This window comes from Leucopleurus acutus, assembly GCF_964270905.1.
Source record: "Leucopleurus acutus genome assembly, chromosome: 7".
Classification (NCBI taxonomy): Eukaryota; Metazoa; Chordata; class Mammalia; order Artiodactyla; family Delphinidae; genus Leucopleurus; species Leucopleurus acutus.
Window position 1 is genome coordinate 98,127,572 of NC_139150.1, and position 71,558 is coordinate 98,199,129.

The 71,558-nt window shown below is 44.6% G+C and overlaps 2 protein-coding genes across 2 annotated transcripts; one reads left to right on the top strand and one right to left on the bottom strand.

The window, feature by feature from the left end:
* Positions 1 to 13,129: 13,129 nt before the first annotated feature.
* Positions 13,130 to 37,183, top strand: ATP6V1B2 (ATPase H+ transporting V1 subunit B2). The gene is made up of 14 exons (XM_082843468.1): positions 13,130 to 13,279; positions 19,508 to 19,563; positions 24,063 to 24,161; positions 25,255 to 25,348; positions 25,480 to 25,557; positions 26,019 to 26,158; positions 26,494 to 26,595; positions 26,973 to 27,070; positions 27,723 to 27,846; positions 29,434 to 29,584; positions 31,022 to 31,104; positions 32,707 to 32,811; positions 33,667 to 33,796; positions 35,752 to 37,183. The coding sequence occupies exons 1-14, from the start codon at positions 13,144 to 13,146 to the stop codon at positions 35,889 to 35,891; spliced, it is 1,536 nt and encodes a 511-aa protein (XP_082699594.1). The 5' UTR covers positions 13,130 to 13,143; the 3' UTR covers positions 35,892 to 37,183.
* A 26,563-nt stretch (positions 37,184 to 63,746) lies between these two features.
* LZTS1 (leucine zipper tumor suppressor 1) lies at positions 63,747 to 68,136 on the bottom strand (the record flags this gene model as incomplete). The annotated part of the gene is made up of 3 exons (XM_082841964.1): positions 63,747 to 64,385; positions 65,787 to 66,578; positions 67,792 to 68,136. The coding sequence occupies 3 exons, from the start codon at positions 68,134 to 68,136 to the stop codon at positions 63,747 to 63,749; spliced, it is 1,776 nt and encodes a 591-aa protein (XP_082698090.1).
* Between the last annotated feature and the right edge of the window lie 3,422 nt (positions 68,137 to 71,558).

Genomic DNA, 71,558 nt, shown 5'->3' on the forward strand with positions numbered 1-71,558 from the left:
TGTTCATTGGTGGATGAATAAACAAAGTGTGATATTTGCATACAGTAGAATATTATGCAGCCTTAAAAAGGAAGGAAGTTCTGACACATGCTACATGGATAAACCCTGAGGACATTATGCTAAGTTTAATAAGCCAGTCACGAGAAGACAAATATTGACTTCACTTATTTGAGCTAACTAGAGTAGTCAAATTCATAGAATCTGAAAGTAGAAAGGTGGTTTCCAGGGTCTGGAGGGAGGAGGAAGTGAGTTTTTGTTTTGCAAGCTGAAAAACGTCCAGAGGTTGGTTGGTTGCTCAACAACGTGTATATTCTTTTTTTTTTTTTTTTTTTGCGGTACACGGGCCTCTCACTGTTGTGGCCTCTCCCGTTGTGGAGCACAGGCTCCGGACGCGCAGGCTCAGCGGCCATGGCTCACGGACCCAGCCGCTCCGCGGTATCTGGGATCTTCCTGGACCGGGGCACGAACCCGTGTCCCCTGCATCGGCAGGCGGACTCTCAACCACTGCGCCACCAGGGAAGCCCCCAACGTGTATATTCTTAATGCTACTGAACTGTCACTTAAAATTGGCTAGGGTAATAAATTTTATGTTATGTATATTTTCCTACAGTTAACGTTTTAAACTTTATGTGCATTGTCATTATATATCTCTAAAGATTCCATATACATAAGACAAATGCACCTAAGTTATATTAGTGGTTATGCTAAATGGCAAAAATTAGAGGAGATTTTTTATTTATTATCCAAATTATAGTAGAAAAATTTTGAAATAAAAAGTCACCAGTAAAAGTAAGAGCTTAGTCTGTGTGTAATTAGACTGGTAGACTCTGAGCCCCCAGGACTAATGATTTCTAGCCAGAGCAGCCTGTTGAGAACAGTCTAGAACTGAAATGGAACTTAGAGGCTCTTTGACAGTGGCTCTGTTATCACTCCAATTAAAGTGGCTGGAACACAGCATCCTCAGACAGATAGCTTTTTTCTGAAGACCAAATCACACGTGTAACCTAACTATACTTACATTTAGCTGCGGCTGATGTGGCCTGCCAGAGTAGATGGTCCTGTGACTCTGACATGGAGGGTGCTTTTGTTTCTCCTTGTTTCCTCTTTCTCTTGCTGTACAAATATTTAACCATCAGTTCAGACTTCCTCTTATATCAAGAATATGTCAGCATTCCAGCCTCAGGCTGGAGAGGTCTGGTTCCTGTCACAGGCTTCTGAAAAGAAGGCCAGGGGATTTCTACTTTATGGCTATCATCTACATGGCACTGTGGGCCCTGTAAGAGGGATCTGTGTCTAAAAACCTGGGAATTGCTGTGTCTCGTAAACTGAGGAAAGAGCTTGTTTCAGATAAAGGGAAACAAGGTGCTTTAAAAAACAAACTCAAAATGAGCTGGAACTTCATTGAATGTATTGTAGAGCAGCAGTCCCCAACCTTTTTGGCACCAGGGACTGGTTTCATGGAAGACAATTTTTCCATGGACCAGGGGTGGGGTGGGAGGGGATGGTTCAGGCCGTAATGCCAGTGATGGGGAGCGATGGGGAGCCGCAGATGAAGCTTCGCTCGCTCGCCCGCCGCTCCTGCTTTGTGGCCCGGTTCCTAACAGGCCGCAGACTGGTACCGGTCCACGGCCCAGCGGTTGGGGACCCCTGTTGTAGAGAACTGGTGGCAAACTCAGCAATAAGTAAGTAGACTGGAGATGGGGTACCAGCATCCTTTTACCTCCCCACCGGCAAACCAGCATCCTTTCACCCTCAGGGATCTTCAGGAAATATAGACTTGCTTATGGAGGCAGCAGACTCAGAAACATTTAAAGCCAAAGAAGATACAGAATCTGCCCCTGAGAAGCCGGCTTCCTTATCCCTAGAGCCAGGTCTCTTCAAACTCAGTCTGGATTTCCTTTGGCTAGGGCCACCAAGGGGAGCCTGCAGCTGTCCCATTACAATGTAGAACTTGGTAGGAGGATGCCCATGGCGGGTAGGACTTGCCCATGGGGGACTCTTCTGGCATGGTTTCTCACCTGCTACCTCAGTCTTTTTCTTTGATTCTTCAGTACGGACCTAAGCCTCATGTCCACACGCCTGGCTATCTGGAACTCTCTACCTACTATCAACACTCCTTCATCTTTTCTTCCCTGGTGAGGACTCTCCTTTCTAATTCTTTACAGCCTCTCATTATGTCATTTCAAAATCCTCCCTTAACTATCAAGTTTCAGCCTGGCCATCTTCCCCTGATCATCAGAGGGTACCATCTCTGCCTAGTTTGACTCAAGCCTGCTCTGCTCAGGACACACAGCCTCAGCTACATTTACCAGTCAGCGTCCCCACCTCCTTTCCTTTAGTGCCCATTGCAACTATGCAGGGGGGACAAAAGGATTATTATGGGATCATAATCATCTGTGTGCAATTTTTGAAACTTGTAAAGGACTATAGAATTTAAAGAATCTTTCATTCAATAAATAAAAATAGGGATTTCCCTGGTGGTCTAGTGGTTAAGACTCCAGGCTTCCAGTGCAGGGGACCCAGGTTTGATCCCTGGTCAGGGAACTAGATCCCACTTGCCACAACGAAAAGCTCCCATGCTGGAACTAAAGATTCCACATGCCGCGATGAAGATCCCACCTGCTGCAACTAAGACCCCACGCAGCCAAATAAAGAAATAAATATTTTTAAAAAAGAAAGAAGGAAGGAAGGGAGGGAGGGAGGGAGAGGGAAAGAAAGAAGGAAAGGAAGGAAGGAAGGAAGGAAGGAAGGAAGGAAGGAAGGAAGGAAGGAAGGAAGGAAGAGAAAAGAAAGGAAAGAAAATGTTAAAAAAAAAAAAAAAGAAGAACTCCAAACAAAACAAACAAAAAGAACAAGACTGGCCAAGAGCCAGATGCAGAGATATAATATTTTATGACACTTGTGACATTTTTCCTTGAATTAGAGTTATCTGCTTCTAGACTGTAAGCTACTCAAGAACAGGTTTTTATCTTAGTCATCTTTGTATTCCACACAGCATCTGGCATCTTGCCCAGTAGAGATGCTCTGTAACTATTTGTTATTGTTATTGATGATGATAATGAACATTCTTGCCTCTCTAAGCATTAAGACTGGCTGAGGTATTGGAAGCCACCCCCCCACACACACACCGGAAGGAGACTTGTACTTTCCCAGAACCTCATTGCTTAAGAATGGGAATAAAGAAATTCAAACTTCCATTAGAAATTCAGCTCCCAAACCTACCCATCCCTGACTGTGTGAGCAGAATTCCACAGGCAGGACTGAGAATTTTAAAATCCACCACTAACCCTTAGAATCTTAGCCTCAGTCATGGCTTCTTATTAATTTTAATTAATAGACTAGAATTGGAAAATCTACCATCCCACAAACCATTGATCAGACAGCCTGTGGAAATGTCCATGACTTTAGCGGGATATGAAAGGCCAATGGTAAATTCTCATAGGAACAAAGGCCATGTTTTCTATAAATATCTTTCTATAAATACCAGGAAGCAGAGAAGAAGCACCTGAATTAGCAGGGTTTGGGTCCTGGTTCTGCCATTTACTAGTTGTGAGACTTTGGAGAAACCACCTAACTTTTCTGTGCCTCAACTTATAGAGTTTTAGTTAACTTTGCTAATTTATAGAGTTCCTGTGATGATTTAGTGAGAAAATTAACAACCAGCACTTAGAAGAATGCCTGTAACATCATAGCGCATAATATTACATCCTATGCACTTATCAGAAAAACAGTAACACATTGACTCTGCTCTGACTGAATTTCTCTAATTGTTGGGAAAATATCGAAACACTAAGTTCCCTAAAATAAATTGCTCTTCAAAATGTACTATCCACCATGAACTGCTTCAGAGCTGTTACGTCTTGCTAACCATGAGAATTTATGCATCTTGCTCAAGAAACGCATGGCACATGCAATATTGCTCCTCTAATCCAAATTGGCCCCAAATTCTGTCTAACCAAAAAGATCTGCCTTCCTGTGGAGACTAATCTGACCTCGGTAAATCCTAGCTGACCTTTCTCTTACCAGTTAGACAATGTAGCATGTCATCCATACTGTTTTACATATTCTCTCTGTCAAATCATGTGTGTTAATCTTGTCTCTACAATTTAGCCTTTAGCTCCTTAGCAACATACTTTACAGTAATGTCACCTTTGCTTTAAAGACGTGACACAGGCCCAGAGACACTGTCTGCCTGAAGACACAGAGCTCGGCCCAATGTACTTACTACGTGAGAGCAAGAACATGGCCTCTAGTTCTTCTGAGGTTTTCCAGTGCCTAGCACGATGCTGAGTGCATTATCAGTGCTCATTCAAAATGCATTTCTTTTTTTTAATTTATTTATTTTCGGCTGTGTTGGGTCTTCATTGCTGCTCACAGGCTTTCTCTAGTTGTGGTGAGCAGGGGCTAATCTTTGTTGCGGTGCACAGGCTTCTCACTGTGGTGGCTTCTCTTGTTGTGGAGCACGGGCGCTAGGCGTGTGGACTTCAGTAGTTGCAGCACGCGGGCTCAGGAGTTGCAGCACGCAGGCTCTAGGGCACCAGGGCTTCAGTAGTTGTGGTGCACGGGCTCAGTAGTTGTGGCTCGTGGGCTCTAGAGCGCAGGCTTAGTAGTTGTGATGCACGGGCTTAGTTGCTCCATGGCATGTGGAATCTTCCCAGACCAGGGCTTGAACCCATGTCCCCTGAGTGTCAGGCGGATTCTTAACCACTGTGCCACCAGGGAAGTCTCAATATGTATTTCTTGATAAAAAATGTCATTCAAGCTTTCACTGCACCTTCGCAATGAGTACATCCTAAGTAAGCAAGGAAATAAGGCCCTTTTCTGGCAATGGTCTGACTGATGTTGAGATAGTACATGCACATTGCCATGACACCTTAAGGAAAAGTGGAAATGATCCAAATTAGAATAAATCCTTAGAACTTTTCCTGAGAATCCCAGATGTTCCAAGTCCAGCTTGTCCCCAGGTCATCTTTGCAACTAAAGAGGGGGCTTCAGACACCAGGTCAGAGCTCAGGTCTTGGATTCTCATTTCAGATCATCAGAAGCCCCCACCTGTCTTCGAAATAATTTGGTCTTCTAAAGTTCCCCTACATGGGGATAGAACAGCCCATCTGTAACTAGCCTGCATCAGAGGGAATCTTCCAGACTTACCCTAATGTGTACACAGGTGACAGAACCAGAACTGGGCAGCTAAGGAGGCTATGGAGCAAAAAAAAGCATGGTCTTGGGCTTCCCTGGTGGCGCAGTGGTTGAGAGTCCGCCTGCCGATGCAGGGGACACGAGTTTGTGCCCCGGTCCGGCAAGATCCCACATGCTGCGGAGCAGCTGGGCCCATGAGCCATGGCTGCTGAGCCTGCGTGTCCAGAGCCTGTGCTCCACAACGGGAGAGGCCCCAACAGTGAGAGGCCCGCGTACTGCAAAAAAAAAAAAAAAAAGCATGGTCTAAAGTCTAGGTAGGTTCAATTGTCTTCCTAGTCCTGCTACTGCCTTGCTTCTGGAACTTGGGAAATCACTTTATTTCCCAGAGCTTTGGTTCCCTCATTTGTAAATTGGAGAGTTAGGTCTAGTTGATTCCCAAGGTCTATTCCAAGTCTAACAATCATAAACTAGTCTTAGAGGTAAAACAATGAGTTCTCATCGAATGTTGACCCTGTGTCATCCTTTACTACTTTCTTTGCCGCAAATTCCTTCCAGGTCTCTGCAATACAGAACTTTTCATTTGCCTGACCACATGCTTACTTTACCACTCGTTGAAACTGCTGCCTGTTAAAAAGAAAACTGTAACATTTTAAACAGAAGTACCTTAATATTTCTAATTTTATTTCTGATTAAAAGTGTAATTAGGATCATACCAATAAAATGACAAATATAAAGAATGCAAAACATCCCATAACTCAGAGGTAGATACTGGTAACATCTATATATGTTTCTGTCCAATAATTTCTCTAAGGGTATATGTATACCTATAGATAATAGAGATTATACTGTGTATGACATTTCCTATAGAATTTCTACTCAATACTGTATTGTGAAAATTTTTTCCATGTTTGAGATATTTTTCTGTCTGTCCTAAAGTCTGAGTAATATTTCAACAAATAAATGCATCAGCATTTATCCAACTGATTCATTTTGTCTGGAACATTTGGGATGAGAAAGGGCTATCTTGATCTGGCAACAAAAAAAGTCTTTGACAAAGGGCACCCAGAGTTTCAAGACACTTTTTCCCACTACCAGAGACTGATACAGCCAGCACCTGGTAAGGGAACTTCCAGCCATTGGCCTCTTCTTGGGTTTATATGCTTAAACATTGCACTGTTCACACTTAAGCAGTCATGTTCTAAGCATAGGGGGCCCTCTGCTGTCCCCTTTCTTTCCACAGCACATTAGTGACCCTAGTGACAATGAAAGTAACATGAAATAGAACAAGAGATCTCAGTTTTCAGGAGGTCAAAGTATAGTTTCCAGCCTACAGAGCTCACTCTGCATCTGATGGTCAGAATTAGAAAATACCCAACACAGAAAGAGAAATATATATATATATATATATATATATATATGAATTAATTAGCTCGCTCTCCCATCTCATGCTGAAATTTTTATGTTGATTATCTTACACTGGTTTATGCCTTGTTACATGGAAATGTACAGACCTAGTGATTTGATTTGCTGTGGTTTGTCTTCATAATGTTTTCCTTGATGAGGATTTTCCAGCAAATGAAGAAAGACACACATTATATGGGAAAAATTAGGTCACTGGCATGAGCTTTTCTTCCCCTGCCCTTCTATAATTTTCTTCCTCTTAATCATTTGTGAAAAAGAGTAAGTGTTTGCATTTCTGTTTGCACTGTTGATTTCTGGAAGCCTTCTTTTAAATTCTTGAGAACTATGGCAAGAAATCTTCCCAAATGACATATGGAGACTCAGAGACAAAAGGAATTGGGGATTGGCTCCGGGTCACACTGTGCTTATGTGGATAGTCAACACTGAGACTGGGGCTGGTGACTCTGAGTCTCATGTTCCAACCACATTCCCTGCTGCTGAGGCCAGCTGGTCTTGCATTCTTTGGGATAAAATAAGGATAGGATTTCAACAAATAATAAGAGGACAGTAACCAGTACACAATCTGATAGGGTGAGAGTTCCTTAGGAAAAACCCTCCATATATAAGTATAAAATTAGTGGAGAACTGTTCATCCTTAGGAAAGGAGAACTCCATTTGCATTCATCTACTAGATATTCATTATGTATTATGTGCAAGTTACCTTGCTAAGTACTATAGACAGAAGACACAAGATAATTATAAGATATAGTCCCTGTTACTTCCCTGTTAGAGTAGTGGTTAGGAATCCACCTGCCAATGCAGGGTACACAGGTTCGAGCCCTGGCCCAAGAAGATCCCACATGCCACAGAGCAACTAAGCCCATGTGCCACAATTACTGAGCCTGCGTTCTAGAGCCCGCACGCTGCAACCACTGAGCCCACGCACCGCAACTACTGAAGCCCACGCACCTAGAGCCCGTGCTCCACAACCAAAGAAGCCACTGCAATGAGAAGCCCGTGCACCGCAATGAGGAGTAGCCCCCTCTCGCCGCAACTATAGAAAGCCCATGCACAGCAACAAAGATGCAACACAGCCAAAAAAAAAAAAGATATAGTCCCTGCTTAATACAATCTAGTCAGGTAGCTATGCCATTTATAAAGCTCTTAGAAAAGAGCCTGACACATAGTAATTAATATGTACATGATTGATCAAAGTATACAATAACAATGCTAGTTAAAACATATTTAGCCCTTGCTATTTGCCAAACACTTTGCAGTAATCTCTTTTAATGCTTATAACAAGCTTATAAAGAAGGCAGTATTATGATCCTCAGTTTGCAAATGTGACCTAGAGACAATAAACAAATAAATTTTTGTTCCAGATCATAGAACTAAGAAAACCAGGACTTCAACTAAGTTGTCTGGCTCCAGAGCCTCTTAAACATAATACTGTATTCTACCCCCTCCACCAGGTGATGCTCTCTGTGTGAGTGTATGAGACTGGACATTTAACATTCTAGAACAAAAAGTAGGCACCCCCCCACCACAAAGCCCCGCAATATCAATTATTTATATCACTGCACTGTCTTCTGATTATTAGCAGCGTACAAAAGTGTTGCAATTGGTCTATATCTGTTTTAGCTCTTTTCACTCACTATTATTTTATATAAATAGTTCCATACACTTAAATTCCACTAGCTTATACATCATATGCATGCCAGTAGCCATTAAATATAGAATCCTTGTCTAGTTCATTATTGCTGGATATTTAGGTTGCTACTTCATTTTCACTATGATGAACAACCATATTGCCATAACAAGCTATAAACATATTCCTTTGGTTAATAAGCCCATTAGTGAGATTGCTCAAACAAATTATTGGATCAAACACTATGAACAGTGTTGTGATCCCCGACCCACAGCAGGTTGCTCTCCAGAAGGACTGGCCAGTTTACAAAGCCAGGAGAAACGTGTTGGTGCATCCCTTAGTCCCTAATCCTGCCAGTGCTTAAAGAAAGAATCACTGGGTTAGTTTTGCTAATTTAACAAATACAGTAGAACCTCACGCTGTTCCAGTTTGAATTTCTTCATTATTAGGGAAACTGTTCCATAATTTCCTACCTATATTTTTCTATGTGTAGAATATTTGTTTTACCCTTTGTCTTTCTTATAAATTAAGGAAATACTTCTTTTTAAAACCATGAGGAACAGTGTATAAATATTAATCCTCTAAATAACTGAGAAATTCTCATATTCAGTTTCACTTGATTAATAGTTTTGAATTACCTCAACTCTATACAGATACCATCATAGGACCCTAAGACATTATAAAATAAAAATAACAGTAATTGTCTAAATAGTTGGAGATGGTGCCAAGTAATAGCAGATATCTGACAGTACCGTATAGAAATATGATTCTATAAATGGAAATACCACTTTTCCAATTACTCAATGATGCTCAGCTATTTTGTTTTCTTTAAGTTTCAGGCTCCTGTGAGAATCTGACAAAAACCTATGGGTCATCTCCATAAAAGATACCCATATGCGTACATTTTGCACAAGGTCTCATAGGTTTCCATGGGTCCCCAGTTAATGATTCCCGTTACCGCAGTGTTATCGCTATCATTTTTTTCTTCAAAATGTTTCTCCTAACTACCCTCTTCTCTACAACCCATTGCTGATCCCCTTGGTCTGTATCTGAGTTTACAGAGAGGAACGGCACGAGAAAAAAATATAAATGGACACTTACCGTTGCTCTCATTACAATGATGAGATCCGTGATGGAGTTAAGGCCAGCGTGCCGTGGAGGTAGAGCCATCATCACTCTACTTCGAGTCATCACTGCTCACCCCAGACAATTACAATGCTTCCTAACTGGTTTCAATCTCTCCTTTGCCTTCTGCCCCAATTCTTTTTTTTTTTTTTCTTTTTGCGGTACGCGGGCCTCTCACTGCTGTGGCCTCTCCCGTTGCGGAGCACAGGCTCCGGATGCGCAGGCTCAGCGGTCATGGCTCACGGGCCCAGCCGCTCCACAGCACGTGGGATCTTCCCAGACCAGGGCACGAACCCGTGTCCCTTGCATTGGCAGGTGGTTCCTCAACCTCTGCGCCACCAGGGAAGCCCCCAATTCACTTTTTGCTTAGCAGAACAAGATGTCTTTTTAAAGCCTAACCAGATCACATTATCCCTTCGTAAAATTCTCTAATCACACTAAGAATAAAATTCAAACCCCTAGCCACAGTTTCCAAGGCTCTATCTGACCTGGCCCAGTCCTTCTCCTATTGTTCTCTGCTAAGCTGTATCCATCCTAGCCCCCTTTCCTTTCGCCTCAGGACTTTTCCACTTTTCTCTCTACCTGAATCACATGTCTCCTGGAGCTTCCATGACTTTCGTTCTCTCTTCATTTAGATCTCAGATGGCTGAGAGGTACATTCCCTGACCACACTTTCTAAAATCTTCTCTCCACTCTGATCATTTTTTTACCATTCACTCTGTTTTATAATTTTTCATCCCATTTGTCACTACCAGGCACTTTATTAATAAACCATTTGTTTTCTGACTTTTCCACTCTTATAAGCACCATGAGGACAAGGACTGTGTTTAGGTATTGGTGTATATCTAGGACTCACAACAGTACCCAGTGCACATAATAAGTTGCTCCAATATTTATTAAATAAATGTTGGGACTAATACTTTGTTTATGCACTACAGACCATAACTGATTCCTGCTCACAGAGTAAAAAGTTAAAGAAAACTTTTTTTTGCGGTACACGGGCCTCTCAATGTTGTGGCCTCTCCCGTTGCGGAGCACAGGCTCCGGACGCGCAGGCCCAGCGGCCATGGCCCACAGCCCCAGCCGCTCCGTGGCATGTGGGATCCTCCTGGACCGGGGCACGAACCCGCGTCCCCTTCATCGGCAGGCGGACCCCCAACCACTGCGCCACCAGGGAAGCCCCAAAGAAAACTTTTTAAAAAGTAAAAATCTTGAACTACTCCTAAAATAAAAGGATAAAAGGTGTAGTGATAGCTAACAGTCTGGTACTCATATCTGAAACTTACCTACTATTGGAAAAATTAGCATGAGAAGGCTAGATCTGAAATTTTTATAAAAATGAAAGCTATCATACATTGTATTTGAAAAAACAATCAGTGCAAACACATATTAAAGGATTAAAACTACATAGAAAGGTTATTAGGTTAAAAGTAGAATTCATTCTCTTATTCATATTCATACATATATATATATATATACTTAAAATATATACAAATTAACCTATTCTACATACTATTTTGCAATTGCTTTTAAATTGCTTTTTTTAAAATTGCAATTCCTTTAGAAAACTTATCTTGGAGGTTTTTTAAAATTACATCACTTAAGGGCTTCCCTGGTGGCGCAGTGGTTGAGAGTCCGCCTGCCGATGCAAGGGATACGGGTTCGTGCCCCGGTCCGGGAAGATCCCACATGCCGCGGAGCGGCTGGGCCCGTGAGCCATGGCCGCTGAGACTGTGCGTCCGGAGCCTGTGCTCCGCAACGGGAGAGGCCACAACAGTGAGAAGCCCGCGTACCGCTAAAAAAAAAAAAAAAAAAAAAAAAAAAAAAATTCATCACTTAAGGCTAAACTAATTCTTCAAAGGTTGAGGAATACATTTGACTAGATAGGCCATAACTTATGAATAGGCATCTAATTTAGATTATTTCTACAGTTTTTCTATTTCAAAAATGTTTCAATAAATATCTCTGTATATATACACGTATAAATACAGATTAATATAGATCATATATATTATATATAATAATATATAATGTGATATCTAATTTAATTGAACATATTTGTCAGATATGCACATATATGTATATATGTAATTTTCCTGAGGATAAAGCAAGTTCCTAGGAATAAAATATTTGAATCTGAAACCATCAAATTGCTCTTCTAGACACCAATTATGCTTTTAGCAATAAAATTTGAAAATTCTTTTTTTCTTATACTCTTGACAACTTTTTTTTTGGGGGGGGTGAAGTAGAAAAGGATAGCTTTATTGCTTTACCAGGCAAAGGAGGACACAGCAGGCTCCTGCCTCGAAAAACTACGTGTCCCTACTCTTGACAACTTTGGACATTAGTTAAAAATTATAGTCATTCCCATGAATTAAAACAAAATGGCACCTCATATTATTTCGCCTTTTTTTAAAAAATTATAAGACATACTAAATGATGCTAAATCTCACTCAAAATTAAGGAGTACTTGCTTCAGTGGTTTGGTTCAAAAGGGCTATGGGTATATGTAACAAAGGTCATGGAGATGAGATGCCCCTAAAGTAGAGTTTAAATAACTAAGTAATGATCACTTCATTTGTAATATGACACCATCATATACAGTTCAACCCCTACAATTTTCACCTATGTAAGAAAGCTTATTGTTTTCCATTAAGCATATATCTTCCCATTATATCACAATGGTCTTCTAATGGCCAAATAAAATGGATACTTGTAGTACTCCTATTACTTCCCTTCTCGTCAGTTTTTGGCATTAACAGTACAGTAATCCCTCTTTAAGATTTTCTCTTCTTTTTGCTTCTAGAACATGTGCTCTGCGTTCTCTCCAACTCTAGTATCACTCCAAGTTTGATTTGATTACAAGATACTCTTCCTTGGTACATCCCCTCACCTTAGTGATCTCTTAAAAGTTGGCCTTTAGTATCTTCCACAATACATCACACACTCTCTGGCTTATCTCTTCTATTTTCATATTACTAACATGGTGATAAGTTATAAATTTTGATCTTGACTTAGCCCAGATAGCTTCTCCTGGGATAGTTACCTATTTAGTTGAATAGAAATCTCATTCTGAATATTCCACAGGAAACTTAACACATTCCCAGACAATTAGCTTTTCTCTTTTCCTCCTCTACCACCAGCAAAATTCCTCACTTCCTTCTCTGTGTTCTACCCGGTAAACAACAACACAATCAACCAATCACTCAGGACCCAAGCCTGGATTGACACCTTCCACAGCCAGCTAATCATTCTTGCATCGGTTCTAACCCTCAAATAGTTTTCAAACACATCCCACTTTGTCTTTCACACTATTACCACCACCCTAAAACAGTCCAATATATGTTTTTTGAAGGGACACATGAGTGAATGTATTGGAAAGGAAGATGATAAAGTGAGAGAAATGATGGCACACGGTTCCCCATGTTAATATCCACTAGAAGAGGTTTTAGATTCTGTCTTTCAAAGTGTTTTTTTAGAACTTGAGTTCTCTTCATTCAATGTCATGAAATGCCGCTGAAGTTTTCTTGCACGAAGTTGCCTTCCTTCCCTCTCCCTCCTTTCTTCTCCTTCTCCCTTAACTCTTGCCTTTCTCTGGATCCCTCTCCCTGGCCCGGCGTCCTCCTCCCAGCACGCTGGTCAGCTCCTCTCGCGGAGGGCTCGGGTTTAGCCCCGCCTACGCGGAGCCCAAGTCACGAGGCCGCGGGTCGGGTGCAGCTCAGCGGGCGGGGACTCCTCAGCGCGCATGGGCGGAGCGGGCGCGGGCTGCACCAGCTATATCTGCGCCTGCGCGGCGCGGCTGCTGGGCCAGTCGGGACGGAGGAGACAAGATGGCGCTGCGAGCGATGCGGGGCATCGTGAACGGGGCCGCGCCTGAGCTTCCCGTATCCACCAGTGGGCCCGTGGTGGGGTCTCGAGAACAGGTGCTGGCAATTAGCCGGAACTACCTCTCCCAGCCTCGTCTCAGTGAGTATCAGAGAGCAAGACGAATCCTGTCTTCGCTCTTAGCCCAGCCCCTTGCTCCCACTCACCTGCTTAACCAGAGGGGTGGGATGAGGGGATTGTTTTTCCCTCTCGCGTCCCCCTACTCCGACGTTTCTCTCTAGTAGGCGATTTGAGTGTACCTTAATTGCCGTGCCAGGGGTGGGCTAAGGGGAAGAGCACCAACGGGAACTTTTTCCTGGGTTGGTGGTCTCCTGGCTATTGCCCCACCGGTGCTCTCCAGTTTCCCGAGGCTGGAGCATGCTCAGGCGCTTGCTTCCTGTTTCTGAGCGAAGGCCACTTCTTGCTACTCTTATCCTAATCTTCTGCTGACCTCATTTGGATCTGCAGGGGTCGAGGGAACCGCCCCTCCCCTTCCCCCTGCCTCGGGTGTGGACCTCAGGGCAGGTCCTGAGATCCTGCCGAGGGGGACGGTGTAGTGTCATCGCTGACGTGTTCAGGCCTTTCGTGGATGGAGGTCAGGCCCACAGCCAGAGGGAAATGTTGTTCAGTGGAGAAGCTGCTCCGCAGGAGGACACCTAGATATCAGAGAAAGCTAGAGCTGAAAAGTACCCTGCGGGTCATCTAGTCTAACCCTCTCATTTTACAGTGAGAAGCCTAAGGTTCTGAAAGGGACAGGGCTTGCCAGGCTTTAGACCCCTGATTACTGGCAGAGCAGGAAAATGGCAGGTTTCTTAATTCTTGCTGGACCTTTTTCTGCCATTAATTTGATTGCAAGTCTATCTTGGAGAAGACAAGAAGCTTTGCCCATATTATTTAGCAAATATGCAAAGCATATGCATAAGCATGTTTAAGTGTTGTGATTGTAAAAAGACCTTAATAAACCAGGCTTAAGTGGACTGTTCAGCAGTTTCGAAAGAAATGGTTCTTGATGACTAAACAATAAAATTGTGTAGCATCAGACCTCTTCACAGTTTCCTTAGGAACCGGGCATGAGCACTGGAAGTAGACTCTTTAAAACTTAGGAAAGCACCTGATGTTTTCCAACGTGGTGAGACTGTATTTGCGCCGGTTAATTGCCACAGTACCTCTTTGTGGGTGGCTCATTGGTTAACAAGAATTTAAGATGAAGGGTTTCAGTCTGAGCGCTCTCCTGCCTGACTAATCCCATCCTCATCAGTCAGTGGGTCAGGTCATGTGGCAGCACTGCAGTGTAAGGAAGAAAGAAAAGACTTGATTCTATGGTTTGCAGAGATGTGTTTTTTTTAATTGAAATATAGTTGATTTATAACGTTGTATTAGTTTCAGGTGTACCGCAAAGTGATTCAGTTATATATATTATATATGTATATATATTCTTTTTTAGATTCTTACCCATTAGAGGTTATTACAAGATATTGAGTATAGTTCCCTGTGCTATACAGTAGTTCCCTGTTGGTTATCTGTTTTATGTATAGTAGTATATATATTTTAATCCCAAACTCCTAATTTATTCCCCCCCATGTGCTTTCTATAATGGGAATTATTTGCATTAGAGAGTGCTTGTTGAGAGTTTACATGAGCTGAATGTTTCAAGAAATTGACAGATGTTGCATTCTTATGACAATAAATTTGTGCCTAACAGTTACAAATACTCTTTTATGAATTGCATTTGTATGCTTTGCTGTTCTTTGGGTAGAACAGATAGACATTAGTGGTGCTTCTAGGAAAAGATTATAAGGGGCAGTAGTCATTTTTCCATATAATTATTCACTCAATCTCAACTCAGAGTATCAATTGAAATAATAACATAGTTTAAAGAGTACTCCATGATTGAGGTTGTAAACCCTTAAGGGAGATGAGTATGATTTCTCAACATTCTGTGTGTGCTTAGCCAGTGACTGAAGAACTTCTCCAGATGAGATTCCTCCTGACAACATTGTTGCGACATAATGCTTAAAACTGAAACTTTAGGGTTCAGGAATCCTTTTTGTATCCTCAGTGCCTAGCGCAGTGTTGGCACATAGAAACATTGTGTTTTGTAATTGTATAACTTGCATTTAAACCCCTTGTTCTAATAGTTTAGTATATGGATCTTTAATGTGGATGGAACCAGAGTCGGGAGTTGGGGTACTTAGTTTGAGTTTCACTTCTGTGTCTGGGTTATTCTGAAAAGCACAAATGATATCATACTTAGGCTAACAGCTAACTGCATTTGAATGTCATCTTTTTCCTATATTGCCACATTCTTGATTCTAGTTAACACTTTTAATTGCTTCTGAATAAATATTAACTTCTTAATTTTTCTGATTAAAGATCGATGTTACCATCCTAGGTAAAAAGTTATAGTTATTTAATGTGTGCTTTTTGAACAAAGGAATGGAATATTGGCAGTTCCACTGTACAAATTGGATCCTGGGGCCGTTAACAAGAGATGGAAAATGAGATATGCAGGCTTGAAATAATCTTGAGCACATTAGTTGAATTTCTAAAGTCACAATGAAAGAAAACTTGATTTCCTTTTAAACTTTGAGCAAGGTTCAATAATATACAAAGAACTTTTGGATGTTAAACGTTTTGGATTAGATAATCTCCTTTGTTCTTGGATCCTAGATCAACTAATCTTAGTTTCTTATGTCATAAAGCAGAGTTAGCCTCAGTGAAAAGTCCAGTAAAGGAATGGTCGGCCTGCCTTTTTCCAGAACCTCTCCCTCCTTGCCCACTACAAAGTGTGGGTCTTTACTTTTCTTGCACAATAGAAGATGATTGTTCCGGTTTTGTTTTGCTTATAAGGTGGAGGCTGAAGGACTAGATCTCTTATTGTGCAATGACTGTCGAATTTTCTCTTTGAAAGTTTCACAATCATTAAGTAGTGTTAGTTCTGTTGAACAATCTCATATCCTATAGGAGGAAGAGGATGTCATCTAACAAAATATGTGCTGCTTAAAATCTTTGTAGATTTTGGGTTTTAAATGTTACTCCATAAATATTTATTGTCTTCATAAATATTCAGGATCAAAGATGTAAACATGTGTCTGCTGTGTTTTCAGAAGTTCTGATCATCCCCTGCAGACCCAAGTTCTTCTTCATTTGAAATTTTCAAGAGAAGAGTGGTCATTATTGTTTCTAAACAGAAATATTTATGTAATTTGTGAATGGGTATTGACTTTTTGAAGAGCAGCTTTATGTCTTTGGCAGCTTTAATCTAAATTGTTGTCTCTGCTTTGGACTGTTAATACTAATGGTGAGAAAAGCTGGGTAAATATTGTTGAGAGATAAAAGGTGGTATTTGATATTATTTTCTCTTCTTGTTCCCCCCCAGTAGTTTTACTGTTGTGGAAAGGAGCTATAGTTTGTATATAAACTGTTTTCTACTCCCTATTTGTAGTCCAAGTGCTAGGAACTGTGTTATCTCCATATTTTTAAGTTATACTGGAGACTAAGGGTCATAGAATATAAACTTAGAATTGGTGGTGGTGGGGGCCACAAACAAACAAAAATAATTTTAATCCTGGCTCTTCCATTTAATAACTGATTTCTCATAGATGTAGTTTAAGTGTGGAGTAGGTCTATCAGCCTTGCCTACCTCCCAGTGTTTTGTGAAACTGAAAAGGTACCCTATCTGAAGATGCTCTGTAAAGTGTGAAGCAGTTTCGTTTGGTAATATTTTTTATTTAGTTTGGATTATAACATTTATTAGATTAGTTTGCATCCCATTTTAATTTAAACCAAGCATGTTGCTTAACCTCTGGTTTGTATCTGAAGTGGTCTCCTCGTGCTTTCCAGTGACAGAAAACTGCTGAAGCATCTCCAATAGTTTCTTCCTTTCCTGCTTTAACTTTTCTAGTGGCTACACTCCACTGGAGAAAGGTTGTTTTTCAGTAATGATACAAGAGTGCCTCAGACCACAAAAAATGACCAGTTCAGTTTTAGAATTTGAGCTGTAGCGCAGAGTCAAAGAAAAAATCACTGGAGGCAGACTGTAAGTTCAGGTCCTTAGGCAAGTTACTTAATTTCTGAGAATCATTTTTCTCTTGTAAAACTTGGAATAATATTTGTTAGGCTTATAGACCTGTTATGGAGTTTAAAGAAGAATTCCTGACAAGTACTTTTTAAATGTGTATTGGTAGTTTTGTTATTAATTAATTCCAGTGGTTACTAGCTTTTTTAAAAGCTACATACATTGTTGCAAATTTAGAGACTGCTTTTGATGAAGTAGAATCTTGCCTTCTATAGTTGAAATCAACTTGATTCACTGTTTCCGGGAAAAGCAATGACTAGCATTTCTTTTTTCTTGGTCATGCTTTTTGCCTTGTGACTGGCAAAACTTCATAATTTGAATGAGCTTGAATTTAAACATGAGATTCTTAAGGATCATTGTTGTAGAGGTTAAAAGTTCAAAGGAGATGCAAATCTTGTCCGGAAAGTAAAGAGAATTTCAGAATCTGAAGCATTTTACTGATGTTACATTTTATTCAAAACAGTTGCCTGTAAATCTCAAAACTGAATTCCCACACCTCCACTGGCCCACTCCCTACCCCCATTCCCAGCTGTTTAGGTTTTGAAAAGGTCTTTGTTTCTAAAGTTTTAAAACCTGTGTGCCAAGAAAACATGTTTCTAATGTAGTTCACTTTGCATATCCACATAGCAATTTTAGAAAGTAATTGAAAAACAATATGTGGATTCTTTTAAAATGAGAACAGTGAGGGACTTCCCTGGCGGTCCAGTGGTTAGGACTCGGTGCTTTCACTGCCATGGCGTGGGTTTAATCCCCAGTTGGGGAGCTAAGATCTTGCAAACCGTGTGGCGAGGCCAAAAATAAAAATAAAATGAGAACAATGAAGAAATTGTTTTAGGGGTAGGACTTATTTTTAAGAGTATTAGATTATTTTAAAACAATGGAGAGGATTAACATAAAAGTAGCAGAATATGTGACAACTGGGATATTTCTAATAATCTTGGAGGCATGATTAATTTGTTTACATTGCCATCCATTCAAGTAGCTTAACATTTAAAATTTGTGACTTGCTTTTTATCTAAGGTTGGAAAAAAAAAGTAATTAGGGGCCTCTGTTGATCATTACAATTGCAAATGTATTCAAGCAAATATTTGGTGTGAGGATTTAAAGGTCCTCAGTATGAAAGACTAGGGTTCCTGACAGTGCTTGCCTGCCCTGTCTCAGTGTTTCTACCAGGGCACTTGCTTCCTGGCTAAAGAAATTATGTTTTTAAATTCTGAAGCCCCTTGAATGGACAGACTGGTTATTAAATGGTTTCCTCATTCTTGGGAGTCTACATTCATTTCAGAAATTTCTGTCTAAGACATCATAAGAAATCAAGCAAGTGAAAAATTCCCAGTTGGTTGACAGCTTCTTACACATTATTTTAGGTCTTGTAAACACATATTTCATTTGTGTTTTCAGCTTTTCTGATTATGAAATTTAGTTAATTCTGACGTTGTTAGAATTGCTTTCCTGAGTGTTCTGATTTATACTTGATTACCATTCATTATACTCGGCACGTATGTAGGTGTGATACAATTCAATGATAGCTACCTCCTTTCTAAAATGAGAGATTTGGGTAGTTTGTTGCTAGGGCATAATTTGCAGTAGAAAATATAAGCTTCTACAATGACAGTAACGTTTGACTTTTTTTTTTTCTTTAAAGGATGCTTATGTGATCTCTGGCCTTTAATTCCATCCGCCTTCATAAACTCTTTTTTTTTCGTAGTTTTTATGATACTATTTAATCATGGCATTTTATCTTAACAGACTACATTTTGTCAGATTTCTTTTGTGAGTTTTGTCACTTCTGCTTAAAGTTACGGATTCCCTTCTTCTTCTCTATCTACTTTGCTAAGTGCTACCTTTTCTGTAAAGCTTTTTCTTTTCTAAGTAAGGACCATTGCAGGGTCTTTCCTGTGCTCCCACACACCCTCAGCACACCTCTGGTAGAGCCCTTACCTCCCCCTTCTCCATATAAAATTGTGAACTCTTGTGGGAACTCTCCCTCCTTACCTTTGTTTTTGTATCCTGGGTCCTTGAAACAGTGTGACTTATAGTAAGAATTAAAAATGTTTTCGGTTTGATGAAGGGGATTATGAGAAGTTGTACAGATGCAGGCATATTTTATAAATTCGGTGAAAAATTTCATACTTTCTGAGTGCTCCATATAATAGATATGATAGAGAGAGGGGTTTTTTGGTAATACCAGAGAGATCATTTAGACTGTTGTCCTGTTTGACAAGAACTGACTCTTTTGTGTTTCTTTCCAGCATACAAGACAGTATCAGGAGTTAATGGTCCACTAGTGATCTTAGATCATGTTAAGGTAATACCACTATCATTATCGTCTAACCATTTATGAAGTTAAAAGCATAGTATTAAGTACTGTTTAGTACACTTTAAGTCTTTTGTTATGATTTTTTTAAGCCATTCCTTGGTCGGAATGTCAGTGCTATATGGAGACAAGAATTTTAGGTCAGAAGTCAGAAGATGGGATTCTAGTACTGGATCTGTTGTGGAATCTGTTTGTGGCTTTGAGTCCCTTGTCTGTAAAATTTTAAATTTTGTTTGTTTGTTAATCATACCTCACAGGTTTATTAGGAAAACAACAGTAATATTTGTGTGTTTTATGACTTGTAGGATATTTAGATATACAGTATCTTGTGGCTCTTGTCATAGACTAGTGTGTTACAACTACTTGTTACATTTTTGTCTTCTCTACTAAATTTTAAGGTCTTTGAGTGAGTAAACAATGTTACTTTTGTCTTTGAGGGCCTGATACTGGTATTCAAGTAATGAATAAACAACAGATTATCTCAACAGTGACTAAAACCATAAGCAGAGAATAGTTTTTACTTATTCAGTTTGTTGAAAGATGCTTTAGTTACATGGGTTTTTTTTTAGCCACACCTATACATAAGAATTATCTTAGAAAAAGAGGCATAGAATATAGTCTGTAATTGAATAGACCTCACCCTAGGTGAAGCCTCCTGCCTGAGTTCAGCGATTAAAATATCTTCAGAGATAATTTGTATAATATGCTCTGTAGAACAGTAATTCTGCATTGGTTGTTGTTGGGAGTGGATCAGGGGGAAAGGTACACAGTTATTAGTTTGTTGAGAGAAGTAATGACAGAAGTGTGTTTGGCATGTGGCCCCTCTGGAAGCAGAAAATAAATTGAAAAACATTTCTTAAAAGAAAGGGCAAAGTGAACTGTCTCTTCAGCTTTATCACTAAGATATTTTTGTGCATGACAAGGTACCTATACAAATTAATTGCAAGATTAAGCATATAGCTTCCTCCTGGCCACAGTTTCATACTAGTCTGCAGTTTGATTCAAAGCCTCAGTATACAAATTGTACAAGGTTTAGGCAGCTGCCTGTTAATATCTTGTGAAAGGATGAAGCATACACTTTTATTTTTTGAGGAAGTATTGAAAGCATTATTTGCTTCTTTGTCCTTTATTTCTTCTTTTTTATATATTTTCTATTGGATAAAATTTTTGACTCATATTTTAAAAATATGAAGCTTTTATATTAGTAAATATATTTTCAAAAACAGTTAAAAATATTCATGCTTCAACTATGTTAAGTGCTGAACTCAGCACCAAAAATACACAATACAAATACATAAATGTCTAATTGTTAAGTGCTATGAAGGGTGAGTGCAGGATGCTATGAGAGTCAATAATGGGAAGGATTTAGAAAACATCTTGGAGGAAGTAATTTTAAGAAAGCTGAAAAAGTTTTATTGAATGTTTGTTTGGGGTATAACTCCAGCTGAGGAAAAAAGTTTATGTAGTTGTAAGAATGGCTTTATACCACCAGATTTAAGAGTGTTTTTTGTTTGTTTTTAGTTTTTGGCTCCTGTTTTTAGCTTAAGGCATACAGATAGTATCAAGGAATGGATAATTTTATACAAATTGTATCAGAATAGATGATGATGGAGACTGCTGTCCAACTCATTTTCTGAAGGTAGCGCATCTTTGATTTCCAAACCTGGCAAAGGATAGTATCAGAAAAGAAACAGTGTAGCTAATCTCATTCACAAGCACAGATTCCAAAATTCTAAATAAAAATGTTCTCATGTATTGGATATTAGCAAAAATATACTTTAAAAAATCAACAGGGCTTCCCTGGTGGCACAGTGGTTGAGAGTCCGACTGCTGATCCAGGGGACGCGGGTTCGTGCCCTGGTCCAGGAAGATCCCACATGCCGCGGAGCAGCTGAGCCCGTGAGCCATGGCCGCTGAGCCTGTGCGTCCCGAGCCTGTGCTCCGCAACAGGAGAGGCCACAACAGTGAGAGGCCCGCATACTACAAAAAAAAAGAAAAAAAAATCAACAGAATTATGACAAAGTAGAATTTATCCCAGTAATACAAAGATGATTTGATATTAGCAAATGTCAGTATAATTCAGGTCATTCATAGATTAAGCTAGAAAAAGCTTACGCTCTTCTCAGTAAATACAGAAAATGTATCTGATAAAATTACTTGTTTCTAAAAAAAAAAAAACAAAAGAAGAAGGAGGTCTTAGAAATAAGGGATAGAACAAACTTTTAAAACCTCTTAAAGGATAACCACCATAACTTACAGCAAACAGCGTATTTAAGGAGAGACTCTAGAAACATTCCCATTTAAATCAGGAACAAGATGAGGACACCTGTTGTCACCACTGCTATCCATCTTTGTTCTGTCTTTGTGCTTGGACCCTAACCAATGCTGTGGGAAAAAGAAATTAGGGGATAAAGGGGTTAAAAAGGAAAAGGCACAGCTGTCATCATTTCTTGGTAATATGATTAATTAAACAGAAAACACAAGTCATTCAGTGGACAAACTATTAGAAACAATGGTGTGAAACAGTGTTGCTGGATGCAGATGATGTCTATAGAAATCAGTAGTGTTTTGTATGCCAGAAGTAACTACCAGAATAATTAGGAACTTTTTACAAAAAACTGTGAAACTTTGTTGAAAGACATAAAGGAAGACTTCAAATAAGTGCAGATTCCACGTTCATGAATGAAAAGGCTCAGAATAGAAAATATGTTGATCCTCTCCAGGTAACAAAATCAGTTAGAAGTAGAGTAAGAATAAAAATTTGGTGAGGGAGTAAGCAGATATTTCAGTGGAGCAAAGTTAAGATTCTTAAAACCAACTGTTCTCACACCTGAGAATTTGACTTGGTAAATGATAAAGGCTACATTACAAGTCGTGCTACTTGTAGCACAAATTAATTTGTGCTACTCAGTAAATATTGTTGGGGTATTTGGCTTCCTGTATGAAAAAATAAAAATGAGAAAAATAAAATTACGTACCAAAAATAAATCCAGATGGATTAAAGACCAAAACATGAGAAACCTATCAAGACAATATAGAAAACCATTTTTATGACTTCAGATTGAAAGGTTTTCTTACACAAAAGACACAAACCATAAAGGAAAACAAGCCATTTTATTGCAAAAACTTCTGTATGATAGGATACCATAAACAAAATTAAAAGACAAGAAAGACTGGGAGCAGATATTCGCAAAAGGATTAATACTCAGAATCTATGAAACTTATCTAAAAGTAAATAAGAAAAAGCAGATGTAGTTGAAAAGCGAGGAAAAGATATTAATAAGGCTATTATAGGAAATGAAGTCTGAATTGTCAGTAAACATGAAAAGATGCTCAATATTAGTAGAATCAGGAAAATGCAAATTGAAAGATACTATTTTTTATTTTATCAAAATGGTAAAAATTAAAGTTTAATAATATAAGATTGGCAAAGATGTAGGGAAAAGATACTTATCTATATACTACTAGGGAGTTTGTAAAGTAAAAGGTTCCTTTGCAGAGTAATTTCACATAAAAATGGACACAGCCTATAGCCCACCACTAGGTAACCAGATACCTTAGGGAAACTTGGACCCACATGTGAGAATGTCCATTGCAACATGTTTGTAGTAGTATAAATTTGGAACAGCCTTGAACACCAGTGGTAGAAGAACAGCTGAATAAAATGTAGTGTCACTTGGTTTTAACTATATCTGTTCTAACATTGATTCTAGATGCCCGTTTATTCATATTAGCATCTCCAGAATCAAGTGTCCTACAGTCAGTGTTGATTCACGGATGCATTGGCAGATGTTTTCCTTCACATCACACAAAGTAGTGATGCATTTTTCAAAAGATTATGTTAATAAAATAAGGTAAATACTACTATGACAGATCCAAAACATACGGTCAAGTGGAAAAAAAAAACGAGTTGCAGGATGGTATATTTAGTATGTTATCATTTAGGTAAGTGAAACACTACAGTATATTTTTGGAAACATGCAATTTAAAATATTAAAAATGGATTAGAGGAATACATTTCTGGTTAGGAGAATTAGATTGAGGAGGGAATATTAGCATTATTTATTATAATAGTAATTATTTTATTGTTTAGTTGCATTTTATTCCTGTCCTCCCAAAGCACAAGGTGATTACACAGCCCAGAAGCAAACATCATTTCTGAGTAGTGGGAACATAGTTTTTTAACTTTCTGTAGTCTCAAAGCTTAAAAACATATACACAGAAGGAAAGAATTTAATTGCTGTGGTTTCATAGATTTAAGATCCTTCCCTCTGTAGCTTATGTTGCGTTTGCCAGTATATGTGCCAGTGATAAGTGTTTTAAGGACTTAAACTACCTGAGGATATTCTAAACTCTGGATGTATACCTGTGTGCTTTGGGGAGGTATGGGGTCTGCATGTGCATACATGCTGTGAAAGACATAGAAGCATATAGAGTGTTTTGAGCTTTTAAAATGTTGGTTATTGAGCCTTTATTTTTTTCCTATTTAGTTTCCCAGATATGCTGAGATTGTGCACTTAACACTACCTGATGGCACAAAGAGGAGTGGGCAAGTTTTAGAAGTTAGTGGTTCCAAAGCAGTGGTTCAGGTAAGCATCACTTTCAAAACCTGGCCAGTTGAACATTTTTCTGATCACAACAAACATAAGAAACACCAGTAGTTCTTTCTGGTAATTATCACATAAGTATACAGATCTTCATCAACTTATAGGTGGGGTGACTTCTTGATAAACCCATCATAAGCTGAAAATATTGTAAGTTGAAAATGCATTTAGTACACAGAACCTACCGAACATCATAGCTTAGCTTAGCTTACATTAAAGGTGCTCAGAACACTTATATGAGCGTACAATTGCACAAAACCATATAACACAAAGCCTATTTTATAATAAAATGTTAAATATCTCATGTGATTGTTTTGAAGTACCGTTTCTACCGAATGTGTATTGCTTTTGCACCATCATGACCATGAAAAATCTTAAGCCAGGGACCCGACTCTTTACTGGCTATGAGGGAAGAAAAGTATTTTTTCATGTTTTCTTGCTAAATGCCAGCCACCAGTATCCATTCTAGCCCAATAGCTCCACTGGTAAAATGGCTTTTTTAAAAAAAAATTTTAATGGATAAAATGAAACAGATAGTCGCATAGAAGGAGAGAGATGAAAAGTAGAATTCAGAGCTTATGGGCTGAAACCAAAACAAGATCTGAGTCTCCTTCTTTAAATTGTCTCTGATAATGCCTGGCTTTTAATGTTACTGATTATAGGAAGTGCCGGTTTTCTCAAATAACATATTGCCCTAAAAAGTAGACCTGGAGCAGAGGTCGGCAGAATTTCGGTAAGGGACCAGATAGTAAATTTTTTAGGCTTTGTGAGGGTTTTGCCTAAGGTCTCTGATGCATGTTCTTACACGCTTTTTTTCTTTTTTTTTTTTAAAAAAAAACAATCCTTTAAAAATGTAAAAACCATTCTTAGCTTGCTTGATGGATTTGGCCTGCAGGCATGACCCTGGTTAAGAGGTTGGCAATTTGGTTCATCGTCCACCATGAACACTTCTTTATTCATAATACTAAAAGTAGTATGTACATTGATGTATTTTACTTTATAAGGGCTGACAAATAAATCTTAAGCACTTATGATCTAAATTTCGTATGCCCTTCTGTTTACTTTTCTTTCTTGATAGGTGTTTGAAGGGACTTCAGGTATAGATGCCAAGAAGACATCCTGTGAGTTTACTGGGGATATTCTCCGAACGCCGGTGTCTGAGGATATGCTTGGTAAACGGATATTACTCTTCATTCTGAGCAGAGATCTGTTTCCTTTTTAACGTATTTCCATGAAGTCTTTGTAAAGATTATGAATATTTGAGTCATTGTCCACTCTGTACTGTCTTGTTACTGTTTAACAGGTCGGGTGTTCAATGGATCAGGAAAACCCATCGACAGAGGTCCTGTTGTACTGGCTGAAGACTTCCTTGATATCATGGGTAGGGACAGAAAATGGATTTCTGTGTTTTGGGGAAAATAGCATTTATCTATCTTATACCTTTGTCAGATAAAGGGTGATTTTTATGATACTTTAAGTAGATAACCAACATATTCCATGTTTGATTAATTATTTTTTGTTTACTATTTAATTTATTTTTCCTAGAGGTTATCTTAAAATTTTATATTTTATTATAAAATATCACCAGGATATATCTGAAATGTAAAAGCCATAATGGCTTTGTAATTAGGATTTCTCTCTTATTTGCTATACCTTACATTTCACTTTACTACCATATAATTTGTGAATCTACAAAAGATTAATGGAAAAAAATATTTAAACAGTTCCAGATTTCAAAAAAACTGATTTTTTAAGAGTAGAAAGAAATGCTTTATATGCTTTGTATGGTTGTAGTCTTAATGTAGAGACATAGTAAAATTTTCCCTTTTGGAAATGCATTAGGCCAGCCAATCAATCCTCAGTGTCGGATCTATCCAGAGGAGATGATTCAGACCGGCATTTCGGCCATAGATGGCATGAACAGTATTGCTAGGGGGCAGAAAATTCCTATCTTCTCTGCTGCTGGCTTACCGCACAATGAGGTGAGAACTAGAATCTGTTTGGTATGAAATTCAAGAAGAAAGAATTTCTGAGTGCTTCACTCTTAGTGAGAAACCAAATATAGGATTTTCAAGGTAAATACCCAATGTTACTGTTTATATAATCCAATTACATTGACTCTTCATCCACACATATCTGACTTCTTCCTTACTCTTAGGAATCTGCAAAAATTACAAAATAGTTTTATTGAGTAAAGCCCTTTAAGACAACCCAGTTTCATTTATGATTACAGTTCCCCAAAGTTTAGGGTAAAAGTTATTTTGTTGTAGAAGTATTATTTTAGATTTTAACTTAGTTCTTTTGTACTCCTCATCAGATTGCAGCTCAAATCTGTCGCCAGGCTGGTTTGGTAAAAAAATCCAAAGATGTAGTGGACTACAGTGAGGAAAATTTTGCGATTGTATTTGCTGCTATGGGTGTAAGTATTATCTTTTTCTGTTTTAGTATGAAATGTAAAATTGCTTGTGTTATTAGAACAATGTAGAAAACTGCACATATATTATTCAGTTTATCTCTAGGCGGAGAAGTTGCAGCTTGGCATTTTGGGCAAACCATGGATTAGTATTTAGCATTTGACTATGGAATGTAAGAATAATTCCCTTTGTGCCCAAAGCAAGCTGTTTACTCTGTTGGCTTTTGTGAACGTTTTGGGGGTACTTGAACCTTTAAAAGAAGGAGCGTACAGATCTATAGCTTGGCCTTCATCAGAAATAAATATTGGGGGGGGAAAAAAAGAAAGAAAGAAATATTGAGCATTTTTCTTCTCCGAGCACTGATGAAGTCATTGCCATTTAGGTAAACATGGAAACTGCCCGGTTCTTCAAATCTGACTTTGAAGAAAATGGCTCAATGGACAACGTCTGCCTCTTTTTGAACTTGGCTAACGACCCAACGTAAGTAAACAAAAAATAGAGCTATTTTCCCCCTGTTCATGCAGGCTTCTGGTCAAAAATGTCACCTTACACTAAGGAGGTAGAACATTACAGTGAAAGCTTCACAGGCCTAGGTGTGAGATAACCGTATTTAAATTCCAGCTCTGCTTCTTGCAAGTTACTTGGTTTTGGGTAAGTCACTTAGGTTCTGAAGCTCAGTGTCTTCTTTCATAAAATGTGATAAATAATACTTGTCTCACAGGGTTGTTGTACATATTAAATGAGATAATAGTATAAGTTACCTAGCACACAGTCCATACTCAGTAAATTACCTTTTCCTCTTACCTGCAAGATCTGGCCCCTACGTCTTTCCTCCCTTTCTCCTTCTCTCTCTCTTCCTTTCTTGCTCAATTTTGAGAACTATATAGTTCTGACAAATTATGGGGCATTTATAAAATAAATCAATTTAGCTGTGTAGCACTAAGTAATTCTTATTATGTAAATACATAAAAGAACTCTGCCTTACTTAAGAACTTTTAAAGTAATAATTGCTTAACCTTCCTCAATTTATGTGAAACTTTAAAAGGGAGACTGTACTGTTATTTCTGGAATCATTTTGTTTTGTTTTTGGCCTTTTTGTTTGAGTGACTTAGGACTTAATGTTTCATTTCAGTATTGAGCGAATTATCACTCCTCGCTTGGCTCTAACCACGGCCGAGTTCCTGGCCTATCAGTGTGAGAAACATGTATTGGTTATCCTAACAGACATGAGTTCTTATGCTGAAGCACTTCGAGAGGTAATTTTTTTCTTAATTAAAATGGATTATCTTGTCAGGGATTATCTTGTCCCTCTACAAGTTTTCATTTTTTTTTAAAATCATGTTTTTTTAAATGCATTGCTCATATATTAGTAGAATACCTTAATTAATCAAAAAAGAAAATATTACTTTTGTCAACCTAATTGAATTAGAGGATGAGATTTAAATTATTAGCCTATTTATCATACTCTCACTGTCTCCATTGATTAAGACTGGATTCTTAGAGTAAATGATGCAAGCTATTTAATCAGTTACTCTCCAAGGTAGTTCTGTCTCTGTCCAGACTGTCAGTTTTCAGCCCTTTTCAAGAATTTCATTTTTAATGATGTAAATTTTTATTTATTTACATAAGTGAAGACTACACTCTGGCAGAACCCTCTTCAGAACTTTTTTTCCCTTCAGAAAGCTCAGTGATGATTTAGAAACAATGTAAGATTCTAGCACTTAGCATCCAGAAGTGTGGGGTGTTTGTTCTAATGCAAGTTACTGAAATTTTGAGTTACTTGCTCTTTTAAGTGTGCAACAAAGGGAAGAAGACTTCTGAAGAGACAGCCTATATAAATATCTAGCCTAAGATTCCCTAAGATCCATCATCATATCTCACTCGGCTACAGTGTTTTTTCATTGAAGGACTTCTTTTCTCCCATCCATCACAAATACTTTTCTAAAAGGCAGTAAAAATAAGTATTAGAAAAGTGAAAATTAAAAAAAAAAAAAGATTTACAAACCCTTTTATTAGTAGTATTAGATTCGACAGACAATTATTCTATCAAATTGCCGCTAAAGTTTTCTATATGTTTATCTTGCTTTCTACATTATCTCCTTACAAATTGATAAAAGCTGGTCTGCAGGCCACACTTTGAGTAGCACTGCTGGAGCATACTCTTGGAGGAACCAAAGTAGCAGTTAGAAGTTGGGCTTAATGATTTACAGTTCTTGTTGGCTGTAGATTAAAATGTATGCATATATTCTAGTGTGCCTGTCTCTAAGAGAAAGACCATTTATTACTATTCTTATCTTGTGCGGTGATCCAGGGAAATTATCTGGCCCTTGATTCCAGTTGTAAGTTGGGGTTAATAACATTAACTTCCTCATAGGGTTGTTGTGAGGATTAAATTAAATAATGTATGTAAAATGCATCAGATGATTTCTGATATATGTATTTCCTTCCCTTTTGATCTTTTCAGGATTAGCTTATGTAAATCTGGCAAGATCCATAACGTGAAGTAAATCTTGTGAACTGAGAATGTTCTCTTAGTTTTAAAATGTACTACCTTTGATTTATAAAATTGCAAGCAGATTTTCTTCTAGCAAGCTATTTGAAGATTTGTGTTATGGCAGTATGATTTTAGCAGAAAACTGTGGTCCCCAATTGTCAACATTTTTGTTGCAGAATAATCTGAATTTATGTTGCTAGATTTTTCTTAATCATTTCTAGAGGTGATATTTACAATGAACAAGATATTTCCAACTTTGTAATTTGGCCTGTTCAAACAAATGTGTTCTAACCAAGCTTTAATTTTCATTTTCTGGTATGTGATACTGTTCTCCTTGACTCACTGTCAGGTTTCAGCAGCCAGGGAAGAGGTTCCTGGTCGACGAGGTTTCCCAGGTTACATGTATACAGATTTAGCCACAATATATGAACGTGCTGGTAGAGTGGAAGGTAGAAGTGGCTCTATTACTCAAATTCCTATTCTCACCATGCCTAATGATGGTAAGTTTAGGGTCTTTGGATTATAGCATCCCTAATCGTTGTAAGGACTTTGATTTTAAGAGAGAAGACCATCTATCTTTTTGAGTTGAAATTCTTTTGAGAGTTTATCCTCCAGAAGTTTACCTTACCTAGTGATTTGTTTCTAATAAAATTTTTCATTTCAAAACTACCCATAATAATTATTCTTTTGTAGAAAAATTTTCTTGTAATTTTTATTTATTAGCTAGTATTTAGTGTCTACTGTTTGCAGGACACTGGTCTAGATGAAATGAATTTTTAAAGATTTATGGGCTCTACTTAATGTAAGCTATTCATTCTAGGTGGATATTTTTTAAATGTATGTGCATCAGTAATTTAAGGTAGCTTAAGTGCCAGATATAGAGCACAGATAGTAAATGCCACGAGACTCTAGAGATAGAATGATCATCAAAGACTTGCTAAAAATTACTTGGTTTTATCACGTGTGTCTAAAGTGCACAGTGCAGTGCCTGCCTGGATGTATACCCAGCAGCCCCTGGGTGAGACTTTCAGCATTCCCCTTATGTTAGTGTCTTTTTATCTTTATCTCAGTCTTTTAAAAACACTTTTTCAAAATATTTTCAGAAACAGTAATAACTCATTATAACTGAGCACTGTTCTAAGTGTTTGTAAGTTTTGACTCATTTGATCTTCATAGCGACTTTTTAGATGCTCTCGTGTGAGGCACAGAGAGGTAAAGTGTCACAGTTAGGAAGTGGCGGCTTTAGAACCCAGGCAGTCTGAATACTACCTCTGATGTGAAAATGATTTCTTCCAAGGAAGCAGCTACAAAATTACTCTCTGTAGTTTAACAGACTTAGAGGTGTCTTGCTCTGTGGGACCTGCTTGGTGCTGCCTGTGTAGTGTTGCTTAACTTGTTTAGCCTCTCTGTATTTTCCATGTTGAAATGCTGTGTATCCCTCTGGGATAGCTTATGGATGAAGAATGTTCTCTCAGTATACATCAAAGTGGCAAATCTCTGCAAATGAGCTTTGTGTTTAAAATGGAACTTTATTTATATTTGGGGGAGAGAGAGCATAACTAGGAGAAATAGTACTTTTTATGAATATAGCTAATTTAACTTGTGTCGACACATGTCTAACTGTGCTGCAGCCAGATAAGTTAGACTGGCCAATATGGTAACCTCTAGCCACATTTGGCTGTTTAAATTCTAAAGTTTATTAAAATCAGATAAAGTTTGAAATAAAATTTTTCAGTCGCATTTAGCTGCATTTCACATGTTCAGTAGCCACATTTGACCAGTGGCTGCCATATTGGACAGCACAGATAAAGAACTTTTCCATCATCACAGCAAACTATTTTATATAGCACTGTTTTAAGTAGTGCAGATTGACTTCCTGTGGTTTTGTTTATATGAGATGGACACTTTAACTAACATCAGGTGTCTTTCTCTGGTAGATATCACTCACCCCATCCCTGACTTGACTGGATATATTACAGAGGGGCAGATCTATGTGGACAGACAGCTACACAACAGACAGGTATTTGACAGTTGAACGATGCTATAAGCCTACAGATCTATTCTTCAGTTATTCTTTAGTGACTCTCACTTTGCTCTTAGGAATTATTTATTTAGAAAATATAAGCAAGAGGGAAGAGATATGGGAACATATGTATATGTATAGCTGATTCACCTTGTTATAAAGCAGAAACTAACACACCATTGTAAAGCAATTATACCCCAATAAAGATGTTAAAAAAAAGAAAAGAAAATATCAAATTGTATTGTTTTTAATATGGCTATAAAATTGTCATTTCTGTAATACTAAAATCCTAGTGTGGAAAAAAGTGCCAGAATTAAGAATTAAATTTCCACTTTCTTTATTGTGACTTAAAATGGAGTGAGTTGTTCAAAGAACATTTTTGGGTCTTCTGTTCCATAATGGTATAATCTACTTTTGTTATTAATACAAGAACAGATTTTTCAGAGTTTTTTCTTTGTCTTTTATTGTTAAAATTTTTTAAAAATTGAGGTATAATTGACATAACATTACATTAGTCGCAGGTGTACAATGTCATGATTTGATATTTGTATATGTTGCAGAATGATCACCCCACTAAGTCCACTTAACATCCACCACCTCACATAGTTACAAAATTTTTTTTCTTGTGATGAGAATTTTGAAGAGCCACTCTTCTAGCTACCTTTAAATATGTGATACAGTATTATTAACTTACATAGTCACCATGCTGAAAGTTCCATCCCCATGACTTAACTCATCTTATAACTGAAAGTTTGTACCTTTTAACCTCCCTCACCCATTTTGCTCACCCCTCATCCCCTGCCTCAGGCAGCCACCAGTCTGTTCTCTATCTGTGAGCTTGACATTTTGTGAGATTATATGGTATTTATCTTTTTCTGTCTGACTTATTTCACTTAGCATAGTGCCCTAAAGGTCCATCCATGATGCTGCAAACAGCAAGATTTCATTCTTTTTTATGACTGAATAATCAAAAACAGATTTTTTATTGGTTCTTTAATAGATGCCAGCTTCTGATATCAGCTTTTAGGTGAAATTATTGGTTTTTTTTTTGTTTTTTTTTGTTTTTTGTGGTACGTGGGCCTCTCAGGCCATGGCCTCTCCCGCCGCGGAGCACAGGCTCTGGACGCGCAGGCCCAGCAGCCATGGCTCACGGGCCCAGCTGCTCTGCGGCATGCGGGATCCTCTCGGACCGGGGCACGAACCCGCGTCCTCTGCATCGGCAGGTGGACTCTCAACCACTGCGCCACCAGGGAAGCCCTATTGTTAATCTTTTTATGTGTGATTTTATGAGTCAGAGTTCAGAAGACCATTTGGATTTGATATTATAGGCAGATGTTGAAAATTCAGTTTTTTAATATAATCTTGTACTATTTTGTAGATTTTACTTTTTGGATTTGATTCTCAAAAGAAATCTTAACCTGTAAAATGTTTCTTCCTTTTCTTATCAGGAAAAGATATTAGGAATCATCTAGGAGACAAATGTAGCAGTGTTGTGCAATTTAAGCAATAAAAATGTGTTTCAAAATCCTCCTTTACTACCAGTAAAGCTTGAATTTTGTACTTAAATATAATATTTTCCCCCTTCCCCTTTTACCCAAGATTTACCCACCTATTAATGTGCTGCCCTCGTTGTCGCGGTTAATGAAGTCTGCTATTGGAGAAGGTATGACCAGAAAGGATCATGCCGATGTATCTAACCAGCTGGTACGTATGTTTTCTCCAGGATGGTGTTTAAAGAAATGAATATTTTCTCAGTTCATTCTGCTGTCTTATACCTCTTGTCTGTCTTCCATATCGCTTTTCTTCTCCCCCCATCAAAGTAGAATTTTAATATAGAACATATAATATAGAATAGTGGAATACAGAAACATTCATTAGAGCCTTTTTCATAAGGATAACTGCTCATGACAAAGATTAAAAATCACATGCTTGAAACCCACCTCTAATGCTGTATGAGGTAGTTTTTAAATAAAAAAGGCATAAGACGATTAAGTTTTTATTAGTAACCTTAATTATAGAGTATTTCTGAAAGACTATTCTAACTAATTTTTTGTTTAACATATTAGGCAATCACCAGAACGCTAAGGGATACAACTGTATATATTCTATGAAATCCTTGGTTGCTATAGTCCTGAGATTGTATACCAAGCATAATTAAAGAAAAACACATTTGACCTTAAAGTAGAAATGATAAATAAACCTAGTGATAACACAGATATTTTTTTTTGAATAGAATTTAGAGATGGATTTCTCCTATTGTGTAAGTTGTGATTTTTAAATGCTCTACAAAATGTAAGCTCACTGGTATATTGAGGGAGTGTATTTTTTGTAGAGTGTTAGTAATGCCTATGTACTGCATGCTTGAAGACTCCTTTCTTAGTGAGACTACGTATAATAAAGTCTTTCCAGTACTTGCATATGAACTTTATGTGAATTATGTTTGGAAATCATGTGAAATACTGTGAAGATAGCTACAGCAATACACTTACATAGCCCAGAGTACCGTTACCATTTATAAAACCTTATCTCTGTTCGTGTACACCTTTTTTTCCTCTTTAGTATGCATGCTATGCTATTGGTAAGGATGTGCAGGCCATGAAAGCCGTAGTTGGAGAAGAAGCCCTTACGTCAGATGATCTGCTTTACTTGGAATTTCTGCAGAAGTTTGAGAGGAACTTCATTGCTCAGGGTAAGATTACTGTTTTCCTATGAATAGAAACAGCATCATATGTAGTTTTGAGGAGGACTTCTTTCCTAGTCTGAGAGAAGTTACATTGGTCTCCATACAATTTTCCTTCTGATTAGAGAAGAGGTTCTTCCAGCCGCCTGCCATGTCTTTGTTCTTAGCCCTCTGGTTCCTTCCCCAGTACCTTCAATTTCTTTATCCATTTATTTAGCTCCTGTCTTGTGTTTTCTCTTCCTTAGAACCGGCCTTCTGCTCTCCTGCCTCCATTGCCACTTCTCCTCCCTCTTACCCTCTCTGCTATGCTCTCCTCTGGCTTTGGGGGCTTTGGACTTTTCCTGTCCATCTATTTTCATCCTCCTGATTTCTCATCTTCCTGCTTCTTAATTGTTAGTGTTCCCAAAGGCTTAATTACCTGTTCTTTCTGTGCTTTTTTTCCCCTGTGCTGATGACTAACTTCCTGTGTATGAGCCTTTCCCCTCTTTCTGAAGCTCTAGTCCCGCATCTTGAGCTAGGAAGCCTTTGTTTATGCCACCATCCTCTCTGGCTCAGCGTGGTGAGAACCAAAGTATTTTCCCAACTGACCACCTGCCAGCAATTCCCTTTTCAATTTCTGTCTACCTCTGGCATGACCATTACCCTAGTTAGCCCAAGCTCAGGCATTGGGCATTCTTAACCCTCTTCATTTATTCTCCAGTCATCAAATATTTGCTAATTTGCATTGTTCTTCTTTAAAACATCTTATCCTGTTCTCTTTTCATTCCTATTAAAAAAACTTAGGCTGGTATTTCTCAAAATTGAATATGCTTTTGAATCTACCAGGGATCTTGTTGAAATGCAGATTCTGATTCGGTAGATCTGGGTGGGGCCAGAGAGCCTGTATTTTGACAAGTTCTGGGTGATCTTGAAGCTGCTGATCTCTGACCACTCTGTGTGTCCCAAGACCTAGTCCAGACCTTTGTCCCATCATCCTTGGCCGTTAGTGCCAGCATCTTCACCAGTCTCCCTGACTCTCTCTATGCCATTGCCAGGGTAAATTTAGTATTAATTTTATTGATTGTCCTTCTGTTAAAAAGTCTATAATGGTTTTTATTACATAGCATGTGTAGGGCTTTCAAGCTATTTTGTTTGTTCTCTTCCCTGCCACCCCTGCTAATGCTGGTAAACTCTATTTTTGACCTCAGTGATACTTACAAACGATGTGTTTATTTTGGAATAATGCATCAGCTACACACTTAGGATTTGTGCGCTTTTCTATTTATGTGATACATTTTTTAAGTAACATTAAAACGTATGATAGTTGGGTTTTCTAAAAAAATAAAAAATAAAAAATTACACAGAACCTTAATATCTTAAAAAGATAAAAATTGTTCTGGTAGACAAGAGATGCAGAACTCTAGCCACTCTAACTCCTTAGTTAAAAAATGAGATTTATTTGCAGGATAAGAATGATTCTGCTATTAAGAATAATAATAGCAATAGCAAGTTTGAAAACTTTCACACGGACCTATTCAGGTGCTTAATTGGCATTTAAGGCCTTCTGAGTATCTGTACTAGCCTCCTTCAGGTCAGCCTGTGTTCCTGGGAAACTGCTTTTCTCACTACTCTCTGGACAAAACTCTGGGTCTAGTTTCCATTATTCAGTGGAGTGTGTTTAGATCCCACCCGTTGTTAAAACACACACAACACACGCACGCACACACACACACACACACACACACACAGCTGCCAAACGTCTCGCCTGTGGGCTTTCTCCCTTTTCTCTGGTTCCCAGGGGTACTTATTGTCTAGACCCTCATTTCCACATTAAGTCACATCCAGTCCTGGGAGACCTAACTGCTTTGTGTCTCTTTTTATACTTCATGCTTACCGTGCTAGTTCCATAACAGAATAAATTTTGAATAATGCTGAGAAGTTGGAAGTACTTGGCCTTTATTCATCTAATCTCAATTTTTTGTAAGGTCCATACGAAAACCGCACTGTCTATGAGACTTTGGACATTGGCTGGCAACTGCTCCGAATCTTCCCCAAAGAAATGCTGAAGAGAATCCCTCAGAGCACTTTGAGCGAATTCTACCCTCGAGACTCTGCGAAGCATTAGCTGCTACTTCATCGCTGGCTCGATGCTCTTGTGAAATACTGGTTCTGTTTTCTTTATTCCTTTTGCACTCCCCCATCCCCACCTTTGTGTTGGAGTTTACTGTGTTACCCTGTAATTAAAAACAAGGAATAGGTAACATATTGTGCCAGTGTTGCAATGTTTTAAACTGCTAACAGCCTTTAAAATATCCCCTGTTCAGAAAACCTGGAACTTCAATGCTTTGTTTAAAGTAGCTGAGGGTTGGAGGTGAAGTTTTCTTACTGATGTGTGTATTTGTACATAGTGGTGTAGTTAGCTGCCTAGTGTCCTCATTATTTGGGTCTCTCAGACCTTCCTTGTCCACCCCCTCAAGAGTATCACTATCTGAAGTTAATGCTTTGATCTCCAAACTAGGGACAAGATAGGGTCTGAAAGACGCTTCCTCTCAGAGCCAAGACACTTTCCTAAGCACTTGTTCTTAGATTTTGGTGTGCCTCTGGGTCTGTGCTGCTGCTCTAAGCAGATGGTTTTTACTGTCCACCTGCTGTTTCCTGTTTAATGAATAGATTAGAAAAGGAGTTTCCTTTTCCCCTTTGGTACGGATAAGTTTCAACTCCTGTTTCTTACTGTTCTCCCTCCCTCTGAGTAACACAGAATCGTGCAGGTTTTGCCCAACTGGCCTTGATCTGATAGTAGTGAGATGCCCTGTCTTGATGATCCTTACTGGGTTTCCATGCAGAGGAATCATAAGTAAAATAATTAATAGAATTGTTGGTTGGAAAGAGTTGGGATACAATTTTTTAAGAAAGAAAAACCTATATCGGTTCTACATTTGGACATGCTAACAGTGGTTTTAAGTTTCTAAAGTGTTTACCAGATGCTAAAGGCAAGGTGGGGAAGAGAAAGCTCTTCTGTGTATGGAATTTTTTTATATATATAATCTATGGATATTTTAAACTCTGTTAGATAGCAGCCTTTGGAAAATCCCCTATTTGGTCCTGCTTTCCGGCCTATCTGCCTTTTCAGGGTAATCTTGTGGCACAAGTGATAGCATTTAAAAGCTTTAGTCTTTTAATTCCTCCTCCTTCCTGCTGCGAGCCCTGAGCTGTCTTCTATGCACTTCTGACATGTCTACTGTTTGGTCTCTCTGTGTTCTTTGTTACTTGGGTGCAATAGCAACTTCTCTGTGCATTCCATCTTTCTTTCAAGTTGTGTAAAGTTCTTCACTTTTTTTCTCTGAGGGTGTAGGGGGTGGGGGGAGTCAGCATGATTATATTTTAATGTAGAAAATGTGACCTGGATATAAAATGAAAATAAATATTAAGTTAAATGGAAGTTACCTAAAGTGACTCTGTATCTTCTAATCAGAAAAGCAATAGCAACAAGCAAATATATAATAATGCATCTCTCTTTGATTCACAGTTTTGAACATCATAACCAGTATTGTGAACCAGCCCCTTGATTCACAGTATTATGAACCATGTCCCCTTTACAGGGACATGGCCCGTGTTTTGTACCCTCTGCCTTTTAGGCTGCCCTTTCAAGCTCTTTTCAGTAATACCTTTTCCAACATATTGTAGTTTGATCCAAGGTTGAGAGTTACTAAGGTGTGGGGTTTGTTTGTTTGTTTTGTAGATCATTAGTGGCTGTAAGTTCTCTGAAACTTGAAGTTTTGATTCAGGGTCCATTTAGCATTTTCGAGAGTTGCTAAGGTGTTTTATAGCATTCTTTGTTTCAGACATTCTCAGGACCTCTAGAGCCTGTCTGCCATGAATGAAGGAGGCTAATAAATAGAAAGTGAAATACATACTGAAGCAAGCCAAAACTTGCTTCAAGTAAAATCTGAAGTAGATGGTCCAGTCGATAAAGAAAACATACTGGTTAAAGCACAGGGATGTGGCATCATGGTGGCCTCGCGTTTCTTTCCCCTCTTCAACTCAGAGTGACATTTAGGACATGTAGGGGAAGAGGCTCAGTCATAGCAAGAGTAGGTAGACCTGTGTTCTGATTCTGGTGCTGCCACTAACTGTATGGTCTTGCTTAGTCATTTAACAGATTTGTGTTCCTTTTAGGGTTATTATAAGGACTAGAGATTTTGTGTGCAAAGCATTAGAACAGTGCCTGGTCCGTGGTGTAGGCACTCATATAGTAGGCTACTTTTAATACCAAAGCTTTATTAAGGGAGATTTGACTTATTACTCTTAAATAATACTTAGGATTAGTTAGTTAAGTAGCATTCTTGTTAGTTTGTTATTTTTTAGTGAAAACATTTTCTTAGTGTACCTTTTTGTGCCAGTGATAAAACTTAATTGAAAGACTAAAGTTATGCTTTAACATGGACTTCTCACTATGATTAAATGTTTTAAAAAGTTTTCATTTCAGTTGGCTTACAGTATTTGGGAGGAGAAAAGTCTCTTCAAAGTTCAGGCTATCTAAATAAGTCATTAAGCATTTATTGCTTGCAGCTGACTGTCACTTCGGTCCATAAGATTTCATGTAAGTGAAAAAATGTTTTCAGACTAATGTAATAAATGCCTCACTAAGATGTTTTATTCTCAGCAAGTGTGGATGGTGCACAATGTCTGGGGTCAATAAAAGCATTGTCTGCTTTTGAAATTTTCTGTTACGCTGGTAATGGAAAGTTAGCTTAGTCCAGTATTAGGGAACAACAGAAAATAGTTCCCCGGACAGAACTGAAAATACCATTTAGAGACGACAAGAAAAACTTAGCGAGGCAGTTCTTGAAGGACAGTTATCTTTTATGGAAAACTTAAGTACAAAGAAATGGGGTTTTTTGTTTGTTTTAATGAAAATCATGTTCCTTACTCAGCTACCAACTGTGGTTTTATTCCAGACTTTTTCCAGTCTGGAGTTGAACACCTGCCTAGTACTCAAGGAAACTATGCAGTGTCCTCAGTTGCCCCTGCCTCCGTATGAAGCCCTGCACTGGCAACAGTGAGCAGGAGACTGGTGTTTAGAAACAATGAGACTAATCAGTCAAGGAGCTTTGTATCCTCAGCAAGAATAGCAAAACCTGCTAAGTGTTTTCAGGCAGCTGGGCAACCTGGGAATTGTTGATCCCCGCCCCCCCCACCATGATCAGTCTGCTGCAGTTCCTTGTAGAGGAAAGAACAGCCTCCACCTGTGATGAACGAGGCCTGGGCTTGGCCAGTCCCCCCGGTGGAGCTAAGGGTACCCAGCCTTGAGTAGAACACAAGGCCATTTGCTGTGATTAGCAGCAGTAAGTAGTACACATATAACAGACCGCTTTTCTCCAAAGGATTTCATCTCCAAACTCCAGAGTGTTTTACACATTTAATAAATGTGTGACTTGTTCGGGGTCATGTAAGCTCACATGAGCTAGAACCTGGGTCTTTAAACCTAGTTTAGAGATCTTTCCAGAGCACTCTGGTAACAGCCAAAGGTCACTCCATAACTGAAACAGGCATCCACAAATTCTGGCCACTGTCTGGAAACCAGGACTTCGTGTTGTGGCAAAAGTTCTGGTATTTTATGGGACATAATGGTACTGTGAATGTAAACAAAAGGCCTTGATGGGCTAGGATCAAGAACTTCGGGGCTCACACCCAAAAGCTGAGCTCTTCTGGGGAAGCAAGATGAGACAGTAGCCTCAAAAAGCTACTAGATTACTTGCCAGGCGGTTGTATTCTTCATTTCCACAAGAGGGCAGCAGCTCCTGAACAGCCAGGCACTGGCTAAACATTGAGCTCCGGAAATGGAGACACTTTTTAGCTGCAGCAGAAGGGCAGTCAAGGTTCAGTGAATCAAATGATGTCTTTTTGGAGCTACACATTAGCCTGGGGGCTATAAGGGAACATGATCTGATCATAAACCAAAACAAACCAAAATTGGTACAAAGAGGCCTGGATGTAGAATCAGGAGATCTGAGTTAGAAGGATCATAGAGCTTATCTGGTCCAACTCTCCTGATAACTAAAGGCCCTTTTAAGCCTCTGAAATGGTGAGGTCCAGCCTCTGGTGAATCTGGAACTGTCTCAGGAGGGAGTCTACTCCAGGGATGGACCTCTCTGATGGTAGAAGTGTTCTTTCTAAATCAAGGTAAAATTTGTCTCCCTGAAACATCACATAGTGGCATCCTTGGCCTTTCCCCCAGGGCTCTTCCATGTGATAACCCACCACCACTTTGAAGATAGTTGCCACTTCTAAGTCTTCTTCAGTCTAAATATTTCTAGTTCCCTCAACTATCCCTCACTTGATGGGATTATTCACCCCTTCAGTAACCGAATAGGTTTAGGACCCAGATCTAACCTTCTAGAACAGTGATCTTTGTACTTCAGTTCTTGGCTTTATGCTGTCCCTAGAAGAAGGTCTCCAAAACATAGAGGCTTAGCCCATGGAAATCAAGTTCTTTCCCAAGCAGGAAGCTGGAACTGAAGTCATGGAAACATTGTCTGTGGTCTTCAGGAGCAGCTGTCATTGAGGCCAGGACTGTGATTCAAACTTAGGTTACAGTATGCTCAGAGCTAAGATACTCTGTTCTCTGGTTCTGTTGTACTTTTCCCCAGGATCTGCCACTCAGCAGCAATCAGGTGTAATCCAAGCGCTATGGAAGTTTCATTAACGGTTTACTTAATAAATACAATACTCATTGTACAGATAAGACTCAAGTACAGATAAGAACAAAGAAATAAGAATCCCATAATCCTGCCACTCAGTGGAAACTATTAACATTTCGTCATATAGAATCCCTTAACAATCATGGCTTTGCCAACTGTGGCTTTGCCCACCCATCTTTTTAAGCCAAAACCCATGGTAATTATGGCTTCTTCCTCCCACAGACCGTGTATAACGAGATTGTGGGACTCATGTCAAGAAGAGGTGTGTTTAAGCTATAAACTCTAAATACGTAAAAGACAGTGAGCCCTGTGGTTTAATCAGAGTGCTGGCAGAGTTAAAACAATACAGCTCATAGATTTCTCAAATCACTATAAAGGGAATTATGGTCCCCTAGCAGTACTTCTTAAAAGCCCTTTTCTTCTCATCAGCAGACTACTTCTGTCTTCAGCTGCTTTGATCGAAGCCTCAGGGAGGGTTGAGGAAACCATTCTCCGTCACGCTGCTTCCTGTGCTTCCCTCCCCTTTCCCATCATGAGATCTCAGGAACCGGGATGAGGAGGGTGAACCCGAAGGGAGGGGGGCAAGGAGACCAGGCTGAGGCGTGAGTCAAGGTAGAAGCACCGCGGCCCCCACTTGAAGGCAGGGTCAGGGTAAAGGCTGAAAAGTCTGTGTGCTCATTCCTGGGCCATCCAGAGGGAGACTCAGCCCAGGAAGTGTACCCCTAAGTGCTTCAACAACCTGTGAAAATGCCAGACAGTTCTCTGCACTTTACCAAGGATTCAGATGCAAGAACGTGACTGTGAAAGATGTTTTAAGCCAGTAAAGACTGGCGTGAAGAAATGTGATCACGGGAATTCTCTGGTGGCCTAGTTGTTAGGATTCTAGGCTTTCACTGCCGTGGCTTGGGTTCAATCCCTGGTCAGGGAACTGAGATCCTGCAAGCCATGGGGCGAGGCAAAAAAAAAAAAAAATATATATATATATATATATATAATCACAGCTTCAGTCTGCATGCCATGGTTTCCAGGAGAATCTTTGAAAAATCATGACCTGAAGCACTGAATGTGCCCTGGAACATTGTAGGTCATGCAGGAGAGTGGTTACTACTGTGTGGATTATTTTTAAATAGCAGCTTTATTGAGGTGTCATTCACATACCATAACAATTCATCCATTTAAAGTGTGCCTTTCAGTGTTTTTTAGCATAGTTATGGAGTTGTGCAACCATCACCACAATCTTAAAACATTTTGATATTCCCCCTCCCCCCAAAAAACAAATCCTGTACCCATGAGAAGTTACTCTCCGTTTCCCCCAACCCTTATTCGTCCTAGGCAACCACTACCCTGTCTTTCCCTGTGGTTTTGCCTGTTCTGGACACCTCATATAAATGGAATCATACAATATGTGGTCCTCTGTGACTGCTGCTTTCACTTAGCCTAACGTTTTCAAGGTTTATCCACGTCAAAGCCTGTATCGGCACTTCAGTTCTTATTACCAAACGATATTCCATCAGTATGGATAGACCACATTTTATTTACCCATTCATTGGTGGATGGACATTTGGGTGGTTTCCTCTTTGGGACTGTTAAGAACATTACTGCTATGGACATGCATGTCCAAGTTTTTATGTGGACATGACGTTTCCATTTCTCTTGGGCGTATACCTGGGAGTGGAACTGCCAGGCCATATGGCAAGTCTCTGTTTAACCTTTGGAGCGACTGCCAGCTACCAAAGCAGCTGTGTCATTTTACATCCCCATCAGCAGCATGTGAGGGTGGGTTTTTTAACGCCAAAGATGTTCTTAATGCCTTTTTAAAAATTAGAACTTCATTTACTGTGAGACCAAGCGCTTTAATACAGTTGAAACTAAAGACGCATACATTTTGCATCCTGCCTTTTTACTTCATTGTGTGGGATGCTACACTTACTAAGCATTCGGGCAGTTTAATGACTGTCTCATACTTTATCATAAATAATATACCATATTTCCTCCCATTAACAGTTAGGATATTTTCAACTCTTCACTTACATGCTGTGATGAATTTTTCGGTATATCAATAGGTTTCTTTTTCTGAGATACTGAGAGATTACCACCAGTGCAGGACAAAGAATATGAACACTACTAAGGCTCTTACATCGGCAAGCTGCTTTAAAAAAATATATACGACAACTTATGGTCCCACTATCAGTATATGAGCGTTCATTTCATTGTGCCTTCTCTAGCACTGGGGTGTTCCTTCTTGTTCAGAAAACAAAATCAAAACCAAAACCTTAATTTTAAGAAAAATGTTCTATTAAAGTAACATATAGAAAATTACACAAATCAGGGAAGGGCCTGGCGTCCAGTGGTTAGGACTCCATGCTCTCACTTCCAGGACCCCTCAGTGCGGCCGAAAAATAAAAATAAAATTACACAAATCATTAATGTCTGTATAGCTTGATGAATTTTCACAAAGTGAACACACCTATGTAAACAGACCCATCTCAGCAGACAGGACATTTCAGCACCTCAGAAGTTACCATCACACCCTCCCTGGGGAAGCCACCGTCTTACCTCCTAATACCATAGGGGAAATAAGCCTTGATAATCTTAATGCATAAAAATGTATAAAGTAAACCAAGTTACCACAAAATTCCTAACCCTTCCCACCATTTGTTTCTTTTGGTAATCCAGGGCCTATACTTTACAAAGATAGGTTTCTTTATTTCAGCTTCCCCAACTGGGTGGGAAAAGAGGGAACCCACATGATTTCTAATCCCAGGGTCTCGGATTTGACCTCAGCTGTGTGCCGTGCTTGTGCCCAGTATCCCTCCTGGGAATCTGTAGAACTTCTTCCTTCCTCTCTTGCTTAGGTAATGATGGGCTTTTTCCTGCCCTTCATAAATTATCAAACCAAACTCTAGAGGATGCCCCTCTAGGATTCTAAGCCAGCAACAGAACTTTCACACAGTGAGTGAAGTATTTTACTCAAGGGAAGACCAGGGCTAAACCCATGGCTCTACTCCTGGTCAGTTTTTCTATAGATGATCTCTTTCTAGAACAGGAGAGAACAAGTACCTTAGGAAGCCATTGCTCTTTTCCCCACAGACCTGGCAGAAGCTTGGAATGAAGGAACTCTTGTTTTTCCAGGTCTGGGAGCACAGGACATTGTTCTCCAGCCTGCCTAGTCAGCTCTGTTCCCTGGTCTTCCTCTTACATTGAAAGCTAAGAACTTACATATAGGAAATGATGTCACCACAAATTCAGGTGACTAGAGCTTTTGGGGGAGCACTTGGTTCTCTGCTGCTGCCACTGAAGAGAAAATATAGAACAGGGTTTTCCTCAGAGTCTCTTGGAAGATTCTAACATATTGCTGTTCTCAGCCCTGTCCCCTAACCTCACCTCAACCCACCATACTATATTATTTACAACCATCCCAAGACAGGGTGGGATAACATTATTACCTTTTACCCAAGAATCATGGTGGTCAAGTAATTGACCTGGATTTGATGGCAGAACTGGGGTTGGAACTTGGGGGCTCCTGAAATCGAGTTGAGTGTCCTTCTGTCATTCTGTACCTCTGCTGTGGATAGAAGCCTTTGGACTGTGGCAGCCTGTGTGGAAAATCATGGGCTTTGGAGGAATCCCATGAAATCTATGCCCTATACTATAAACTATGAGAATTTAGGTAAGTTATTTACCAACTCTGAATTTATCATATAAAGGGAGGCAATACCTACTTTAAGCTGTTAAAGATTAAGTGAAAACACTACAAAATACCTTGCAGACTATCTAGGTTTGAATCCTGACTTTGCCTCTTTCTGATTGTAGGAGCAAATGTTTTAATCTCTGGACCTCCATTTCTGTGTTTGTAATGGTATATCTTTTATTTAAAACAAGCAAACAAAAAAAACCTTATTTTACTGATGACAAACTGATCACAGTTATGGAAAAATTCAATGCCTGCACCTCAGTGAATAAGTCATTTAAACTTAAGTTTCCTCATCTGTAAAACAATCTGAGCAGGGATCTCATCCTTATACTGTAGGGTGGTGGTAAAAATCAAAAGTCATTGAGAACCATTTAAAAATTCATGATCAGGGAAATATTAAGGCTCCATGTTTCTTAGAAGACTTTATGATCTTAAGATGCCTTAAGTGTCCAGGGGAAGCTACATTGTATTGTGTCTCTTATGTATCTGGTGAGATACTTCCTGTTTTGTTAATGTCACTACTGGAGCTAGATATTAAATAACTTGCCTGAGGTCACAGAGTTAGTATGATTGACCTGGCTCTGACTCACAGCTTCTTCTTCAAAGACTGTTTTTTCAGGATGAGAAGGTCATGACCAGGACCTTACGTTTTGTTAGAGAAATGAGACCTCTGGCCATAAAGATGGGTCACGCAGAGTCTTGGAATGGCACCATAGGGCTACCGGGAATATATTCATAAGCAAATCTGAGGGAAGATGGGCTCAGGCCTGACATCTTTTTCAGAAGAGCAAAACACAATAGCAAACTCTGCTGGCCCTGTACTGCCTTCTCTCCTCACCCACCATCACTGCTCCCAACTGGATCAGAAGAGAGGCCTCCAGAGAGTTGGTGAGAGGCCAATCTCCTGGCAGCTGGGAGGTCCCATCCTTTTTGCCCACTGAGAGCACCTCTCATTTCTGCTACCTGGTATCCACCAAGGAGCAGGTCTCAGAGGACAGGGTGGCAGTGACTAGGGAACCCTTGCAGCCTCAGGGCAAGACAGGCTCCTGTACCTCCAAGAAGTCAATGAGCAGGGATCAGCCCCAGGAAGCTGTTACCCTGCAGGCTGAGGAGTCTCGGAGACACAGCCCTGTCCCCTCCAAGAGAGGTGCCCTTCCCCAAGGAGAAGCTCAGGAAGGCGTCCTTGGCGTCACCCCCAGGCAGCAGCTGAGTGCAGAGGCGTCTTTAGACGCCCACCAGGCCCAGCCACCACTGCTCATGGCTTGGCCATGTCTAGAGAGGGTGACCTCCTAGAGCTGAAGTATTCCTGAACTCAGTGCGCAAAAAGAGGAGGGGAGAGCTTGCATTCCACGCCCAGCCCCGTGCGCCCCCGACCAGTTTTACTGAGATGGAATTATATAACATTGTATAAGTTTAAGGTGTACAAAGTGATGATTTATGCATCTATTGCAAAATGATTGCCACAATAAGATCCATCACCTCACAGGGTCACAACTTTTTTCCCCTTATGATGAGAGCTTTGGACATCTATTCATTTAGCAACTTTTTTTCTTTTTATTAGGAACTTTCAAATACAGTATTGTTAACCAATCATCATGTTGCACATTACAGCCCCAGGACTTCGTTGATAAGTGGAAGATTGGACCTTTTGATCACCTTCCCCCAGTTCTCCTTCCCCCCACCCCCTGTCTCTTGTTTGTTCAAGTTCAGTTTTGTTTTGTTTTTTCCGATTCCATAGATGAGTGAGATCATGCAGTATTTGTCTTTGTCTTATTTCACTTAGCATAATGCCCTTACCATCTGTCCGCATTGTTGCAAAAAGAGCCTGGAATTTAATTCTGAGATAGCTGGCTGACAACTATAGCATCCCCAGGACTAATTGGGGCATAGATTTCTAGAAAGGGTCAGGTATGTCCTTCTCAAGCTGTCCTCTCTCCTTTTGCTCTCTCCTCCCCTCCTGTCTCCTTCCCCCCAATCTACACACTCCTATTCTCAAGCTGACAGTTGTCACCCATGCTGCAGCCTTGGGATTGCCCATTCAGCCAGGGTTTCTTGTGCTAGTGGGAGGGCATGAGGTGAAGAGAGTTCATATCAGGCAGGCTACCGAAACTTCTACTCTAGAGAACTTTCGAGGGCACAGAAAGCACTGACTCTTTTCTGAGGCCTGTTCTGGGGCTGGCCTGGCCCCAGGTGGGGAGAAGAGGCTCCCCAGCAGCAAATCCATTAAGAACCATGACTTGAATTCCTCTTCAGTTTGAGGTCCACGTCGGTCACTCAGAGAGCTAGTTGGGGAAACAGCCTAGCTAAATAGCAGAGGTGTCTGTGTGTCTGAGGCAGTGGCCGGTGCTTTTAACGCTGTTACAGAAATAAAAGCAAACTGGAAAAAAAAAAAAAAAAAAAAGCCCTCTTGATTCTTGGTGCACTTCCAGTATTCACCACAAGGTGGCAGGGGGCTACAGGAAAAGAGGGAGCTCTTAGGCGCAGGGTGTGCCCTTCAGCCCATCTGTCCCTGATGGTGATGAGGGGCCCTCCTTGGCATTCATGTGGGAATCATCCCAGGCACCTCCTTTCCCCTCCCTGCCCTCCTTCCACCCCTGGGTCTCACCATAGTCCCAATGGTTCTACACCCAGAGCTCCCTTCTGTGTTCTTTCAGGGATGCATCCCTTCCCCTGGGACTGGAGAGCAATGGCTGGAATTTACCATGTGTTTACTATGTGCCAGGCAGAGATCTAAACATTTACATGAATCATGTGATTTAATTATCAGAACAACGCTATGATGCAGGCACAAGTCACCTGTTGGACAGATGAATTGGGCAAATGGAGATTAAGAGCAGTTTTCTTGGTCCCGTGGATCAAAAGCCCTGGGCCCAGGCTTTACCTGAGGCCATTTACCCAGAGGTGGAGCCACAGCCACGTGGTAATCCACCTGCGTCAGCAAACCACAGTAAGCCACTCACAGCCAAACTCCCAGCAGTTCCCAGTTACCACATAACAAAGCCCAAACACAGGCTGGCCTCCCATCCCTCCCCAGGCAGCAGTGACTGTTCTAGGAGCAGCCTCCTTCCCACCTCCCAGGCCTTCTCCCAAATGAGATGCCTCCAGGCTCTTCTTTCTGGGCTTTTACCATATCAGGGAGATTATCCTTCTCTGGTCACAATCCAATCCTACCCTCAAGTCCTATTATGGGATGAATGATGTCCCCCCAAAAATTCACATGTTGAAGTCCTAACCCCCAGAACCTCAGAACATGACCTTATTTAGAAATAGGGTCATTGCAGATGTAATCAGGTAGATGAGGTCATACTGGAATGAGATGGGGTGGGGGAGGCAGGCCCTAATCCGACATGACTGGTTCTTACAAAAAGAATGTCATGTGAAGACAGTGACACAAAGAGAACGTCGTGTGACGATGGGAGTGATGCAGCTACAAGCCAGGGAATGGCAGAGATGGCCATCAACCCACTAGGATCCAGGAGAGACGCGGAAACAGATGCTCCCACACAGCCCTCAGAGAGAACCAACCCTGCAAATACCTTGATTTTGGACCTGATTTTCGGACCTCCAGAACTGCGAGGCTATACGTTTCTGTTAAGACACACAGCTTGTGGTACTTTGTTATGGCAGCCTTAGGCAATGAATACAAGACCCAATTCCAATACTTCCTCTTCAGAGCCTGCAGGGGCTTCCCCTGCTGTGGGTCAGGACTAACATCCCTGGCGGGCCCAGGAAGGCAAGGAGCAGGTATCGGCTGCAGGAAGCCTTTACCCTGCAGGCTCCAGAGTCTCGGTGGTACAGCCCTGTCCCGTCCAAGAGAGGTGCCCTACAAGCAGATGTCTTGGCGTCATTCCCAGGTAGCAGCTGGGCATGGCCATGAGAGGAAGCCCCACTTCCTGGCTCTCGCTGGGTCCTCAGACCCCAGGCCAGCCACCACTGCACACGTCTTGGTCATCGGTGATGTCAAATGTTGGAGGGCCTTGCATTTCAGCTCATGCCTGTCTACCTTCGGGCTGAGGACTGTTCAAGGACAGTGTCCTGTCACCTTCAACCAAGACAGATCCGAGCTGGGGACCTGAATGAGGCAGGGGACCCTGGGAAGAGGTAAAGTGACCAGGGCCAAAAAGGGGCAGATAAATGGGCTGGAAGGAGGAAGAAGGAAGGGAGCAATCATTTCTCGTTTGGTCTTAGCACCAAGGGTGGCCCTGAGGTTGTAGGGTCTGCTGTTCCTCACTTACCTGCCTTCCACAGGGCAGTGCTGGGACTGAAACTTTCCTGAGGCCCCTTGGGTCCTCAGGGGAGGGGAAAGTGCCTGTTAAGTATTATTGATCTGAGCTTTACATACACATGCTCATGCCCACCTCTAATGATCGATCCAGGAGGCATTGTGATTTCTATTTTACAGATAAGAAAACCGAGGCTTGCGTTTCATAACTAGACCAAAGCCTCAAGGAGGCCAGGCCAGCAGCAGTCACTCCATTTGCTCTATCTGATGCTTTGGGAGCAGAACACCCCCGCCTCCATTGTGTTGGGTGCAGACTGTGGCCCTGGGGTTTGAGGTGGAGCCACACGGGGTCACTGGAGTAGCCAACTGTGACCCCTTCTGCCACATGGAAGCTCTGAACCTCCTTATCACCAACCTCCCTCGCTGAGTCTCAAACCACCAAAGGCCCTGTCCCTGTCTTGTGACCAAGCCCAGAAACCCCCAGGGCTGCCTGAAAGTCAGCTGCCTTGAAACAAAGGGCCACTCGTGCCCTTCCCCCCCTCCCCCGTCACACAGCCCAGCGGGGACAGCAGGTATGTAAGCAAATGGGGAAATAGGGTCACAGCTGCCGCCCAGCCCGGACAGCGCTCGGGTTTTCTGAATTCCCTTTCCCACTAAGTGGTGATTACTGCAGCTGCTTGGGGCCTGATCCTTTCAGCCACCTGACCGCAGTCAGGGGGGCACCGGGAGAGCAGGCGGCGGCGTGCACTTCGGGCGGGGGCAGAGCCGCAGCGGCAGATGCCAGGTCCTGATTATTCCGGGAGGGCTGCAGAGGGGTCGCATTTGCACTTCAAAGGGGGTTGGGGCCCCAGCGCCCTCCTCTTGGGACCTGGGCCTATTCTGGGGAAAATCAAGTTGCTTTGACTGAGTTGCACACCCGGGTCCACCCCCTTCTTAACACGAGGGTGGGTTTAAACATCTGCAAGGAGGAGTTACAGCCCACTCACTAGACCCTCCCAGGGACCCTCTGTCCAGCAGCTCTCCTTCTGGTGGGGTCTGTTCCAGTGGGAGGGGCTCTGGCGTTTAGCCCCCGCTCTGTTTCAACTGCCCTTTCATTTCAGTCCCTCCAACATCCCTCCTTAGGGGGTGAATCATGCCCCCAAAAATGTTGACATCCTAACCCCCAGTACCTGGGAACGTGAACTTATTTGGAACTAGGACCACAGCAGGTGTAATTAGGTAAGATGAGATGGGCCTCTAATCCAAGGTGACTGACTGGTGTCCTTACAGGAAGAGGAGAGACACAGAGGGATGCCCGGTAAAGACACAGAGACACAGGAGAGAAGATGGACAGGGGAAGACACAGGCAGAGAAGGGAGTGATGCTGCCACAAGCCAGCGGACACGTGGAGCTGGCAGAAGCCGGGAGAGGCAAAGAGCAGTTTCCCTAGAGCCATCTGAGGGAGCACAGTCTTGCCAACACCTTGATTTTGGGCTTCTAGCTTCCAGAAGTCTGAGATGATAGATTTCTGCCCTAAGCCACCCTGTCCGTGGTACTTGTTAGGCAGCCCTAGGACACTAGTAGACCCCTGAAAAGTAGGTGGTAATATCCCTATGTAACTAAAGAAGAAATAGGCCTGGAAAACTGCTGTTCACAGGGCATGCTTCTTTGCAAAGTGTCACGAGGACCTCGCTGCAACACCTGAGCAGTGTGCTGGGGCAGGGGGCGACCAGCCCAAGTCCCCCCACCCCAATTAAACCCCAAAGTAATTCGGGTTGTGACCAGGGTCCTGAAACCACACAATGAAATGAAAGAAGACTAGACGAGAAGCAGAATCACCCCCTCTTTTACCCAAATCCACCTCCTCTCCCTCCCGGGGCTCCCGTGCTGTTTGCATGGGCTGCCTCGTCATTGCTCAGGTGTGTGTCTCCTCGGCCAGCCCCGGGAACGGGCTGCATCCCACTCCCTAGCTCCTTCTTTTGGCTCAGTAAGTGCCACTGGCTTTGGCTTCTCTCCTGCTGGGTAGTGGGATGGGGGGTTGAAAGGAATTATCACCCTGAAGGAGCTCACGGTCTGCAGGAAACCGTGGAGGAAGATGTGTTCAACTCCTTCCGGGCCTGACCCTGACCCCTGGGCTAAAAAGCCACTGTCCTGCTTAGCCTCTGTGAAGTGAGGCTGTTAACAGCCATGCCGGCCTTGGGTGTGATGTTCTTTGCACGCTGCAAATGCTGTTATAAGCAGATAGGGTAGGGGGTCCCTGAAGAAAGAGAACCAGGCATGGCTCTCTTGACGTAAGAGAAGGCATTTGGGGTCTAAGCCATTTTTTTTTTTTTTTTTTTTTTTTGCGGTACGCGGGCCTCTCACTGTTGTGGCCTCTCCCGTTGCGGAGCACAGGCTCCGGACGCGCAGGTTCAGTGGCCATGGCTCATGGGCCCAGCCGCTCCGCGGCATGTGGGATCTTCCCAGACCGGGGCACGAACCCGTGTCCCCTGCATCGGCAGGCGGACTCTCAACCACTGCGCCACCTGGGAAGCCCGGGTCTAAGCCATTTTGTGACCTAAGCCTGGCCACAGTGCTTGCCCTTGAACGGGTCTCAGTATTTAATGATCTTAAGGGAAGTGAGGGAATGCAGGAACAAAGGAAAAGTAGTCAAGAAACAATAGTCCAGTGATAAAACAAAGTCCTAGTTTCTCCTCAAAGAGTATATATAACAGTCTGGCCCCCATCCAAGCGGAGGATGGAATGATGACGCTGACCCTCCCGACTTCAATGAACTAAAGCTAGGACTCTGTTGACCTTTGCCCCAAGTCTATGCTGAGTTCTCCTCTGCCCAAGCCCCTTCATGAATATGCATGTACCCTTAGCTTAAAACTTCCCCAGTTTTGCTGTTCAGAGAGACACTGCTTTGGGAAAGATGCCCGGTGGTCTCCTTACTTGCTGCAAGTAATAAATCCTTCCTTCTCCTGCTCTTTGCCTCAGCTGTCTTTGGGCTTGACACCCAGCAAGAGGCGAACCCAGTTTTCGTTTAGCACTGTGTCCTGTAAGACTCCACCTCACTCCCAGCAGTGGGTGACCTAATGGGTGGGATTGTACCCTCACCCACAACCCAGGCCCCCCAGTCACGACAGAACTGCCCTCCTCCTGGCCCTCCCCTTCCAGAGACACTGGCCGTCAGCTTTCCAGCCACCCTGCCCCTCACTCAGGCCTGCAGATGCTGCTAGCTTCTTGGCGGGGCAGGATGGGAGGCTGTAGAGGTAACCGTTCTCCTTGTCTGTCCCTCCAGCCTCAGGAGGTGCAGGTTGGAGCAGTAAGGGGGGAAGACAGCACAGTGGGAACCAAGGGAAAGCGTTGTTCCAACAGTCACTCGCTGTGTGGGTGACCCTCGCTGAGGGCGCCTATGTTGTGGGGATGGTGTATCTCACAGCACAGGGTTGCCATGGGTCCTGGGGAAGGTGGACCTGCAGCCACGTAATCAGTGTGCTTTCTCCACAGGGTCTGGAGTCATTGGCCTCTCGCCGCCTAGAGAGAGAGAGGAGGGCCAGTCACTGTGCCTGCCCTACGGGGACACAAAGCAGGGGGTCCCGCCCCAGCCTCCTGGCCAGGACGCTGCAGCCGCCTTAATGATCTCCGCTTCCTCATTAGGCTGCTGAATGGACAGCCTCCGCCCTCCCCAGGCCGGCTTCCCCATCATCTGGCCATTTGTCTCCAGCCTTTTCCCTCTCCTCTGTGTACAGCACAATAGCCTGGAAATGGCCACTTCCTCTGTCATTTACTGCCTGGGATGGCCTCACCAGACAGTCTGAGGATGAGAGCCTTCGCTAAGTACCCTCCAGGTCACCGTAGCCAAGGGGAAGCTGGGGGGACCTAGACCCTCGGAGGCGAAGGGGTTCGCTCAAGGTCGTGTGGGGGGACTGGCAACAGAGCCCCATGGGAAGTCTGACCCCCATCCAGAGCACCCGCTGTGGCTGACGAGGTGCCACCAGCTTTGGGGGTCCCTGCCCAGAGGTCACCTACAGCTACACTGGTGGGCTGGCTCTTGGGCAACCCCGAGAACAACACAGCACAGCCCGCCCCAAGCCTCCCTCCCCTGGCCAGCCCCAGGTCCTCCCCATATCTAATGTCCCATCCCTGGAGATTTGCTGGGGACATCCTAGGAGTCCTTAAATGTACCCATCATCAGACACACTAGATATATTCAACCAATGAATATATCTCTTCTCTGTAATGGCCCAAATACATAAACAAATACGGTCTTGGCAGGGAGCGTCAGTGAGCACCTACAGAGTTGTGTTTCGGAGGCTCGAAGAGGGGCGTTGTGGATGTAACCTGCACCTGAGCTTCGCACAGGACTCTTGGCTTGATCTTGATGCCATCCATGAGGGCTTGGAGGCTGCGGTGGAAAGAGCTAGGATGGAGGCCCCCATCCATGAGGCTTTGGCTGGTGGTGCTGGGTTCTGGGGTGAGGGCAGACACTGATGGGGAGGCAGCGAGGAGAAGGAGAGAAGAGAGAGAGTAGGGAGCGTGGTGATCTGGTGGACGCGCGGCGGGTGACCCAGATCTCCCCTCCAGGAGGAGACTCATCCCCCGCCACCACCTGTCCGGAGTGTAGTGGCTGCAACTCGCAGCTGAGTCCCTCTCTGAGTTCTGCCTCCTGGTCCACAGCCACGCCTCATCCCAGGAATGGGGACAGGTGTAAAGGCCCAGCCCTCCTGCCCCAGCCCGTGTGAAGACCAGCGGAGCCTCACGGTGAAGTCTCCCTGCGCTCCACAGTCCTGCTGGCTTCCTTCCCTTGCGGATGGAGAGGCCTGCTCATCTCTTTCTGGCGCTTTCTGGAGGTTGACCTGTGCCCTGATGAGAGGTAGGGGTGAGATGGGAGGCACACAGTGCCTTTCCCCGTTGAGAAGCCCCTCCACCCCCTTCCCACCCACACCCACATACACACACCTCTCAGGCCCCAGTTTTCAACATCAACTTTAAAAACACTAGAAACTAGAGGAAAGGAGCCCTGTCTTTTTTTTTTGCTGGTTTCCCTTCTCTCTCTCTCTGTGTGTGTGTGTGTGTGTGTGTGTGTGTGTGTGTGTGTGTGTGTAAGAAAAGTTAATTAACTTAATAGGCTTTTTCCTTTCCTGATAGAGTTATGCCCTTTGGGAATCTGTAGGTAGAAATACCCTATGAAACTAAGATATTTGAAAGATGGCAGTGTGAAATTGAGCCTGAGGACGGTCTGCTTTTCTCGGGCTCAGGAAGCAGGAGGAGGGAGGTGGGAACCAGATTGGGAAAAACAGGCTTTGGGCTGGGGAGATTGTACTTAGATTTTCCTGTAGCTGTGTCCTTCTGTGATGCCAGCTCTCGCTGGGAGCTGGCCGGTTGGCCTCGCTGGGGCCCCTCCCGCTTTCTAAGTATAGTCTTTGAGGCCCAGCCGGCTGGGAGCCAGAGCCAGAATTTCCCTGGAAAGCGTTTGCTTGCGCAGGGGCCAGGCCAGGGAAGCTGGTGCAGGAGGCTGGCGGGGCTGGACTGTGGGCAAAGGTGCTCAGATCCCCCCTGTTTCTTATTTCCTCGGGTGGGCCTGGCTCCCTCGGACTCCCTGTGTGTACATCAAAGTCTTGGAAGGATGGTCCTGAGGCTCCTTCCAGGCTGACCTCTGGGTGGGCGGCCCTCTCCTCCCATCTGGTGGTGACCGAAGTGGGGACCGGAGCAGGCTGAGCTCCAGGCTGCTCAGCCGGGCGTTGGCAGAGGCTGGGGGTCAGCTGGCCCCCCAGGAGCCTGAGGCACTCAGGGGAGTGGGGGACAAAGGCAAGGTGACCTTGATGAGCTGACTCCCTCGCTGTACCCATGCCCAGCTCCCCCCACCCTGGAGCCCAGCAATCTCACGTGACCTCACTCTTCTCCAGCTTGGGAAATACTTCAGAAACCAAGTCACTTCCTCCGAGGTCACCTGTCCCGGGATATCTCTACTTCTGAAAGCTCAGCCCAAGGACGTGCATTGCTAACAGTGGAATTTCAGGACTCTGTGAGGGAAGGGCCTTCTTGAGGGGAAGAGGGGCCTCTCAGCCTGTGGGAAGGTGGGGAAGATGAGTTCAGAACACAGCCTTTTATGGCTTGTCAGTGACCTGGGGGCTGTCGTAAGGGTAGAAGGAAGAAGAGGCAGCCTCCTGTCAGAGCGAGAGGCTGGGCAGTGGCCACAGTCAGGCCTCACACACTGGGGGGTCCTGGTCTCTCCAAGCCACAGCTTCTTCATACATAAATTGCACGGTTGCTGTGAAGGGTAAACACAGTGTGGATTTGGGAAGTCATCCAGCCGCAGCCCAGGAACTGATAACTTCCCTTCTAGGGGTGGACCGCACCCGCTAGTTGCCACCCCGTGGCCTGCTCTGCTGTGCCCACCTTCCAGCCTGGAAGAACCAATCAAGCCAAGGGAACCCTGGGCCTTGGACTCTCGGGCTACATGCTGCCTCGCTCTCGGCCCGCAGCCCAGGAGGGTGCCACCGGGTGATGGATGCTGGCAGGCAAATAGTCCTGTTATTTTTGTTGCAACGAATTTAATTTGCCTCACCTGTCACCGGTTACAAACGCTGTCGTGAGCCTACTTACCTCTAAATTAGCCGTAACTGAGGCAGTAGGGGGTGGGGAGAGCAGAAGGGAGAGGGCGGTGGGGACTCTGTGTGTGTGCATGTGGGCACGTGTGTGTACACGCGTGTGTGCAGGGCGGAAAGAGGGGAGGGGCCGTGAGAGCTGAGAGGCTGCGCTGGGAGAGACAGTGAACTGGGTTCTAACTGGCTCCCTTCAGGCAGGGGGTTTGATCATTGCCACAGGCTTGCTCGGGCCCAGGCCTGCTCCAGCCCCTCTACCCCAACTCCCAGCAAATCCCTCTTTGTTCCTTTCTTCCCCCAGCTGTGTCCTTTCTCCCAGGAGCTTCCCCTGACAAGCCAGCCTTCTGGAGTTGAGAGCTGGGGAGAAAAACTGGGGTTGGTAGGGAGACAGCTGACCAGAATAAAGTCAGCCGTTCCCCAAGGCGGGGAGCTTTGCTAAGGCTGCCGTAGCCTGGGCCACCACTGTAGTTTATTACAGTTTGAAGCAGTGACATTATAGTAATAAATAATAATAATTATGGTAACAATAAATTATGATAGCAGTAATAAAATTAATAGCAACACTCAATCTAACTTTTATCGGCATCATCTCACTGAACTGTCAAAACCACCCTCTGAAGCACAGAGAGGTTAAGTCACTGATCCAACATCACACAGCTCAGCAGCAGTAGAGTCTGGAGGTGAACTCAGCTAGCTCTGAGGCTGCACTTGACCCCTTACCATGCTTGCCATTGAGGCTCCCTTGGCCGGTCTCACAGTAGAACACAGAACTGGGCAGCAGAGTGGGTTGTTTTTTTTCTTTTTCATAAAGATTGTGACTGATGAGAAATGTCTTCGTGTTTATTGAGATTGTGTTGATCATAGTTGTGCTGTTTCAGGGACCGTGCTTTGACCTGTGGTTAGAGTCTGGTTTGCTGAGATAGGTGTTGTAAACATAAAATGTAGGGACCTGAAGCCGGCTAAGGGGACTGAATTTTATTCTGAGGTTAAAGGGGAGCCCCTGAAGGTTTGGGGTAAGGGAGGAGCATGGAGGGAGCAGCACTGAGGGGATAAACCTGAATGTTTTGTGTCAATGGATTTAATGGACCAGAGTGGGAGCAAAGAAACCAGCTGGGATCTGAGAGCTGTCAAGGTGACTAGCTCTGTCATTCCCCAGCTGCATGACCTTGAGAAAGTCCTCTCTCCTCTCTGGTCTCTCTTTTGCACATCTGTAAAAGTGAGATGGTTGGAATTAGAAGATATCTAAGATGTCTTGGGCATTCTGTGATTCTATGGATGACCTCAGCTGGGCCAATAGATGCTGGAAGAAAAGAAGGCACTTTTTTTCCCAATTAATTATTAAGTTTTGGCTGCGTTGGGTCTTTGTTGCTGCATGCAGGCTTTCTCTAGTTGTGGCGAACAGGCACTACTCTTCGTGGTGGTGTGCGGCTTCTTATTGCGGTGGCTTCTCTTGATGCGGAGCATGGGCTCTAGGTGTGCGGGCTTCAGTAGTTGTGGCTCACAGGCTCTAGAGCACAGGCTCAGTAGTTGTGGCTCATGGGCTTAGCTGCTCCGTGGCATATTCCCGGACCGGGGCTAGAACCTGTGTCCCCTGCATTGGCAGGCGGATACTTAACCACTGCACCAGCAGGGAAGGCCAAGGGGGGAGGCTTTAAGGAGTGGAATCTAGAGAATCTAGGATCTGATTGGATAGGATGATGGAAAGGTAGAGTGTGGGGTCAATGATGGCTCCCAGTGCAAGGAGAGATTGATGGGACATCATGGGAAAACAGTCTGTATTATACAGTAGGCTGATAAACTTCTGCTTGGGGACCCAACAAGGCAGGCCCCTCCCACCAAAACAAATATATATATATATATATATATATATATATATATAAAATTAAAGCTGAACATTTCTCTGTCAAGTTATGTGGAAAGATGCTATTTTACATTTAGCATCTATGTAAGGATTGTGCCATTTCGCAAAATTTGGTCCTACACATGGAAGAACAATGTTTAATGCTTCAGACTTCTCAAGGGTTTTCATAGGAATTGCTGGGCAGAATTGTCTTTGAGGGAGAGGAAGGTGAGGTTAAAGGCTGCTCAGGGCTGGGAATTTCCTGGACGCGCAGTGGTTAAGACACTGTTTGCAGGGGGCACGGGCTTGATCCCTGGTCAGAGAACTAAGATCCCATATGCCACGCAATCAAAAAATGGGCAGAAGACCTAAATAGACATTTCTCCAAAGAAGACATACAGATGGCCAAGAGGCACATGAAAATCTGCTCAACATCACTAATTATTAGAGAAATGCAAATCAAAACTACAGTGAGGTATCACCTCACACCAGTTAGAATGGGCATCATCAGAAAATCTACAAACAACAAATGCTGGAGAGGGTGTGGAGAAAAGGGAACCCTCTTGCACTGTTGGTGGGAATGTAAATTGATACAGCCACTATGGAGAACAGTATGGAGGTTCCTTAAAAAACTAAAAATAGAGTTACCATATGACCCAGCAATCCCACTACTGGGCATATACCCAGAGAAAACCATAATTCAGAAAGACACATGCACCCCAATGTTCATTGCAGTACTATTTACAATAGCCAGGTCATGGAAGCAATCTAGATGCCCAATGACAGACGAATGGGTAAAGAAGATGTGGTACATATATACAATGGAATATTACTCAGCCATAAAAAGGAACGAAATTGGGTCATTTGTAGAGACGTGGATGGATCTAGAGACTGTCATACCCAGTGAAGTAAGTCAGAAAGAGAAAAACAAATATCATATACTAACGCATATATGTGGAACCTAGAAAAATGGTACAGATGAACCAGTTTGCAGGGCAGAAATAGAGACACAGATGTAGAGAACAAACGTATGGACACCAAGGGGGGAAAGCAGTGGGACGTGGGTGTGGTGGTGGGATGAATTGGGAGATTGAGATTGACATGTGTACACTAATATGTATAAAATGGATAACTAATAAGAACTGGCTGTTTAAAAAAATAAATAAAATTCAAAAAAAATCCAAGATCAAGGTGAAAAAAAAAAAAAGAACCTGCTGTATAAAAAAATAAAATTAAAAGATCCCGCGACCAACAACAACAAAAAGCTGCTCAGGGCTGCAGGGGATGTTTGGGGGCAATAATGAAAGATGCTGAGGTTACAGCAGTGCTGTGAGACACCTGGCAAGAAAAAGTCTGCTGAGACTCCCCCCACCCCGTCCCCCCAGAGAATGTAAGTTTTCCAGGAGAGAGAACTTGGGGTGCAAAGGAGTTCAAGTTAGGAAAGGACAATGGCGCAGTCTCCCTAAGTGTAGAAATTAGGGGATACTTTGGTGTTCCAACCTTTTGTCCCTGAACCAATTCCCCCCGCCCTTCTAGATACAGCACCGCCTAGGCCCTACCAGCTATATCATACTGTTTACTTCCTTCATATCACTTCTCAGAATGCAAAAATCACTTGATTTATTTGTTTAGCTCCAGAGTGTAAGCTCCATTAGGAGAAAGACACGACCACTTTTGTTCGCCTCTGTACAATTTCTGGTCTCTAGAACAGGGCTCGTCATAGAGCAGGAGCTCAGTCAATATGTGTTGAATGGATCCATGCATGCACACATGAATAAACGTCATGGTGATATTTCAGGCCTTGAGCAGCCTGGGCTGGGGAGAAGTTTGGGGCAGCATGACCTTCCTCATATAACTCAGACAGCACGTGCTGCAGACACTGCTTGGGGACCATCGCTGGTTTGCCTCCCTCCTGATGGGCCCAGCACGCAGTTTGTCTATGGCTCCGCGAGAAACCCTGAGAAACTATATATATATATAATATATATATTTTATATATATATTATATATATATTATATATATATAATATATATATAATATATATATAAAATATATATATTATATATATATAGTTTCTCTTTTGTTCTATTTTTTCTAAAATAATCAGGTTTACGGGGGCTGGCGGTACTCAAGGAGGGCTTGCAGCCTTGACAGCGCTCCAGAGCAAGTGGGTTGGGGAAATCCTTTGCCCCCCACTTTGCTGCCCTTCCTGCAGCTGGAGCAGTCTTCCCATGACCCCATCCCTTTCCAGGCACCCCGCTTTTCTCTTACCCCAAGCCCTATGGACGGAGAGAGGCTTGTTGGTGTGGCAAGGGGACTGCCAGAGGGCATTTGGGTTATCTTTTCCTATGTCACGGAATAAATCACCCTGGGTTTATTAGGTGGCTTAAAAACACTGCCATTTAATGTGGTCTGGTCAAGATTCTGGAAGGGCCGAACGGGGGGAAGCAAATCTCTGTTCCATGGAGGTTGGCTGGATCCTGGTCACTCACCTGGAGCCTCGGTGGGAACACAGGACCCTTCCAGCGCCATGGGGTCACCCCAGCAGACTGAAGGGGCTTCTTACATGGCAGCTCGGGGCCCCCAAGAGTATGAAAGGGGACGCTGCCAAGCTTAGGCTGCCCTCTAAGCTTCGGCTAGGACCGGCAGAGCATCACTTCTGCTGACTTTGATTGGTGAGTGAGTCCCAGGGCCTGCCTGGTCTAAAGGGGAGGGCGCTGCGCGGCGTGATCCGTGGGAGGTATATTCCCGTGGGCGTCACCAATGAAGCAGCCTGCCAGCCTCAGGCCAGGGCCAGGAGAAGGGGAAGTGTCACCCCAGGCCTGACATGACCCCTTTGCCCCCACGCTAAGGCCTTGGAATTAAGACAGATGTGCGCTCCTGTCCAGGCTTGGTCAGCTAGCTGCCTCACCTTCCTTGGGCGTTGACGGCTCAACGTACCCTGATGCCCCATCTCGCCGGCCTCCTGTGCTGCCCTGTCACCTGCACGGACAGGCAGGGAGACCAAGGCCGTGTGAACGCCTGCTCTGGAATACATTTCTTGTCTTTCCTCTCCTTCCCACTCCTTTTCTGTCCCACCCTTGCTACCAAGGCCCCCGCCTGCGCACCACCTTCCTGGAGACCCTGATATTTCCCACCCAGAGGCACTGTGTCATGTACTCTTCGTGTGTTCCACACGCTGCCCTGTGTTTTTAACTCCCTCGTTACACATCCCTTCTGTCTCCTGCCACCTGAGTAGAAGAGCCCTCTGAGCCTCAGATCTGGGCCCAGAGCAGTAGGGAATGCTTGTCGGGGTGAACGAGGCAGGTTGGCACCGAGAAGCCTGGACAGATGGCCACTGTGGTGACTGCACCTTCCCAGCTGGGAGGCCCTGGGGTGGTGGTAACAATAGCCACCCTGGTCTCCTGCCAAAGAGGCCAGACGCAATAGGCCAAGGAGTTGGCTGGTAAGGTGAGCAGCTGGATGAGAGAGGCAGGGAGGCCTAAGCTTGGGGCTGGGGTTAGGGGGTCTCTGTTGGAGAACTCTCGGCCTTTGCAGGGGACCATGGCCCTTGGTCTTCTCGCCCCCCCTCCCCAGGGTCTGCCCAGGGCCTGGTCACAGATAAGGTCACAGGGTTGGTGAGGGGTAGGGACCAGCTGCAGGTCTATCTGATACCAAGGCCCCTGCTTTCCTACCAGCCAACACAGCCCTCATCAAGGCTGTCCCCCTGCCCCCCCCTCCACCCCGCTCCTTCACTGACGGGAAGGGACATTACCTTTCTTATTCCAAGTGCAAAGGCCCCAGGGAGCTGCCGCACCACAGCCAGGGGAAGGAGGGCTGTTGGGGAGGGCATGAGAAATGGCATTCTTTATTCATAAATAAAAACATAAAATTACCAGAAATAGTTTACATGGCCAAAAGGGGGCATCAAAAATAAGATAACTCAAAGCTGTGAAAAGCAGAGCAAACCAAACAAGACCCGACCAAGAGAAAAAGAACTCTATACGTATTCTTCCAAACGCCAGTCCGTCCACAGCCAGCCCGGCCCGGGGCTCCACAGAAGGGGTAAGGAGGGCAGCGCATCCGAGTGCACAGGTGCACGGCCTCCTGCCACAGCAGCTCCCGTTCCAACAGCCCAGCCTGCCTTCTCCCTGGGATCCCTCTCTCCCAAGAGATGGCCCAGCCTGGGCCGGGGCGAGAGCAGGGGAAGAGGCTCAGCAGGTGCTTCTGAGGGGAGAGGTATCCCCCTCCCAGTCCCCACGGAGCTCAGTGCCCCTGGGGGTGGGGCGTACCCGAATACAGAGGCCAGAGGAGAAACCCAGGGTGGGCACCGCATTGAGAGTCCGGTCACTCCGAGGCCCAGAGGCAGAGTTCCCACTTGGTGAGGGGGTGCCGGTGTCGCTGTCTTGCTGCAGACAGCGGAGCATTTCATCACCCTGTGGGGAGCAGCAGGGGTGACCCTGCGGCTCTGACCCTGCGAGCAGGTGTGTCAGCAGCCGTGCTTAGAGGGAGGGGCGGCGAGCTCCCACCGGCCCCGGGCCAGGCCGCGGGGTTGACTTTCCCCGTCCCCGCTCAGCCTCTGCAGCTCAGAGCCTCCTTCCAGAGAGGCTAGGTGGGGCAAGGTCCAGAAATAGCAGGGAGCTTTTTGCACAGGGAAGGGAAGGGAAACCACACTGCAGTGAGGTCGCTATATTACACAACACTCGCACTCTGGTGCAACTGGTGCCACTGTGGACCACCCTGCGGTCTTGGGCTGGTGGCAGCCCAGGGAGGGCTCCGCGAGTTGGCCTGGGGCGGGGATGCGGGGTGCAGGGCACGGTCACACCGCAGTGGAGCCCCTTGGCCGCCTTCCCCAGGCTTAGCACCCACCTCTTCACAGCGTGGTCTTGAGGGCACAGCAACGGGCTTTTGGCTGTTCTTTGTGGAGGGAGGGGTCCTCCAGCCTGGGGAGGGGCAGCAGCCCCTTTCTCTATCCCGTGGGGCAGACTCACTGGGAAGAAGGACTCAAACAAGGCACAGGCTGGTGGAGATGGAGGGACCAAGGGCCGTGGCACACGGGGACGGACATCTTTGACTTGGGGGTTTGCATGTGCCCAGTGGAGGGGACTGGCCCCCAGGCAGGGAGAGGGCTCTTGGCCTGTCGATTCCAGGTTTAAATCTAGCCTAAGACTAAGAGTAACGGCTTGAAATTCCAGAAAACCTCCTCTGTTACCTGAAGGCAGGACAGGCACAGCTTAACGCAGGGACTGGAAGGCAGAGCCAGCAGCAGGGAAGGTGGCCCTGCCCTCAGCCCAGACTCAGGGAAGGAATGGTGGCCCTGGAAGGATGGGGGGACAGCAGGAGAAGCAGCTTCCCACTCCCACCCCGGGGCTGGAAGGGCCAGGAGTCGGGGACAGAACTGGGGGCACCGGTCTGGGACTGCTGACTACCCAGACGTCCTGGTCCCTCCTGCCTCAGTGAACCCCTCTCAGCATGCAGGAGTGAGGCCCAGGAATCCGGCGACGGCTGGCTGTCCCAAGAACAGCAGCTGCGGCTAGAGGCAAAAATAGAACGTGGAACAGCCTGGCTGCCTGCGAGATCGGGCTTGCTTCTGAAAAGAGAAGAAAGGAAAAAGAAGAAGAAAAGAAAATTCCCTGAATCAAGCAACTGAGGAACCACCTTTTCTCTGCACATCTTCGGAAGAGAAGCCCAGCCTCCTGCAGGGCCTGGGTCCTTGACTACGGGGCTCAGGTGGGGCTGCAGGTGGAGAGGGCCAGCTGGTACCCCCCGGGGCTGTTCGGAGGCTGTGTTGGCACCTCTTACTCTCTTTGGCCACTGGCACTCTGGGGCCCCTCCCTGACCTGTAGGGACTCTGCACTTAGCCCTGGAGGTGAGAAGGGGAATGGCAGGCAGTGGGAGGGAGCTGCAGGTGAAGGGGGGGAATGCCCAGCCCAGACGACACTGCGCCATCTCAGGGGACACAGGTTATTCTGCATCCAAGCAAAGGCTTGGTTCTTGGGAAAGAAAAGCAGCTCAAGGTAGCTGCTGGCCAACTTGAAGCAGGTGGGGGAATCCCTACCTCTGGTTCCATGATGAAAGATCTGGAGGCTCCCCTGGGAACAGCTCGAAGTCACACCCTCCCTGTGTGAGGGACAGGGACGTCCTCAATCTTTCCCTCCCAGCACCCACCCCGGGGCCTCGGGTCTATGGCTTTAAGAAGAGTAGTCACAGAGGTCAAAGGCCACCAGCCATCCAGAGGCTGCTCATTTCTGGTCAGCAGGGCCAACAGGGTCTGGCCATTACTACCTAGCTTCTCTCTCTGACCCACTCTGGGTCTTGCTGAGTCTAGATAATCCTGGGCTGGCCCAGCTCTCCCCTCCTTTCTGTGGCCTGCCAGCGTCGGGAAGCTCTGATGTTGCGAAGTCACGTTCTCCACACCTCACTCCAACCCCTACCCCTCCGTGGCCAGGGGAAGACAGCTCAGGTTACGACCAGGTCAGATTCCAAAGCTTCTGGTCACCAATGCTTGTGTTCTATTCCCAAGGCATCCCGATGTGCTGGGGACCAGGGGGGCAGGGGGGCGGTTCGGGGAGGGGGGGCGAGAAAAGAAGTTGTGGGAAGAGAGGTGGAAGGGAGCTTCCATCCTGGGGAGGCCACTGGCCTTCATGGTAGTCACCACCCTCGCGGGGAGAGGGTATCTCTAAGTAGTTTGAACAAAGGCCAAGGTTTAGGGAGCCCTTAACCAAATGATGGAGATCCGGGGACTCATCTCTTGGCAAAGCTAGAGGTCTGGCAGGCTGCAGGGATGCTAAGCATTGGAATGTGGGAAAGGCGGGGAGAGGCCGTGTAGCAGCCCCTCCCCTCCCCCCCTCCCCTCGAGGTCTGTGCTTCTCTCAGAGGCCTGAGCAGGGGAGATGGGGAGGGGAACCCTCACTCATGGGCTCAGCACCCCTGTCTCCCAATGCCGGGTCCCCGGCTCCCTCCCGGGAGGCCCCTCAGATCTCAGTGGCGATGATGTCCTCATAAGGGATGTCAGCCCCTTCGAGGTCAATCTCAAAGGGCTCCCCTGCACCATCCGCGCGGGCCAGCTGCTGCAGCGTCTTTTCCAGGCGCTGGTTCCGCTGGTACATGGCCAGGTAGCTCTGCTGCAGCTGCTTCTGGTACTGGATCACCTTCTCCTTCTCCTCCTTCCACAGCAGCCGCTCATGCTGGAAGCCCGAGGACATCTGGTCATGGCCCTGCCGCTCCTCCCTGAGCTCGGCCCGCAGCCGTTCCAGCTCCCGCTGCAGGGCGGGCACGTCCTCGGCGGAGGCAGGCCCCAGGGCGGCCGTGTCCCGGCCCCGCGGCAGGGCGGCCTGGGCCTGAAGCTCCAGCAGGTTCACCTTCTCCCGCAGGAGCTCCGCCTCGTTCTTCTTGCGCTGCAGCTCGTTCTCGCAGACCTCCAGCTCCAGGCCCTTGGTGCGCAGCGCGCTCTCCAGGTCCTGCGTCTTCAGCTCCAGGCCCTCCAGCCTGCCCCGTGTATCCTTCAGTTGCGCCTTCAGGTTGAGGATCTCGCTGGCCTTAGCGTTGATCTCCGTCTGGGACTCCTTCAGCTGCTGCTTCAGGAGAGAGATCTCGCCAGACTTCTGGCACACCTGCCGCCGGGCGGGGACGAGAGAGAGAGCCAAGGGGTGAGAGGTGGCACCTGGGTGTTGTGTCCTTACTTGTAAACTGAGGATCAGTCATAGTACCTAGTTCTTAGGGTTGTTGTAAAGATGAAATGAAAGAACCTAGGGCCTGGCATTAATAACCACTCTGTGAATTATTATTATAAATATGTTTGCAGTATATTTCTGTGTTATTGTGAATGTTTAATTTATTTTATTTACTGTTTTACCATACAGCCTGACTGGATAACCTGGGAGTGAGGTCACAGCAATGGCCAGCTTGGCTCCGGATTAGACAAACAAGGATGGATGCGTTGTGAAGCCAGCACTGGCTGATGCCTCTGACATGCCCTGAAGTGTCCCAAGTCCTGGCTGAGAAACCATGGCTGGGGTAGGGTCTGCTGTGCCAACACTGACGGCAAAGAGGAGAAGGGAGCGGTTCCATGGCTAAGGTCCTGTCCTCTTCGGGAAACCCGGCAAACAGAAAGAGACACTCACTTCCATCACTCCATCCGTCACTTCCACCGAAAGGATCCTTTCCTTCTACCCCTGATAACACCTGTTGCTCTGATTTCCAGGATGAGCACAGGCAGCTCAGTGCAAACAGATGCTGTGTGGCCAAGGGTGTGTCACCTCAACCTCGGGGGGTGATGCTGGTCTAACCAGACCCAAGGAGCCCTCAGCCCCTTCCCAGGGCAGGAGTCTTTGGGGTGAATGCCGTGCACACCCCCTCCCGGTCCCCTGCACCACCTCTCAGGTGAGAAAAGAGCAGGGTGAGGGGTTAGGCTGTTCTCCAGGAGCTTTACTTGCAGGTGTGCCTGAGTGGGTGCATGTGTGTGTGAGCCCCTTTCTTCCTGTTCTACGTTTCCATCTCAGCCCACCAGATAGAAGCCCTTCTCGCACTTCTGTGAGGAATTCTGTCCCTGAGACCTGCACAGATGTGGCCACTCCTACCAATGGGTGGAGTCCCTTGCCTCAAAAGTCACAGACGATAACTGTGCTCTCTCGTGGCTCTGGGGCCAGCATGAATGCAGGATGGCCTGTGGTCCTCCTGGGCCTCTGTGAGCAGATGCAGTGAGTTGGCCCTCAGACAGTCCAGCTGGGACTCAGCTTTCTCGCTCCAGCTTCTCTGCTGACGACTCGGTTAGTAAGTTCAATTGTGGCCATGAGGCACCGGGGTGGGGAGAGGAGGAAGCCCGGACTAAGAGTACCCCCAACTTGGTTTACCATGGAGCCCCTTATCTGGGTCATGAAATGGGTACTTCAGCCCAGTTTTCCCGGGCAGTTGTGTTCCCCCCCATTGTCTAGAGCCTGGAGGAGACCTGGAGAAGGCTGGGGGGTGGGGGGCGCTGGCACCGAACCCCTGCCCGCCCACGCCCACATCCTCACCTCCCACTGCGTCTCCTCCAGCGCAGGGACGAAGCTGGTCTTCTCCTTCTCATAGGACCTGAGCTTGGTCTCCAGCAGGTCCTGCTCCTTCATGAGGCTTTCGAGCTCCTGCCGCAGCTGCCGCTTCTCCTGCTGGAGTTGGAGCACCTGCAGGTGCAGCACCTGCTGGGCGCGCTGGCTCTTCTGTGCCGCGGGCTTCAGCTTGCCCTTGGGCTCCAGCCCCTCTGGCTCGTCCTTGCAGCGCCGCGGTCGCTCCTCGTAGGCCTGGCTGGCGGCCAGCCCCTTCTCCTCAAAGCTGCGGTGCAGCTTCTGGAGCTCACCCTCCCTCTCCAGCAGTTTCTGCTCCAGGTCCTGGACGGTGCACTGGTCCGTGGAGATGGGGGAACGGATGGAGCCCTTGTCCGCCCTGCTCGGGTGGGCCAGCTTGCTGCCCCCGTCGGAGAAAGACAGGGCCTTCAGGCTCATCATGTTGCTGTCCTGGAGGAGGATGCCCTGAGTGATGTTGTGGGCTGAGCCCCCAAAGCGGCTGGCGGGCCCCACCGGTGTGACCAGCGGGTCCAGCTGGTAGCTGCTGGTGGTGCTGTGAGTAGGCAGGCTGGACATGGAGTTCCGGCCGGAGTCAGACAGCGCCCCGGAGCACAGGCCGGGCTTCAGCCCCTGCTCCTCGGGCTTGTCTGGAGGCGCAGGGTGCAGCTGGTGGCTGGCACTCTCGGGGGACGAGTGGAGGATGGCGCCCGACCGTGGCAGCACCGGCTTGAAGGCCGTGGGTCTCACAGCACCCTTCTCCAAGTCCTGGGGAGGAAAACAGGCATATGGATCCCGTGTCTTCCCCTGATGCACCCCCAGCCGGGTAGGCGTGCCGGCCACGTGGCACCTTCCCGCTAGGGAGCCATAGATGACCTCACCTGTTGCTCTGAAGGAGCCAAAGGTGGTGAATCTCTCCTGAGGAGGAGAAAGTCCTCTGTGCCTGGGGACATCCTGAAGGGTCATGAGGCACTCTGTATGGTGAACTACAAACCTGTCACCATCTTGACCCATCTTCTACCCCAAGATACCAAACGACTCTTAGATTCACTGGCTGAGACCCCCGTGCCAGGGCTCTGGAGCTCTGTGTGGTGCACGTAAGGACACTGGATGTGTATCCTTGCCCCTCGCAGTCAGCCAGGAGCTGGAACACTGGCCGTGACCTGCCCCGGAGGCTGGGGGAATCGCTTGAAATAATCATCCTTTCCCTAAAGCCGTCATTTTCATTATTAGAGGACTTCACAGTTCACAGGCTCTTTACTTTCAAAAGCTTAAAGCTCTATGCAAACATACGGGGCCATTTCCTAGCACATCAACACCAAAGATACATCTTCCCAGGTGAGGCCAGGGCACTGAATAGGAACAATGTTTTCAGTGTCCACTGGCGGGACCCATGAGAGCTTGAGCCAGCATGAGGGCTGGACTTCTGAGTACGTGGGACTCTTTGCCCTCATCCCTGCTAGACTGATGATGAGAACAAACCCACAGGCCTTAACCGGTCAAAGATGCTTTGGGGCCAGCTTGAGCTGGAGCTGCTGCCCAACCAGAGCAGAAAAGGAGGGGAAAGCCCACCTCCATGAATCCTCTAAGGAGCGAAGCTGCCAGCTCTCTCCAAGTGCCCTCTCTACCTGTTCCTCCACACGGTCCGCGAGCCCCCTCTCTGTCCCATGCGCTTGAACATGTTGCTGTCCGTCCTACCTTGGCAATCCTGAGTTATAGCCCAGCAGAGCTCAGGAAGGCTTTCATTTCCCCTTTGCTCTCTACTGAAAGCTCACCCAGGACTTCTGCAGCAGAGGACTGACCAACGTGCCCTTTCCTTTGTCCAATCTTGCTCTCTGCTGTGGCTGAGCACTCCTGCCCTCTCTGCATCACTCAGCCTCTTGGAGATGTATGCGTTTAGACCTCCACCGCCACCCCTCCCGGCCCCAGGCCTCTCTCCTGCCTTTCCAACCCAGCCACCCACACCAGAGACCCCGCTTACCATTTCTAGCTGGTTGGAGAAGGGCATGAGCTTGGGTGGGGTGGACGGGCCAAAGTCCACCCCGGCCTGGCCCCCTAGGTCCCCACTGGACAGTGCAGTGTAATCGGGGCGGTGGGAGCCCCGGGCCTTCTGGCTGACCTTGATATAGAAGAAGTCTTCACTCTTGCCCATTTTGGAGCTGGACTTGCCATGACCCGAGTCCTGGGAGAAGCCAAATCTCAGCAGGCCGTCTGAATAGCGATTGAGCTTCTTGAGGTGGGAGGACTTGCGCAGCTTGTACTGGGAGGCCCGGCAGTGCTTACTGTGGAAGCCGTGGCCGGAGATGAGGCTGCTGACGCTGCCCATGGTGACGCGGGGCCGGGGACAGGCAGGGCAGAGCGGGGGACCTGGCGTGGCTGTGGCAGTCCTGGCTCCGCCAAGAGGCTGCGGTCATAGCAGAAGCCTCACAGAGCCCGGGAGAGCCGAGACCTGGAAGGAGACACAAGCGGCAATCAGCCTGGGATGGGGCCGGTCACTGCACAGTCCCCGCCGGTGACTTACAGAGGAGGCATTCTGACCGTGAGATCTGGGCAACAGAGAAATGCATGTTTCTCCTAACAGAAGCTCAGCCCCGTCTCTGTTATTGTCTCTGTTATCTCATTCTTCCTTTGTCCTCTACTTCAGCAAACATCCACTGGGAGCCTACATCGGGAAGGCCCTGTTCTCAGCACTGGGATGCAGAGGTGACTAGAACAGTCCCAGTCCCTGCACTCATGGGGCTTGTGTGTAGCCTAGTGTGGACTGGCCACAAACAGATCAATGTGTCCAACCTCAAGTGATCTAGGTGCTACGGGGAAAATAAAGCGGAGTGAACGGGATGGCATTCTGGGAGGTGGTTATTTTATGCAGACGGTACGAGGGAGGCCTCTCTGTTGAGTATCATTTGGAGAGACCTCAAGAAAATGAGGGAGCAAGGCGCATGGAGATCTGGGAGGAGAAGGAAGAAGCTCGGCGGCAGCCCGAAGGGCAAAGCCCTGAGTTCCTGTGTGGAGTATGCTGGGCATTTGTGAGATTAGCAAGGAGACCAGTCTGGCTGGAGGGTGGTTAGCAAGGGGGGCGCAGGGGATGTAGACGTCAGAGAGCTAGCAGGTGTCAGGCAACAGAGAACCTGACTGCCCATAAGGGCTTTGGCTTTTAGTCTGATGAGCTGAGGAGCCCCCAGATGGCTTTAAGCAGCGGACAACCTGATCTGACTTCGGCTGTGGAGGGTCACCCTGGTTGCTGAATGGAGAAGAGGCCATTGAAGGGACTGGGTGGAAAGTGGTGGGCCAGTTAGGGCAGATGAGGGACTCACATGGCTGGGCCAAGGGCGGTAGTTATGGATTCAAGTTTAGATGTAATTTTAAGGTTGAGCTGATAGGATTAGTTAAAAGATTGGCTGCAGAGAGTGAACGAGTGGAGTCTAGGGTGACTGTAATAATTTTGTCTAAGCAACTAGAAAAAGTAAGTTGCCATTTATTGAGATGCAAAAGACCACAAAAGGAGCCAGTCTGGGATGAAGTCGGGGTGGAAAATAGGAGTTTGGTTTAAGACATTAAGTTTGCAAAGCCCATTAGACATCCAAGGAGTGATGTGCAGTAGGGAACAGGATGGCTGTGGAGTGGGGGAAGCTGCAGATTTCCATGTACAAGGCGTTTGTGCAGAGAAGCCAGGTTTGAGACTAGATGAAAAAGCAAAGGCAGGAAGACAAGAGAAACGTGAGGACTGGTTCACGGAGGCCAGGAAGGTGAGGGGGAATGAGAAGGCTGTGAGAGAGATGCAGGAGACCCACGAAAGGCAAGGATGAGGATGGTGTCAAGTGCTGCTGAAATAAGATGGTGACTGAGAATCGGTCAATGGGTTTGGCCATGTGGAGGCCACCAGTGACCTTGACAAGAGCAGTTTTGGTGGAGTGGCGGGAAGAAAGGCCTGACTGGAGAGCGTTCAGGAGTAAAAGAGGGGAGAAATAATTGTATCCGTGGATGCTGAAAAGTACGTGATAGACTTGGCTTGCATTCCCAGTTATGCTCCCTGCCAGCTATGACTCAGGAGGTAAACACTTTCACATCTTTAACCTTCAGTTTCACAGACACTTAAAAAATTCTTTTAAAGTAATAGGACTGCATCTTCTAATCAATGCTGAAAACAGTAACAACGACCTTGCCAGTCACCAGACAGAGGAATGCACCGGAAGGCAACGCGGGCACTCTCGCAGACACAGGCAAATCGCGAAGCGTCGGTCACGTGATTTTCAGAGCTCGGAAAGGCTGTGTGGCTGTCATGCATTGGGAAGGGGTATTTCTCAGTCAGTCAAAAGACAGAGGATCCAATTAAATGGGGGGACTACAAGTTTAATAAAATAGGAAATGCAGAAGGAACCCTGCATTCTTTATTATGCTCTAAATTACCCTGTCAATCCGGAAGGGGCGAGAGACAGCCCAGGTGGGTGATGAGGGTGTATGGGCACAGCTGAGGGAGCCAGAAGACTCTGAAGGTGAAGGCTCAGATTCAAACGTACATTGTCATCTTGAAGAATAAAGTGGTTATGTTATGAATGAATACATTCTATATTCCAATTCTAAAAGTACAACACAACAAAACAGCATTGTGTAAGCGTAATGTATTTTTTCCTATGAAAAGCTTTTATTAAACTGATGGCCTCTTAGAATCAGGGAACCACGGTGATGCCTCATGCGGTCATTATGAGCAGTTTATTGGATCCCATCAGAAGCTAATAGGTCTGGTACGTTTATTGAAAGCCTCGTACATAGTTGGTGCTCCATAAATGGGAGGTATTTTCATTGGTATCTACGATTTATATAACTATAATTGTTCTCTTCAGCATTCGTCATCGCTGTGTTGTCTTCAATGGCCATATCTCATTTTCCAGAACTAGTTCTCTTCCTTCCAAATGCAACTTTCCTGCATCTCATTCCCTGAGAGCACAATTTAGGAGTATGAAGTTACTCTGCTAATTTAACAGCTGACAGTGACAAAATGTGTTTCTCATGCCCCAGGTCATCCATCGCTTGCTTAGCTGAGGCCTCCAGGTCCTATGAGGCAAATATTCTATTGCTGTCCATGTGTAGGGAATCTATTTTTGGCCAAAGGACTCTCCTGCACTCTGCACATTCTACCAGTTGGGCAACCGGTGACTTACTTTTTGTCCATCCAGTTACACATTTGTGAGCATCTACATGGATAGTGTTGTAGAGATAAGGCCACTGCCTACGGCATCAGACAGATTTGGAGTGGAAAATTAACCTCTCTTGAGTTTTCTTTGCTTACAAAATAGAAATAGTCATTATTTCACAGGATCAGTATGAGGATGAAGCAAACTCACAGAAGTCAAGTGCAATGCTTGGCACATGGTGGGTGTGTGTGATCAATACAAGGACAGGACTAGGGTGCCATCTAGAAGGTTGTAACAGTTGGAGCAGAACGATAACACTGGGAAGACATGTAAAATGAATCTGTCTGCAACTCATACAACTCAATAACAAAAAAACAGCCCAGCTGAAAAATGGGCAGAAGACCTAAATAGACATTTCTCCAAAGAAGACATACAGATGGCCAATAGGCACACGAAAAGCTGCTCATCATCGCTAATTACCAGAGAAACGCAAATCAAAACTACAGTGAGGTACTGCCTCACACCAGTCACAATGGCCATGATTAAAAAGTCTACAAATAACAAATGCTGGAGAGGGTGTGGAGAAAAGGGAACCCTCTTGCACTGTTGGTGGGAA

What these genes read in the sequence shown, in the direction of transcription:
- ATP6V1B2 (XM_082843468.1), top strand. Translation starts at nt 13,144, where the DNA reads ATGGCGCTGCGAGCGATGCGGGGCATCGTGAACGGGGCCGCGCCTGAG. An exon ending in GTTCCAAAGCAGTGGTTCAG is followed by an intron (nt 24,162 to 25,254) that starts GTAAGCATCACT and finishes CTTTCTTGATAG; the next exon opens with GTGTTTGAAGGGACTTCAGG. An exon ending in ATGCTGAAGCACTTCGAGAG is followed by an intron (nt 27,847 to 29,433) that starts GTAATTTTTTTC and finishes ACTCACTGTCAG; the next exon opens with GTTTCAGCAGCCAGGGAAGA.